Source organism: Spinacia oleracea, chromosome 2 (assembly GCF_020520425.1).
Source record: "Spinacia oleracea cultivar Varoflay chromosome 2, BTI_SOV_V1, whole genome shotgun sequence".
NCBI lineage: Eukaryota > Viridiplantae > Streptophyta > Magnoliopsida > Caryophyllales > Amaranthaceae > Spinacia > Spinacia oleracea.
Genome location: NC_079488.1, coordinates 59,444,573 through 59,516,661, shown reverse-complemented (window position 1 = coordinate 59,516,661; position 72,089 = coordinate 59,444,573). Strand labels below are relative to the sequence as shown.

Below are 72,089 nucleotides of genomic sequence, written 5' to 3'. Positions count from 1 at the left end.
AAATCTTAAGTGTTGTTGCTTGTTGATTCAGTTAAGGTACTTTGTTACCAGTTGTTATCCTTTGAGAGTGGATCCCTGAGAATTGTGGTCTCTGTTATTTCGAAGCATTACTGATTAACACATCACATTAGTTGATTAACTTTCTTCACAATCGTGGAAAGGACCGTCTGTCTTTGTTTTAATCATATACTACGTATATGAATCTCGTAGAAGTGATGCTTATATAGTTTCACGAATTTATGTCATTTTTCTCCGCTCATTTTGATATAGTTCTTGCTTGACTATTTGTTTATTACATCCTTCTGAGTTTTTGAGGTAGTGCTCTCTCGGCTTTTCCTTTCTGTGCATAGCGTCATTCTTTTTCTAGGGTCTCGTTTCTTTTTTGGTTCCTCAAATGGTGAAAGGATTCCGGAATCTGTTTTCTTAGCACATTTGATATTTTGGCTTGTGCCGTTGTGGAAAATGAATGAAGTCAGGCTTCCGATCCTGATAGCTATTGTAGTTGTGTTCTTGAGTTATCAAAGAGTCTTCTTTCTAAATATTGTGTAATATGTTGTACAAATATTTTTCTGACTTGTGAGAGGCTTAGTGATGAGACTTGAGTTTCTAATAATTTGTGCAAGCTAAAATTTAAGTCTTCGCCATGGTTTTGCCTTGACATCCAAGAAATGGCTGCTAGGCTATTTCTATAGGAAATCATGTAAATGAAGTAAAGAACAAAAGATAAAGGATAATCTGATGAGTAAATTTTACAATTGTGGTTTACACTTCAGGTGTTAATTTAATAATTTACTGTAATATGATTATTATGTCAATTAGATAGAAAGAATAAACGATCCGTAAGTTGCAACTGAGTGCATATCTATGCGCTAATGATTTCCTCACGCGTTAGAATCTTCTGCTTTAGGTACAAGTAGAGTACCCTGTGGTGCATGTGGAGCCATAACATGGCTTTTCAGTTATAAGTACAGACTTAAACATCTTGGTCTTTATTGATGTAATGAGATATTTTGGGTGTGTTTGGTTGTATTTTTAAAGAATGGGAAAAGGAACCCTTCCCTTATTTGTTGTGGGGGTGTTTGGTTTATTTTTTTCCCCCACTCTACCCATTTCTCCGAAATCGGATCAATCCACTATTCTGATTCCCTACCTCCCCAGTAGGATTCAAATCCCCATCCTCCTTTACTCCAATTCTGCAACCATCCATCCATTCTTCCACCAAGGCCACCATCATCACTGCAACGGCCTAGCCTCACTCCCACCTGAAACCACCTCATCAACCAACATTCCGCCCACCTTCTCGGTTCTCCCCTAACCCACCCATGTCCAAGCCCTAAATCCTCTTCCCCTGTTAATCTGCTATACAGTAACATAAGAACACAACTACACCGTTATCTCCTTCCTCTTCAGTCTTCACCTGTAAACCTCCATCGCCGCAACTAGAACATCTGCAAAATCAAGGCCCACAACTGTAAAGGGGAAAAAAGGGGTATTCCGTAAAGGTCACACTTGTTCAAAACTGGCCTCTGTATTTCACTAATGTCAGCTTAGACCTTGGGGCATTGATGTCCAGAATGTTAAGTTGGCGGTTCAATTTGGACCACTAGAGGTTGAGTTCGAGGCCTGGTGTACGATGAAACTGGTTCAACAAAAATAAAATAAAAAATTTGTTGGTTGTTGCAGCTACCAAAGAAGTTGATGGTATGTTGGCAGTTGCAATGTAGGTAATGATGGCTGGGGAAGGTAACTTGCTGACGACGGTGGAAGATGGCTACTATTTGGCGACAGCAGTAGGTAGGAGGGCAGCATAGTAGTGAAGATGGTCCTGAGGTGTGGTGGAAGTTGGAGAGAGGATGATTGAGGGGGGTTGCAAAGGTGGTACATTAGGAAATTGAAAATGGGTGATGGGAGGGTTTTGATTCTTTTCCTTTCTTTTCTCTTTGTTGATTCCATTCCCCACTTCAACTAGATGGCCACATAGTATTCGGTCATTGATCAGCATATCAGGATATCAGCCCATTCTTTAGTTGACTTGGACATCCTATTTATATTGTCATTTGATATTTATTACCTACTTATCATTATAGTTTTAAATATTTTAAAGACTCTGGTCATTTGTTGGGTTTTACTTTTGATGTTGATTTTAAAAGAGTGACTTATATTATAGATACCATATTTCTGCATGGATCCATTTAGAATATTCAACTAGTCGAAAGTGCATTAAACTGTAATATTCAACTGGCAACTTTTTTCTACAATATGCGAGTCTACAAAGGAGATTCAATCTATGGGCACTTAGTGTGATGGACCGGTGGTAGGTAAATTCATGTGTGTGGAGTTATTCCCTCATAATTTTGAAACTTGTTGACAATCATTCTGAGCTAGATTTGCCTTTTTGAGCTTGGAATATCTGCAAATAATTCAGCCAGACAAGTCTGGAATAAGTTATGCTGCAATAGTTTTATACTTCGTATATTACATCGGAGTGGCAGCCTTCTCTTGCGCGTTTTGATATCTCCACCTGCACTCTGATTATCTATGTGGTATTGTTAGAACATGTTTTTCTACTTTTTATTTGTATGACTTCTGCCACTAACTTCTCCAGTTTCGAAATTGCTTTGTCAATGAGCTTGCCAGAAGGCCCAGAACAGTGACCTTCCTAATACTGTCTACGAATGATTGATACTGGATTGTTTATGTTTATCTTCATCTTAAGTCATCACTGTCTGAAATTCTCTCTCCTCTTTTGAAGGATCTAAGCACCAATCTCACCAAGATTATCTGGAAAAAGCTGAAAAAGCTGACAAAGCGAGGAGCGCACGACTCTCTTCATCTTCATCTTCATCTAAATAGCACTCATCTTCCATTACACCTGATAAGAGATTCTCTTCGAAGGATAGCGTGCGAGCTATAGGCTTAGATGGATCGGTTGTTTACCGCATGAGTCAGTGTCTGTTTTTTTTTTTTTTTTAATAACTTGGTGCTGGATTGGATTCACAGGAACAGTGAATAGGAGAATACATTTTTTTCTTTCATCAAAAAAGAGAAAGCAAGAAACCAATCTAACTCAACTTTTTGTACTGCTCATAAACGCTTAATGATTATAAAGAAGTTTGAAGGACTCGACCATGAATTTTGTCATTTAAGGTTTACTTAATTGTTACGACTGTTGCAGAGATCCACTGAAGGTCAACCAGGAGGATGATAGTTTGATACGGAGTAATTCGGTTTGTGATCTGTTGATGAATCAGCATCGTCAATTGAAACTTGCCCAACGAACCGTTATATAATTGTCTAACTTACTGGTTAAAAGTTGCACTACTTCCAGTCCTTTGCACATCCTTACACTATATACCCATTTGCTTGTGATATGTGTGAATTCATCTGGCAAATAACCTAAATTTTAGACTTGATTTCAAATATGGAGTCTTTCAGATTTTATGTCTTCTCCATTTTGTGGAGCTTTGGCTCATCATAGCTTGCTGGTAGGATGTAGGTGCATCATTATCCAATATGAGAAGTTCTAAGTTTTCATTCAAGATGACTACAATCCATCTATTTAGTTGAACCTTAGTTCTTTGTGGCCTACGAGGGACATGAACATCCGTTTCAACTTGCACTATTAGTCACAAAGAAAAGAAAAAAAAAAGTTTTGCATTTAATAAAAAAAGAAAAATGAAAATCCCAAAAAAAAGTAGCATATTATGAAGTTTATATACTAACATCTTTGGTAGTTCCCTTTCCTACGTTGTATTTAGGATTCAAGCCCAACTTCTAGTTTTTTTTAATTTTTTATTATTATTATTATTATTATTATTATTATTATTTTTTTTTATTATTATTATTATTATTATTATTATTTTATTATTATTATTATTATTATTATTATTATTATTATTTTTTTTTTTTTTTATTATTATTATTATTATTATTATTATTATTATCAAATGCTAACAAAGTCAAACATTTTACAAATAATTAGTGGCCAACCGAGATACAATCTGGGTCCCCACTCCTCTGGCTATAGCAAAACCTATCCTGGTGAAAATATGAGCAGCAGCACGAGCCCCAATGTCCTGTGTACTAGAAAACTTCTGAATCCGCTTCAGCAACGCAACAACATCCTTATCCAGCTCCCCTAAAGAAGAGAAAGAGAACGGAAGAAAGCCATAACCAATGGCCCTGCAACGTGTTTCGTACTTGACCCGTTTCCGAATAGCAGCATCAGTCACAACCCGGCCCGAGGCAAAGCCAGACAACCCAGACTGTGTCAAAGGAGAAGATCCCGTCAAGTCAACACACACATCACAGCCCCGGTCCCAAGAGTAGAGCAACACGTCCGCTGGTCGGAGAGCTCCATCGTTCCCTCCAGATAGACCAATATCAACTTCTTTCCGCGCCGAGATCCCAGACCGATAACAAACATCAACAAGGGTATCCCGAACCACATTATGCCGATGTTTAATACCCACGATGCCAGCACATGATACAACATGATCACAATATAAGCATGTCGTAGAAGCTGTGTCTGCAAATCAAAAGACTGCAACCGAGAAGCAAGAAAAGCATAATGCCGAACATCACCCGCGGAATAAACACCAAGTCCGCCAAAAGAAAAAGGTAAGGTGGCAAGTCGCCACTGCCAATCGCCAAAGCCAGGCCCCGAAGCAGTAACAATACGCTCCAAAGAAGATCGAAGAGCCTCATCGAAAGTGCGCTGAGCAGCCTCAAAAATACCAGGAGGACAAGTACGCAAAGCATAGTAGAGTTTAGAAACTCCGGTACATGCCCTAAGTAACAACAACTCACACTGAGGATAACCTTATCCATAAGCCCAATGGTCTTGATTACCCTCTGCATCACAAGCTCACCACTAAAAACTGTATTGGAACTAGCGGCACCACCAAGCAACTTAACACCATGCAAAGGACGAGCAATATCAGAGGGAAAGACTCCCACAAGCCTGCTACGAGGGTCCTCTATAGGCCAGAAAACCTCGGTCTTCTCCACATTAAGATGTAACCCGAGACAAGGCCCGTCCTCCATAATCAACTGCAGAACCTTCCCCACCACCAATGTATCACCAATAATAGTGCCGTCATCCAATACCATGCCTGAAGACATACATCAAACGCGTCCCTGATTTTACAAACCAGGGGTTGTAAAACCAAAGCAAAGAGCAGAGGACCAAGGGGATCACCCTGCTGCACACCCTGAGACGACCATAACGTATGCTCCCCATAATACAATATGGCTGGAGTAGAGTAGCAGAATTCAACCCATCGCGAAATTCCCGGACAACGAAGACGAACTTCACGCAACATGGCCGCTCGATCAACTAAATTGAAGGCATTTTGAAAATCCACCAACAACATTGAAAGACCCACATCAGAACCCCGATCCTCATTCAACCTGTTCACAGCATGAAGAATTGCCTCACCACCCGCAGATACCCCGACACCAAATTGAAGACCATCAAAATAACTTCCCAAAGACGGACCAAACATAACAGCACCAACCTTCGAAACCAGACGTCGCCAAACAGTACCAACTGCAATAGGAGAATACCACCATCGGGCTTGACAAGAGGGGTGAGGGGAGCACTAGCAACATACTCACCGAAACCCATAGGGCATTTCCCAGCTAAAAAGAGATTAACCACCCCAGAAATGGAGTCAACTAACTCATCAGAAACAACCACATCAGCCCCACTCAAGCAATCCATAAGGTACTGAGCTCGTAAACCGTCCCTCCCACAAGATGTGCCACGTGGAAAACTCCTATTCCGGTCCAAAACAACAGCAGAAGTAGCCATGAGATGGTGGTCATCAACATGAATATCATGCAAGGACGGAGCTGGAAACGAAGGGTGTTTCGACTGCAAATCCGCAAGAGTGGCCTCATTATAAGGCGCAACGCTAGAAGAAGAAAGAACACGGACTGCAGCAGTGTCATGGCCATCACCAATCTTCCTATGACACTGCTTGATATTACGCTCTGCTAAATCAAGACCCTCATCAGCATCCATCAAAGTAGGGGATCCAGCTGCCAAATCTTCCCGCAAAAGAAGCATATCACCACCCGGCTCACACCAAGTACGAATAGTATTAACAATGCTCTCCTCCTGCCGTTGCCGCCTTACGGCAGATGTGCACTCACGATTACTTCTCGGACTAAAGGTCTTAAGGATACATAGAGGCAACACGAGAAGTTTAACCCAATAAGAGACGTCATCAGGCCTGCAAATAACTCTATCAAGCGCGCCTCTCAAAACCCGGGAAAAACCCAAACGACATTTAGGATGGATGGATTTCACTGTGCAAAGCCGTTTAGAAAACAATCTGTCACGAAAAGTGACGGTAAAACCACAATCCTGTTCTTGCACCGCAGTATCCATGCGAACATCAGAAGCAAGTGACGGTTTAGAAAAACCGTAGAGCACAAACCGAATAACACCATCCTCAACAACAGGTGGGGCCACAAAATCAGAACCATGACGACATTTGGCACGAAGAGCATGTGTCTTGAAACAATCCCCACAAAACCAAATATCCATACGGCGGAAGGTCAACTCTTCCTTAGAAAAAATTGCCAAGTCAGTGGTTAGAGAGTGTCGTGTGACCGCTTGAGCATCACCCTTACAATGACGATCACGAAGATGAGTGATCAAAGAGCTCTTAGTAAGCCCATTTCCACCGCCATCTTGACACCCACTAAGACCCACAAATGGACAATGAAAACGCACCACACCAGTAGACATCATAAAAAGCTAGCCAACACAACAACACCAAATAAAATCCAATCACAGCCCACAACAACTCTCAATCACATCAACACCAAAAAAAACAAAAGCCACTAACAAAGAACACTGAGATTTCCACAAAGAACAAAAACCACTAACAAACCAGCGTACTTGGTGCTTGATATTTCCACGGTTATGGCGTGGTGATGGCTGGAGACAATACACACCAAACACAACACTTCAACAATGCAATACCGACGAACCAACAATGCAATACCGCGCAGCTACGAACGAGCCAACACTAAACAACAATTGATACACCGACAAACAACAAACAATGCTGAAACTACCACTGCTGCAACTCCGACGAACCACTGCAGACCCACCGACAAAATTCCGACGAACCACTGCAGAACCACCGCGACCGACGAACAACTTCAAACACCAGGACCAACGAACTGAAACTAAAATGTCGCCAGTGATAAACTGACACTGCCGAACCTTCCAAACCCGCTTAATTCATTCTCGCACAGTCGTTCAATGCCACCTGAACCTTAAATTAAACTCGTCTGAAAACTTAACCAAGATTGCCGTGAAAAATAAACCAATATTGCCGTCAAAATTCGCACAAGAAGCCACCAAGAAATGCAAAGAAAACCGCCTGAAACACTCTACAAAACGTCGCTCCTTATCCTCCCCTTCGCCGGACCCTTCGTCGTAGCCTCCGCCGGAATACGGCGAGCCCTAATCTGAACTTGCCCTAATCGCCATACTCGATCGCCCTAATCTGAACGTGTTTTGTATTATTATTATTATTATTATTATTATTATTATTATTATTATTATTATTATTATTATTATTATTATTATTATTATTATTATTATTATTATTATTATTATTATTATTATTATTATTATTATTATTATTATTATTATTATTATTATTATTATTATTATTATTATTATTATTATTATTATTATTATTATTATTATTATTATTAATTGTATTCTAGTTATTTAATATTGATCTAACTTTGTTGTTGTGTCATTGTATGTAATTTTGTTTCTTTCCTCTCTCTGTTTTGTGCGTGATTTTTTGTTGTTGCAGGTAATTAGTGATTTTCGCTGATAGAATTTGTTATTATTATTATTATTAATTTATTTTTGAAAAGTAAGTGTAAGCTTTTCATTAGCAAAAAGGTTAAACCAATTTACAACCTAGGATAAGCTCTCCAGTCATGGTCAACAGCTAAACTACAATAGCCAAAACCAAACATAAAAAAAACATGACAGCAGTCATGTACTAACACACATAGCTATACAATCATTTTTTCTTGCCACCAACTCTGCACACTGCTACTTATCTTGGGAATCCCCAAGTGCTGCATGTTAGGTTATGATACATATAATTGAATATAAATCATGCGGAAAAACCATAAATGCCAGGATTCCAAACTAATTGCCACATAACAATTAGCATAATTAGGATGCATACTCTTTGTAGCGTGCCCTCCCTTGCTGCGCCCGAACCGAACAAGAACAAGTCTTTAGGAATCCAAGTGTCGTCCCTCCGTAGAAAGTCCACAGCACGTCCGGATCCGCCTTAAGATTCACTAACTAGAATCTCCCTTAAGGTACTATTATTTTCGGCAATATGGGCAAAGCATATGACTGAATTTTTGCTCAAAATTCTCACCTTTTAGAATACTTAAAAACTCGTTATAAAATATGAGCATTAGTCATATATTTATAGGCTATGGAAAAAGTAATCGAATCCTACTAGGATACGAATTAATTAAGTAGAATCTTATTAGAACTCTTATTAATTAATTTATCCATTAGGATTAGGAATTTAATCATGAAACAAATCCTATACGTTTTAGGTTTCGTACGGAAACACAAACACTACACGAGCATGACCCACAAGCGTGTAGGCCATGAACTCTACTTTTATTTCTAGTCATGACTAAAATAATTATTTAAACTATAGTTAATGGGTTTTAAACTATTTAATGCTTTGGTTTTTGGGCCTTAATGGTTCCAGATTGTTGATTGACCATTAAATATTTATTATGTTTTGAAAGTTAGTTATTTCCGCTGCGTGATTCTGGTAAATAGCCTTAGCCGTTATCACGGTGGCGGTAATATATTGGTAATTCTTTTATATTAGTCGAAAAAAGGGAATTATAAATATAAGGAATTATCAGGGTGTTACAATATTAACTGTTATGCTTGAACGTTGCCCAAAATATCAACCATGTAAGATAAACTATCTAAGTGTTAGAATCGCCTTATGATTCATCATTAGGTAAGGACTAAGAGTTGTAGTCCAACTCGTGTTCCTAAAGGATAGAAAACGTGAGTAAGATTCGGTAAAAAACCGATAAGACTGGAAAATGAAGTAAAACACCAGCGCTGGAAAATTCCAGCGCCGGCAACATGAGCGTCATTTTATCCCAGCGCACAAACCATAGCGCTGCTTTATTCCAGCGCTGCAGTTTTCTCCTTACACAATCACGCAAAAGATAGAATTGATCCAGATGTCACCAAAACAAATCTAGCGCACAAAATGCAAGCGCTAGAAATAACCAGCGCGCCTGATCCAAGCGCTGGAATTTTCTAGCGCTCGACAGATCTCAGTTGGGAAATTCCCATTTCGAAATTTATCTTATTCTGGCCTATTTTACTATAAATAGGGCCTCTGAAAACCGGAAAATAACACACAATTCAAACCCTAAACCCTTAAGCTTGAGTATTGACCGAAGCTTTTCTCTGTCCCGTATTCGTGCGTCTGCCGTTTTAACACACTGTTAAGTAGACCCTGCCCGCACGATATCCTGCTCACTTAATACTGTCGAAGTGCTGCTGAAACCTAAACACAGTCCTTAAGCCTAAAATACTCAAAACTCTGGAAGAATCCCGTCCCATAGTCAGTCAGTCATCGGAAAGTTCTAAAACCAAATGGAAAGCTAGAAAAGTCAAGTGGTAGGTGTTCCTGAGAACCGCAATAAAGCCTACGCTTTGCTGTAATGTGAATCTATATTTTTATTGCTTTCCCCACCATATAAATCTGCTAACTTTAATCTGTTATATTGCCCACGCTTAAATCAGATAACTCTTGGACAAATCGGTATTGTTAAGCTCCTTTAATCAACCTAAATTAGCGTTTTGACATCTGTTTAGTAATATATGTGCATTACAATCAATCAAGAGTAGTAATGTAGCATAACACATGTCCCATCATCGTCACAATTGAACTAGTAAGGACCGCGCTGCGTGGGTTAATACTGGGCACTCCCCGTATTAGTAAACGTCCCCAGAATTCTCAATCTCTGCTCCGCTGGATGTACGTTGAGGGATCTCCACACCAGGGATCACAAGGGAATCTATGGCCGTTGTGAATCACATATGTTTGCATGCATATCACGACAACCAAATTTTGTTAGTTTTCTTAAACTAAATGGCGACTCCTAAAGACTAGTAAAAAGAGGCTAACGCCCACAGTTAGTCCCTGATTACTTAATATGCTTGCCACATCCAGAGGGTAAAAGTCTTGCGGGCCGTACACTCTTCCTAAGGGGCGCCCTGTCATGTTTTTTGACCCCCCTCACAGGTACCTCCTCTGTGGGCACCCCATTTTCATGTGCAGTAGCAATAGCTGGTGATGGGTTACTACTGGTATTCACCCTTCTCACAGGTTGCTCCACTTCCACCTCTCCTTCTTGTTCCCCTTGTGGATTCTCACCAGTCTTTCCAGTGGCCTACTGGCTCAAGGAGACCTCTTCCAAATGTTTCATCACATTCGCTACTGAGTCCTTGAGCATCTCCCTATGCTTAGGTACTTCTTTTTTAAAGAAAAGTTTGCGCATGACCCAGGCCCCCCCCTTCCTCCTCGTCTCCTTTATTGACTTTCCAAGGTGATGTCCTAAGTTTGTAACTAAACAATCCTTTTGGGTTTGTTGTGGACATTGCAATCTCACAGTCCTTGTCTCCATGGCCAAGCTTCCCACAAAAATGACAGAATAAAGTCAACTTCTCATACTTCACCCCCAAAGTTAACCGAATTCTCTCCTCTCACTTTTAAGCTAACCTCCTTCTTCAAGGGATTACAGAGGTCAATCAAAGTGCGGACTCTAAGAGATTTGTTAACCCAATTATGTCCAACCTGTCTACTGCAATAAAAGAGCCCACTTTATCCCCAATCTTTCGTGCATTCGCTTCGTTGTTTCACCCTACAAGAGGAAGGTCATAAACCCTAATCCAGAACGACACCTTAAATAAGGGAATTTTCGACGGCTTGCAGTCACCATCGATATCGCTGAGGGCGAAGGCATGTATATCAACATGCCACGGTTGGGACTCCATAATACGCTCCTTGTCCCTCTAATGATGGAATTGGAAGAAAAATATGTTTTTTGTTCAATGCAATTTGCCTCCATTCCACGTTTCGAATTCCATACACGCTTTAGTGCGTTAGCGTTTACATGGCGGTATGTCCACTGCCTTCCAACCACCCCTACGACAACCTTCATATCCTCCTCCTCTTCCCCCTCTATTACCCATTCCACTTCCGAATCTTTATCTTCCTCATCTGAGTCGTGTTTGTGATTGACGAATTCACCACAATATTCTCCATGTCAGGTCGAAATTCCAGAAAAGCTCGAAGAAATTGAGCCCCACAGCCTTCGAGATCGAAGGAAGAAACTAGCAGGTTGCTAGAGACGCCCTCCCAAGAGAAAAACTCTAGAGGGAAAAAAGCCACTCCTAAGATGGATAGAACTTAGAAGTGATGGGTATTGTTATTGTTATGATGACGATTATTATTATTATTGTTATTGTTTTTATTATTATTGTTATTGTTATGAGATGATTATTATTATTATTGTTATTATTATTATTATAGTAATGGAGGGGTGAAAGTTAAAAGGGTAAACCCATATTTTCATACCCTACATGCGGGCATTTTAAGAAAACGCGTGCGTCGAGTAATGATATATATACCTCTCCCAAACTTATCTTAATTTATTATAGCCTAATTGAATTCCAACATTCAAGTACAACTTTCGTATAGTCAACGATATCCAACGAGGTTTGAATCAGATGATTTCAACTCAATAACTGTTATTGATGAATAAATCACAAGAGATAATCGTAAATAAATGGACTTTCAATATGTACCTTTTTTTTTTTTTTTTTTGATGGAACAATATGTACCTTTAAGCTCAAATTATATTCATTTAACTTCAATTTTTATTTTTATTTCCGCCTAATTTTTATATTTTGTCTTACTAATTTAATTACTAAAATGACACGTGATTTGCTCTATGATTACATTTCCGTTTGAATCCGTTCCAAATCACGTGTTGTTTTTTCGAGTCGCTTCCACTTACCATTAGCACAGGCGCACTGTAAGCAGCAGCCATGGATGAAGCAGTTCAAGCCGAAGAATACTTTGATGTTCTTACCAAAACTGGCCAGAAAACCGGCATTCGCAAAACCAGGTCTCCATTAATTATTTGTTGCCTGTAATTCGTATTCTAATAATTAACTCAATGTTTAATTTATACATATGAAAAACCTGATCTTTCGTTCACTTTTCTCAATTTCAATTTAGATTTGATCGACACCCGATTAATTTTTCATATTTGATTCCCACCCACCTAATTTTTCTCAACTTTAATTCTGACCCACTTAATTACTTCGGATGATTTATCGTTACATTTTTAATTTTATTTTATGTCAGTGCTGAATTGTGTACGATCATTTTTATGTTGTTCTGTTTAATTTGATTAGTTTTTGTTGTTGTTGTTGTTGTTGTTGTTGTTGTTGTAAATGATCGGTTATGAGGAGTGGATTATTTTTTTTAGAAAAAAACAAATTATTCCGACAAAATTTCTTCAGAATTTTGTTTCATGAAAATTGTATAATAACACAAACCAATACAATGTGAAAAAGTAAATTTTAGCGTAACTTGGTTAAATTTGTTTGTCATACTCATAACTAATCAATGGGATTCTACACGAAGCATAGAATGCCTTTTGAAGGTTTTGAGGTGATGCATCTGGCATTACCTTAAACAACCATAGTAGTTTTCTTTAGAATCGAAAATTACCCACCCAACAAAACTTTAGTGGGTTTCAAAAGTCTGGGACTCTATTTTATTTGGTTGCCACATGAATGTGCAATATTTGTAATGTTCGTTGCAATCTTTGTAATGTTCGTTGCTTCTAAAGCTTTTGTAATATTATGGGATGGCTTGGTGTTAAGAGATTTGAAAACGGTTAACCCTTTTTACTAAGAATGTTCTTATATGTTGGTGGATATTACCCCGGTGATTAATTTCTAAGAACTTGTGTAGAGGGCATGTTCATAGAGATGGGGATTACCATCGTGCTGTTCACGTGTGGATTTATTCTGAAAGCACAAACGAGCTTCTGCTTCAGAAACGTGCTGAATTCAAAGATTCCTGGCCAGGCCAGTGGGATATCTCCAGTGCAGGTCATATATCTGCTGGTGACTCTTCCCTCATAACAGCAAGGTAAATTGTGTCAATTTGTTAAATGTTGATCAGTCCTGTACTTCGTTACAATTCTAAGATTCAAAGTATTGGTCATGTCATGTGCTTTCTTATATTTGGGTTTTCACTGTCCATTTAAGTAAGCCATTGTATTTTATTTCATTTTCATGTTGTGATGGATAATTTGGTTGTTGTCGTATTGCAAGTGTCCTGTATTTTACATTCACTCTAAATTCTTGCAGAAGGGAACTTCAGGAAGAGCTAGGTGTCAATCTTCCAGAGGATGCATTTGAACTGTTGTTTGTTTTTCTTCAAGAGTGGTATGTACTTGATGTTGCTTCTATTCATCTTGATTGTGGTTGCTTTTGTGACTACGCTATTATTTACATATACATAGAAAGAAGTTGTGTATAAGATCATTCATGCGGTAAGTTGGTATGCCTTTAATTGTGTATGCCGATTGTTCTCCAAATATGCGACATGATTAATGAAGTTTAGAATGAATGAATTCCTTCGTCTTGCATGCATCAGGTACTTTTATTGTGTACCCACCCTTGCCTAAGTTACTCTTTTATGTTGATTAGTGACCATTTTACGTAAACATGGATGTGTCCATGTTAGAGTTACCTTTTAATGTATTTAGGTGACTCTTATGCTCGAAGCATTAAAAAACATTTATAACAAAGAGGATACCTTTTTCAAAGTTGGGCTTGCAGCCTGATAAGAATTTTCATAAAATCAATCAATGCGGTACATCAATCTTGTTAGAGAGAGAGAGAGAGAGAGAGAGAGAGGCTTTCACAATGTCTCTATAAAATGCAGCTTTTGATATGATTGAAGATTCTAACCAAATTGTTAGCCTCTGTTTTCTGAACTTTTTATTTTTTGAACTTATTTTATTTATTGGAACTTATTTAAACTTATTGCATCTGTAAAAAGTTTTCAATCAAGGATGGACTGAGATTTTTAGTGTCGTAAAATACCATCCAGTTTTACATCTTTCTGAGTAATTCGGTTAATCTGTTGTAATGTTAGGGACTGAAATACTATATTTTGCTTTAGTTTGGTTAGATTTTTATTTCCCTAGCTGGTGTCTTTATGTTCGGGTTTTATTGTAATTCCTTTCTTGATGTAATGCCATCTACCTCTTCAGTTTTAACAGAAGAGAAGAGCCGGACAATTGGATCCTACAAATGATGTGTTGATTTGCCTAATTTTTCATGTCATTCTGCTTTCTGAACAAACCAACTTTGTTTTTTGATGCAGCGTCACTAATGATGGAAAATTTATCAATAATGAATTTAATGACGTGTATTTGGTGACCACCATAGCACCTATTCCTCTAGAGGCATTTTCACTTCAGGTAAAAGTGGTAAAAGTTACATTTACCATTCATAATATTTCACTCAGCTTAAATTGTTGAGCAATATTAAATTTGACCTCTGTTTTTCATAAAGTAGGAATTTATTAATACCAAAAGGCGTTTAGGAACAGACTAAAACAAACTACAAGCCAAAAGCCAGCAGGCTAGGCAAACAATCTGACTTCTTTTGTTTAAGTTTCAAATATACCACTCCCTCCTTCTTGAATTGACCCTTTCAAATATCACAGAATTAATTCCAGGATGGGCTGGTGTTTAGTCGGACTATATATTACTATATATCATGCTTTTACATTGACTCACTACTCACTAGAGTCAGCTTGGCAATTAATCATACAAATTCGATAAAGTAACTAAATAACTAATTGAGAAAAATGTTTAACTAACGTAAAATGCTAACTAAAAGTTCAAAAATTATAACTTATGGCAAAAACTGCTTGCTTTTTTTTTTTTTTTGTTAGTTACCTAATTTGTTTTCTTAATGTTGTGATTTAATACGATAAAAGAATAATGTTGCAACAATAACATAATTACAATATAATTATAATAAACTTATCTCAATATCGTGATGAACGAGGTGAACGATTTAGAACGATTGTCGTGCCATGGCCGAACCACTGCTCTAAAAGACAATTCCGCACTACCTTAGTGCAGTAGAACGTTTGTGATTGTTCTCAAGGGCTAACACGACATCAAGACTCGTGTGCACTCACAAGACTCAATTGGAGATCAGAATATTTCCCCAAAACGAAAGAGATTTTAGAGAGAGGAGATGAACGCTTTTGTGTGTTTTTGAGATACTCTGTTGTCGCCTTGTCGGTTAACACGACATCACGACTTGTGTGCACTCACAAGACTCGATTGGAGATCAGAATATTTGCCCAAAAACAGAAGAGATTTTAGAGAGAGAAGATGAACGTTTTTGTGTGTTTTTGAGATACTATGTAACTGATCAAGTCTTGATTATATATTTATGTAACCAAGAAGATGGGAAATTCAATAGTAAAAAAGGTGGTTATATAGAGGTTATAAGGAGATAATGAAGGAGAAATTAACTCCCAACGGTTACGGAATAAATGGTGTAACAACCATAAGCTTCCTAATAACAATGATTGAACAAAATAAATAGGTAGGCCCACGACCCACCCACACATGACCCAAGGCCCAAGTTTGACCAAGTCAACGTGCGTGTGCGAGTGTGTCCACCAAGACCTCTTTTCCACCTTCTCAAACAGGTAGTATTAGAGCATCCACATTCATTAACCTCCTATTAATTTCTCTCCCCTCACCTAATTGGTCCACATCACTTTCCACTAACTTTATCACATAACCTTCCCATTTCACAATTTCATACCTACATTCATTAACCTCCCCATTTACCTTCTCTCTCGTACTTTTCCATACCCCACCACCTTTTCTCCCTCCTCTCCATACTCCACCAATATTAATAAAAATTATTTGATTCATCACATTAATTTTAGATAATATTAATTAAATCAAAGTTTGGTAATTATAATTAAATAATTACCTTTTAATTAATTAATCGGATTAATTGTAGTACGTTAAAAAAGCGTTATTTTTAATTACACTAGTTTAATCGTTAATTGTTATTTACACTAATTTACTCGATTAATGTTATTAATCGCGCTGACATTGATGACAATTTTTATTACAACAAATAAATACTTAATAAAACAACATAAATTCACTAACGAAACATAGATGAATTAGACATGAAACCATACAATTTATCTTTTTTAAAAGATTGCAATAATTTAGATGATCAGTTGTCATCGGTAGACGGGCCACAATGTTGCCAAATATGTTGAGCCTGGTTTTTTTGTAAGGCGTTGTGAACATTTCTATCCCATGCGTCAGTTTTCCTTTGCATATATTAGTTCAGTCCAATACCATTTAATCAACCAAGTTGCACAGAATAGTTTTTACGAGTTGATCTGAAAATCGCTGTCCTGTTTTCTTGCTCAAATTCCGACATGTCATGATAATTTTGGTATGTATCTCGCTCATCCTCAACAATCATATTATGAAGAATTATACAAGCCAACATTATCTCCCACAACAAGTGTTCGTCCCATACAAGAGCTGGTTTTTGTATTATTGCGAAACGGGATTGAAGAATGCCAAAGGCACGCTCCACATCTTTTCGGACCGATTCTTGGCGCTGACAACTCATCCACGGGATTCATTGGCAGTCGAATAGTTGGGATGAACACTGGCCACTTAGGGTATATCCCATCAGTTAGATAGTACCCTTTGGTATATATGTTCCCATTGACTGTAATGTTCACTTCAGGAGTTTTACCTTGATATAATTCATCCAACACTGGAGATCGTTGCAACACGTTGAATTGCAAGTTCCACGTGTTCCGAAAAATGCGTGCCATATCCACAAGTCACCAGGGGCAACTGCTTCTAAGACAACCGTTGCAGATTTACTCCTTCCCTGATATAATCCTTTCCAAGCACGCGGACAGTTTTTCCATTGCCAATGCATGCAATCTATACTGCCTATCATGCCTGGAAGCCCCGTCTTTCCCAATCATGTAGGAGGCGCTGCAAATCTGTAACAGTAGGCCTCCTCAAGTACTCTTCTGTGAACGCTTGTTGAACCCCTTTTAACGAAGTGAGCAAGACTTTCTCTTGCAGTTGACTGAGCTATTTTGATGTACTCATCAACTGAATCAGCTGCAGTTCCGTAGGCTAGCATCCTCAACGCTGCCGTACATTTCTGGATAGGAGTGGCTCCTAGTTTCCCAGTAGTGTCGCGACGTTGCTGGAAGTATTTGTGTTGTTTTGCAGTAACTGCTCTACAACTCGAAGGAATAGAGGCTTACTCATACAAAATCTACGCCAAAACACAGATTCTGTGTATAACGGATGATCAACAAAGTAAGTGTTCATTAACCTTGTGTTTGCAGCTTCACGATCTCTACAATGTGCCTAATCTTCTTGTTAGATCTTCTTCTATAGCTGGATTCTTCGGCAACTAGGCAACAATCAATTTAGCAGCTTGCTCGATTATGTAATCTTCTTCTTTATCTAGACACTCGTTCACAGCGGTGATGTTGTTGACATAGTCATCAAAGAAATCATCACTTGAGCTAGAAGAATTTTCATTTGGGTTCATGTTTGTGAGAAATTTGAAGAGGGGAAAGCTCTAATGTGTGTTGGAAGAAGGTTGTTGTGAAAAAACAAATGCAATGTAACTCTTCTTTTATAGACCTATACGGATAAGATTGCAATCTATGTCTACGGATAAGATAGCATTCCACATCTTTGCGAATAAGATTGCGATCTTTGTCTACGGATAAGATTGCATTCCATATATCTGCGTATAAGATTGCGATCTTTGTCTACGGATAAGATAGCATTCCATATCTCTGCGGATAAGATTACAATCTATATCTGATGATAAAATTATCAACTTTATTTTTCAAGATAAGTTAGTAATCTATCCATGAGAATCCAATCAATAATTAGGATAACAATGTAATCTATAACGTCAGTGGATAAGATATCAATATTAACTTATTAGTAAGAAAAACAATTACATTTAGCCCTGAAATACAAATAAATTAATCATAAAATACTACAACATAAAGCATTAAAACACATTTACGTTTATCATAAAACATGAGCTATCCTTCCTAAAAACAAATGAGATACTTCATAAACTCTTTCTTCAGCTTTACAAGATACCCTTCCTCAAATGGTTCAAGATACGATTTTGTCATCAACAATTGAAACATCTTAAACCTCAATTGAGTTTCATCTCGCTGTTTTTGGTACTCGAGCATATCAGACATTCCTTTCCTGATTAGACCTCGCTCATTTGACATCCCGCTTAAGTGTTATTGAATTCATCCAAGCTCGTTGCAACACCTTTCAATTTATTTTGGGCTTTCACTTTCTTCACACCGTCGGGACGCTTTGACATCCCGGCTTCATCGCTTGATCTCTTAATTCTCCCTTCACTCACAATGGTTGAATCTCTACCAGACATCCATCTTAGAAGGTGTTACATTCCTAGCCAACAATGGTGAAATATGAAAGGTTGACCATCTTCCCTTTTTTGTCTGTAAAGTTCATGTGCTTTAGCCTCTAGGTCATTGATGACCTCACCACTAGCTTGCATACGCTCAGCTAAACCAAGTTGTGCAACCCACGAAGTAACAACTTCGTTGATTTGACCCCAACGCCTTTTAAGAGCTTTGATGGTTCTTTTGTGCAAGACATCCGGTTTTTTTGCTACTGCTACGTCGTAGGAGTCTTTGATTTCATCCATAACGCTCCATTTTTCCGATTTGTTCCTTGCTCCAGATCACCGGAACATTTAAGGTAAGCGGACACCAAGTGTTTATCTTCTTCTGCACACCACCTTTCCCTCGTGTGCTTCCCTTTCTTACTTCAGTGTCTAGAACTTTATCTTCATCTTCATCATCACCGAGTGATTGCATTGGATGTTGGTTTTCAAACGGCATTTTGGTGCTACTCCCGTCACCCCCCGGAGTTGTTGGATATGGATCTACTTGTGGAGATGTTGTGCGCAGTGTGCCGGGTGAGGAATGTTGATACATAGCAAGGAATTGAGGATTGTTTAGCATGTTTGGATCAAAAGTAATATTTGAATTTTGTTGAGAATTTGGATTTGGTTGGTAATTTGGATTTTGCTGGTAATTTGGATTTGGTTGGTAATTTGGATTTGGTTGGTTTGGATTTTGTTGGTAATTTGAGTTTCTTTGATATCTATTTTCATAATTAGGATGATTGGGATCCATAATTATAAAGATGAAAAATTATAAGGATGATGAGAAATTATGGATTTTTTTCGGTGTGTGTTGAAAATATATCAAGATTGGTCTCTATTTATAGAGGATAAAAAAAATATGACTGTTGGTATTTATTTTTTTAATACATTGTATTTTTTAAGTTACCGTTTAAGTAGTAAATAGTAATATTACCGTTGGAAATATTGAAATGTTGCTGCTATTTGAAGGGGAAGGCAATCCAACGGTAATATTTATTTATTTTATTTTTTAATTGAAGTTGGGATGTTTGAAGGGGAAGAAACACACGTGGGGTATCACTTTGGACCACTTTTGAGACCACTTTTATATGGGAAGCATCTCCTATTAACAACCTCCCTTTTTTTGTGGTATTTATTAGAAACATTCAACAATGGTGGGAAGCTTCCCATTTCCATTTTTTCTTAAATGGGAAGGGTAATTTCCCACCAATGTGGATGCTCTTACTAACCCTCACTATATAAAGTGAGGAAATGCTTGGGATTCTTTTCATGTGAGATAAAAAGACTACTCTCTTTTTTCACTTTCATTTGTGGGCTTCTTGAACATATAAAACTTCCAACAATCCCCCACAGGTTCGAATATGTGAAAAGAAAGAAAGAAATTGTTTTTGGGAAAAACAAACAATTGAATAAGTGTCAATGTCTTGCGACTTGAATTAACACTTAGTGACATTTAGGCTAGGATCTCTTTCTTACCAAGTGGCTTTCGTCTTGAACTTAATAGGAGGTTGGACACCCACCACTCAAAGCACACAATTGAACATGTATAATTAGACCTGTCAAACGGGTCGGTCGGGTCGGGTTGTAAAAAATTATTTTCGGGTTCGGGTTGAATCGGGTCGGTCATTTTCGGGTTCGGGTTTACAAATGCTTGTTCAAGACCCAGAACTTTCGGGTTCGGGTCGACCCAACGGGTTGAGAGATTTTAAAACGCGCATTATATTTTCATTAATTTAGGTGATAAATATACAAAGTATTAGCAGAAATTAACAAATTTTCCTACACAAGTTTATATTTAGTCAAATTCAACTATAAAATGACGTATAAGTATAAATAAAATCATATTACACACAACAATAGTAAAAACAACGTGCTTATTATGCTTAAATTTTCTCATAATCTCATTTTTTTAGTATAAATACAATGATTTTCAATCGGTCGGGTCCAAAACGGGTTCGGTCGGGTTTTGACCCATTACTTTTCGGGTTGCTCGGGTTCGGATAAAATCGGGTTACGGGTCACAAAATCTTGTTCAGGACCCAGTATTTTCGGGTCGGGTTCGGGTCGGTTTTCGGGTCGGGTAGATTTTTGACAGGTCTATGTATAATGTTCTGAATCTCCGCCAATAAAAGTGACGCATTATACGGCCATACGTCCGAATCTTGGATGCTCATAGGTGCTCTGGAGAATATCCCATATCACAATTCTCATAGGAAGCGGCCACACTTCCACACCTAAGTAGGTGAATCCAATAAAATGTGAGCTACATCACACCACCAAAAATATGGATATGAGTTCAGTAAGAGCCGTATGCTTATCCTCTTTCCAATTGTGGCAACCACATAACAAACATCTAGGCATGGACAAAAAATAATTTTTGTGCACCCGAATTATTACATAATGTTCCCCTTTGAACTCTGAGAGTAGGAGTTCGTTACTTTACAATTCATCCAATGGGCCTCAATCCCATCATTTCCGATGTTTTCAAAGCTAGTTTTAAAATAGGCCTTTCGTTAATGGATCCGCATTATTCAATTTAGACTTTACACAGTCTAAAGATATCACTCCAATAGACGACATATCTTTGACGACCTTATGCCTCAAACGAATATATGTGTCTTTCTTCCCATTGTAGGCAAGGTTGTTTGCAAGAACAATTGCAACTGAAGGAGCTGGCTTCCCTCACAGTGGAATATCTGCAAGCATATTCCTTAATCATTTGACTCAGAAACTGCCAATTCAATAACAATAAATTTATATTCTATATTAGCCAAGAAGTACGAGATTGCTTGCAAGATTTACAAGATATAGCTCCACCCACCCTAGGGTGAAGACATAGCTGCTAGTGGAGTGAACTTCATAATTATTAGATACCCAATGGGCATCACAAAATATCCCTCCAACACTCCTGGAAATTTGGAGTAGTGCAGAGTCCAATCCATGGTACCCTTAAGATACCTAAGCAATCGCCTCATAACACCCCAATGTGCATTGCTTGGGTTATGAGTGTACCTGCTCAACCTACTCAAATAATAAGTAATGTCAATCCTGTTGCAGTTCATAGGAAATATAACACTACCAACAATATTAGCATATTGAGATTGACAAACTAGATCACCCTTGTTTATCTTTAAGTGGATGTTTGTATCAAAAGGAGTCCTAACTTGATTGACATGAAATAAGTCAAGCGTTTAAAGAAGATGTTCAACATGGACTTTTACTCCACGTCATCACATCTACCTCATCCACGTCTTTCATTTAAAAGTTAAAATTAGAAAATTTTGTCTCATTTACTCGATCCAAGTTAGTAACTAAAATACCATATCATCCACATAAAGATAAACAATCACACAACCAAGATAATCATGCTTAGACTAAACACAAGAGTCACCTCCATCGACATGAAACCCATTACCAATCATAGTCTGTCAAACCTGTCATGCTGTTGTTTAAAATCTTGCTTAAGTCTATATAATGACTTAACCAATTAACAAACCTTGGTCTCTTGAAATATAAGATTGGATACTACTAACTCAACTTCATAGTGCATAATGCAACATACTTCTGCTTTGTATTTTCTCAGAACATTACACTACCACATAGTGAAAATTAAAGTCACTAGTGGTTTATAATTGTACCAACAAACGTTGTTTACTGCAAAACAACATAAAGTCAAGATTAAATTATCACCATATTAGACTTACAAGCACATTAGCATATTATTTTGAGAGTACTTTCTCAAAAGCTATCAACAATAGTATGTTAGAACCACAATAAGTCTATACTAAGCATTTGACGATTACCAAACATTTATCTACATAATGTGAGAATAAGATTACCACCAAGTATCATATTAATTAATCTCATCAACGTCGTACCTCATCTTGGCTCAAGAAATTAAAAACCTTAGTCTCACCAAAAGTATTAAAACGTATGTGAACCCACAACATATGATTACCACAAGGCATATTAGCACACTCAAAGCTAATCATGTTAAACTGCAAAACCCAAGAAAAGGTGTAGTATTAAGAAACTTCTCATACCACTATGCACTTAGTTGCCTGCAACGACTCTTTAGTAGTTTCACAGACATGTACTCACTAAATCACGTCATAACTAACTTAATTATTAGCTAGTCTCAAACACTAGCTCAACCCCACATTGCACAATAATTTATCGAAATTTTATGCATAAAAAGGGACACAATGAACTAAACATATTTGTAAAACAATAATTTAACAAATATATAATAAAGTGAAAACAAACATTCCTACTGCCGTGCATGATGGATATATTGCCATCACTGCACATGTTCGCCAAGTGGTATAGGAGCAACCCTCATTAGTATTGCTAGTATTGTAGAAAAGTAGTCGTGTCAACTATGAGTCTAACGAACCTGCACAATCTTGCTAGCCACAAGTGCATCATTCAAAAAATCATCATCCACAAAATTTGAATGTTAAACAAAAATAATAGCACAGTAAGGTCAACCGTTGAAGACAATTAGAAGATACTTATCCACATACCCACTAATCCAATATTGCACTTTGACTGCCATACATAAAATCAAATATATGAAAATCAAGTTTCCTGTTGCATACTTAATATTGGAAGGTAATCCCTTGATTGAATAACATGACCAATCAGTCATACAAACGTATAGGCGTAATTCTAGCCTACAATTAAGCAATGTTGCTACACAATAGCTAACAGAGTATGTAATGTATAATTACAATTTATTGCTAAATATCAGTTTGACTTTCTAATACATCCTATCACTTAATAAAGTTGTGAACCAATTATCTCAAAAAATTAATTCATAAACTATCACAAATAACCAAAAGATCAAACGCACCAAAACTAATATCTATACTTGTTAGGCGATAATCAAATAAGCAATCATCTCCAAATTAATACTTATGCAATTTAAAAAGACATATTTAACATATGACTTATGACCAACATAGAAAATTAATTTCCATTCGACCAATTCTTGTTTCATCCGAGGACACAAAAAAACCTCAAGTTCACAAACTGAATAGTCCTCATTCAACTAAAATCAAATAATACGTCCACATCTCTCAAAACAAATTGTATAACAACATATTCAGAATCACAGTAATAAAGTTCCTTCATGCTTGCTTACGAGTTACGAACACTAAACAGATCCAAAGCTAAACAAGTCATTAATGGTAGATAAACTAACGGGAAACCTATTGATGTTTCACAATAATCCGACAATAAATGTCGTAAGATTGATATAAACTCAAATTAAGAAAACTTCCCTTTTCAATAACATGATTTCTGGCCCGATTATCTTGCCTACAAGCAACCTCGGTTGTTTTAACTCCAGCGTGAGAATCACGTTCCCCGAGGATAAAGGGCACTACTTGGACAGTTGGACTGCTCCACTCTCTGTCATCGTCCAATCTTCATTAACGCCGTCGTCAACCATCAAATCATCACTGTCTGATTCGCCGGAACCTTCTCCGTCAACTGAAATCGAAACATCATCTTCATACGGCGGCGATTGGAACTCTATTGGATTCACCGCCATTAATCCGGATGAAGAGGTTATGATCCTGGACCGTTGACATGATTTTGATGTTGGTAATGCCTTGCACGATGCCCAACTTGCTCCTCGACAAATTGGCCACCGCAAGCTTAATGTGAGCAGGTGACCATTGAAATCCTTATATCTCGATTCTCAAAACCAACATCAACAAAACAATCCTCAGCCATTTGATAAAAAATGACGATTAATATTATTTTCATTGTAAAGCAATATTGATCGGGAGAATTGAATATTGAGACAATTTTACAATATTTTGGGAGGGGCGAAGAGAATTCTTCGAAAATATAACTCCATATAAAATACAATTCAACAAATCCGATTATGCGCACATCCAATTCAAGAAATAAAAAGGTTTACAACATCATTCAAATTGCTCGTAACATTAATAACTTGTCTTTCAGATTGTTGCGATTTAATACGATAAAAGAATAATGTTGCAACAATAACATAATTAGAATATAATTATAATAAACTTATCTCAATATCGTGACGAACGAGGTGAACGATTTAGAACGATTGTCGTGCCATGGCCGAACCACTACTCTAAAAGAAAATTTCGCACTACCCCGGTGCAGTAGAACGTTTGCGGTTGTCCTCCAGGGTTAACACGACATCAAGACTTGTGTGCATTCACAAGACTCGATTGGAAATTAGAATATTTGCCCAAAAATTGAAGAGATTTTAGATAGAGGAGATGAACGCTTTTGTGTGTTTTTGAGATATTATGTTGTCCTCCAGGGTTAACACGACATCAAGACTTGTGTGCGCTCACAAGACTTGATTCGAGATCAGAATATTTGCCCGAAAACGGAAGAGATTTTAGAAAGAGGAGATGAACGTTTTTGTGTGTTTTTGAGATACTATGTAACTGACCAAGTCTTGATTATATATTTATATAATCAAGAAGATGGGAAATTCAATAGTCAAAAGGAGGTTATAAGGAGGTTATAAGGAGATAATAAAGGAGAAATTAGCTCCCAACGGTTACGGAATAAATGGTGTAACAACCATAAGATTCCTAATAACAATGATTGGACAAAACAAATAGGTAGGCCCACGACCGGCCCACACATGACCCAAGGCCCAAGTTTGACCAGGTCAACGTGCGTGTGTGAGTGTGTCCACCAAGACCTCTTTTCCACCTTCTCAAACAAGTAGTATTACTAACCCCCACTATATAAAGTAAGGAAATGCTTGGGATTCTTTTCATGTGGGATAAAAGGACTACTATCTTTTTTCACTTTCATTTGTGGGCTTCTTGAACATATAGAACTTCCAACACTTAATATGTTATTAGTTATGTTATTTAAATTCTTAGTTAGTCTCTTTAGTAACTACCATTTTTTCTTTATTAGTTAAGATATTTATATTACTAGTAACCATTTGTGCTTACGCCATGGTGATATAACCTGGTAAGACCATCTTGTAGTAGTTTTTGTATTTGCATATAAACAATAATCGAGAAAGACAAATTCTGACAGATTAGAAAAAGAAAAGAAAAAAGTTTTCACCAATGTATACTTCGTATTATCCTGGTTACTCAAAATAATATGTATTCTTCTAAAACAATAATACCTCGCACGAGTACAATCTAGTATTTCTTAATAAGTTATACCACTTCACAACTTTTAGCAAATATTACATGAAAGCACTGTTTCCAACTGATGCATACTGTTCATAAGGATCCTACTGCTAGGTCTGTTTAATTTCCTATTAGCTACGTGTTGCTTTATAACAGAATGAACTGATGTTGTGTTTGTAGGAATCAGAAGTCTCAGCTGTTAAGTATATTTCTTGTGAGGAATACAAAAGTTTGCTGCAGAAGGAAGATCCTGACTATGTCCCTTATGATGTAAACGGGCAATATGGTGAACTTTTGAACTTAATTGCACAAAGGTATTTACCATCTTTCCACTTAAGCTGCAATTGCCTATCTCTCTCTACAAATCAAAGTGTGAATGATTTATCTCACGTTTTGATTATTCCTCATTGAGTTTGCTTTATATTACTAGTACTGGCAATTGCTATATTATGAGATGTGGTGTTGTGATCTTTTTTCACGCTTCACCACCATTTACTTTTCTTTTGTTCTCTAGATGCCCCTCATCACTGCCAAAAAGTTCGATTTGGTTGTTTGTCTATTATTTCAAGCTTTAAGATCAGATATCATTCCACAGTCTAGCTCACTTGATGTATGGGGCTTCACTTAAAGAGTCGAACACTATCTTGTCTTTTTGCTCCTTACTTCAGAGGTTTCAGAAAGGAACAGTAAAGGAAATTAACGACAACTATGCTTGGGTTCGACTAACTTTTTTTCTTTTTTTTTCTTTCTGTACATGTAATTTCCTTATTCTTGCTATACCTATGTATAGTTCCATGATTCCACTGTATTATGAACATGTTAATAGTATATTCTTGCTGATGTGATTGTAATTTAACTTTTATCTGACACTGAAGGTACAAAGAGAACGTTGAGGAACGAAGTTTATCTCTTCAAAGGCAACTCAATCGCTATGCACCTATTCCCCTTACTGCAGAGGTAGGTCTTACTATCTAGCTTGTTGATATATCTGCTATTGAGTAAGAGACTTTACTTTAAATGGAAATAAAAACGTGAAGTCACTGTCTTGTAAAATGTGACAAAAGAATGGATTCCAATCAAAACTCCAAAATTTCAAGATAGTCCTGTGAATAATATAAAATTTAAGGGGAGGCCATTAAGTAAGTGTAATTGTGTATGTCAGCCGAAAACAGGGTAGTTTTTTGTCTTGGTAATTGATGTTAAAGAACATCTCCTTAGTAGGTAACGGCCTTGCTATTTCTATTTTAGAACCTGATTCTCCACGACATGGAGTGATTCAGATCTGCTATGATCTTTAAATAATGAATTGAACGCGTTCTCTTTCTACACAAGCTTTCAGAAGTTCATTTTCAGTAGCCATGTTCTGTTTTTCCCCTTTGGTGAAATATAAGGTGTGAATCAGGGCTATTGAGTTTTGCGATAAATCTTGAGAAGCAGAGTAGCGTTTGTGTGATCTTCTATTATGGCTTCTATTATGTTTTTTGTTTTTGGAATAACCTTGGATGGGGAACATCATTTTTCCATGACTCTTGTCAATTGCCTTATGTTTGTAAATGAATCTATCTGTACTGTGCTGCAAAATGGTAGTTTTGGTTCTTCGAATTTCCATTTTTGGAATAGTCCCCTATATTGAGTTTTGGAAGAGTTTGAACACATGTTTTGTTTCCTCGAGTCAACTTCCTTAAAAAGTCTTCCCAACCCACAACCTTTTCTCATAACCATTTGTGTTTGATAAACTAAGATCTAAAGTCAAGGCAAGACATGGCTTTGTGTGAGCAGTTGCATTGGAGAAATTAATATTTCTAACAATAAGGTGACGGTTCAGAAACTCATTGAGTCACTGTTTCTGAATTTTTTTTCCAAACTCTTGCCATAGGTATATTGTTTTTGCATTGTATGTAGCTGTTGTTATACCAGATTTGTAGTACAGATTTCCACTGGATCAACTTTTTTGGCTAATATATGAAAGTTTGGGTAACACCCTCAAAATGGTCGTTTTATTTGAGAAAAACAACCACTTAAACCTTTAAATATTGCTTTACACACATTCCCTCTCAAAATGGATGCGAAACAAAGATATAAGAGTACCTAATACTCATTTTAAGTTATTTGTATGGTCTAAGTTTAGTGTTAACTATTACAACCAAACTATAGGTAAAACCTAGAGTGTTAAACTTAAGTGTTTGTTGGTTACGTGAATTTATTCTATCTTGCTTCCTTACTTGGACCGATTCCCTTACCAACTTGCAAAGTACGTAAGAAAGGAGAATGAGACAAACTCCTAGAAACGAGAAAGCTGAGTAATTTGACTCCATGCCGTAAAATAAATAGTTTTATAGTTTGAAGACTTTAAGCTCGTACAAAAATCTAAGTACATAAGAACCAAATTAGTTAAATCCATAATTTAGTCACCACACAACATATATATTAATTTTATTCAAGACATGGAAAAAGAACGCTAGTAATGCGGGACTAATCTCAAATTAAGCACCTACAAATTAGGGTCACACGCCACATTAAACCGACGGCCAATTGTCAAGATTACAAATGTCCCTAGTGTGCATTCTACTCAAGATTAGGTGGAAGACTTTGAAAGATATTTTATAGAAACAAAAACGGAACCTATTAAAAGCCTATTGAATAGCTACATGTGTGCTCAATAGAATACCATATAGTAGGGCAACCTATTATTAGCACTTCTGGGTTTCAATTCACTTTTAAATTATTTTTCTTTACATTATTTGTAGTTTTATGAAGTCCAAACACATAGTAAAATATTTTAAAAATGACTTAAATAATTGTAAGACACAAAGCATCATAATTTTCTCTCCAAATCGTTCACAAATAACTTTGTAAACATACTTCTAATCCAAATAATCGCAATTGTGTTATTGGATAATTGTGATTATTTGGATTGGAAGTACGTTTACTAAGTTATTCATGAACGACTTTGTGTCCTACAGTTATTTAAATCCTTCTGTAAACTATTTTACTATCTTTGTAGACTTGATAAAACTTATTAATAACGTAAAACTAACTTTTATTTGAATTGAAATTGTACCTGAAAGGGTAATGAAAAGGTTGCCCTACTATATGTTCTATTGAATACACATGTGGGAATTCTACTAGGTAACTTATTAATTTTTGTCAACTCTCTTTCATTGTCCTAATCTTGAAGTTATTAGTGAGGGTTATACAGATTAGGGACATTAAGTAATCAAAATTACTTTGCCATTCTTTTAGGTTTAAACACGATCTTATTTGTAGGCGTTTACTTTGGGATTAGTCCTGGCCAACTACGTTCTCTTTGCCTCACTTAAATCAAAATAACATATATATTGCGTGTTGACTAATTTATGGAACCAATTAATTTGGTACTTATGCACTTAGTTTTCTTGTATTAGTTTAAAGTTATCTAAAACATTTTAAAAAATTAAACTACTTATTTTACAGGATGGAGTCGGATTACTCCAATTTTCTGATTTTTGGAAGTTTGTTTCTCTTTCTTTTTCCTTATGTATTTTGCAGGTGGTAATGAGAATTGGCGGGTTGTTTTTTTCAAACAAAATGAGGATTTTATTATCTTCTAAGGTCTAAATTTTGGGTGTTACAATTTCATTGATGACTGATGAGGATTAAATCCTACTTAATTGGAATATGTATAGGTTCTGCAAGTGGCCACCCGCATACAGTATGTCCTAGTACTTAAATTGTTGTCCATACAGATTATTGATATGGGTATAGCCATTGTAACTTGGATTTGTTAGACAACCGAACTTCCCAAATGATTAGAGTGTACCCAGCCATCGGTCATGGCTTGATCAGAAGGAAGAGAGCATTAAAAGTAATAAATAAATATGAGAGATAAGAAGTAGGGAAGAGAGAGAAGCATGAGATGGTCATGCCCATGACCAAACCTAATTTTTGGCATAGAATGTAGGAAGGACAAGTGGAAATATAATTGTTTATTTTTTATTTCTTTATTTTGGTGGGTAGGGTAAAAGTAGAAAAGAGAAAAAGTTGACTAAACTTATTTGGTCATCCATTGGGGATTAGTGGTCATGTATGGGCATGGGAGTTGGTCATGAGTAAAATGTAGGAGAGAGAAAATTTAATTTATTTGATGACCATTTCTTTTTGGTCATCCACTGGCTTTACTCTTAAAGTCGGAATATAAGTTGATTCTATTTCTAAAAGTATACTAGGCGAGAAAGAAAAAATGACAGAACAAAGGGAAGCTAAGTCAAGAAAGGCATCCAGGTTCATTGCAGTAACATTCTATGTAATTGAGATTGACACATGTGAGTTTTTTATGATAGCAGATTGAATATTTTGACATACTTTATATGAAGTGTCTTTTTCAGATTTTATGAACCACTAAAGAATTTAGTTTTTCGAAACCCTATAGTTAAGGGTCAGTATACGAGAAATCATCCATAAATGAAATGATCGAATTCTCGGACTCCAAAAAATGCTATGGGGTGCTCGGAAATGGTCGACATGTTCAAAACTTCAAACTAAATCAATCTTAAATGTTTATGGTAGGTTAGTTGAGTTTTAATCCATTAGGAGTTACTCGCTCCGTCCCATGTAATTGAAACACTTTTGTTGGCACAAGTTTTGTTGACTTTATTTATTGTTGGTAGTGGAGTATTTTTTTTTCTTATTGTAGTTAGTGGGATGAACTACTTCTTTCCTTCAAATTATATGCATGAAAAAAGATAAGTTTGTTACATATTGTAGCACAAATCCGCCTCCGAATGATTTTACTTGTAACCCTCTTACTCTTTTAACTTCTTTTTTCTCTTGCACAACTTGAGAGAATTTCTATGTAATTTATTTTATTTTATTTTATTTATTTTTAAAATTTTTATCTTGCAGTGTCTTACTTTGAGATAAAATGCTGAGGCCTGAGGCAGAATAACTTTTTGATTTTTTTTGTTGCTATGCAGCTTGGCGGGATTAGTGACGTTGATAAAGAAGCTCTTAAGTTTGTTCTTAAAGCTGCGATGATAATGGATGATATATTTCACCAGCAGGTTTGATCTATTAAACATAAAAATATACGAGCTGCATAGACAATCTTGCTTTTGGAAAATTCTTTTTGCTACAGTGTTACCTTTAATATGTTTCCTGATGACCTCTAAAGGAGAAATACCTCTAATCTACTAGTCTTCATTTGTTCGGAAGTGGCTGTGAATTCTTTTTCATATGGAATCAGTGACATACTTTTCCAATAAAAAGTTGTGCTTCAACAGTAAGAGAAGTATGAAGTTTTGTGGTTATATTAATCTTGGTTTTTACTTCAACAGTAAGAAAAAGGGTGTTGGGGGGAATTGATGATTTGTCATTGCTTGTCTTGTGTTCATTAATTGGTATACCGAAAGGCAGGGATGAGTAACATTATACATATTGGGGATATTTATTCCTTACATGTGTGAAATAGACAGTGACATGTCATCGACTAGATTATGTTGTCGCATTTTTTTTTGAGGGGAAGATTAGATTGTTGTAAGATTTGTTTAAGTTGAGGTAATTTTGTGATTCATGCAATACCATAGCATTACCTCAGGAAGATTTTAAAAACCAAAACTATGGGAAAAGGTTTTCCTGGAGCTGTGTATGTTGCTAAATTAAGATGAAATTACTCTTGGAAGGGCTTATTTCATGGATTATTATCATATGCACTTCAAGTTGAAAGTTAACTTAGAGTAAGTGGTGGTTTTGGTGATAACGATTCTTTTTCTGCCGTCAAATTCCTTTCTTTTTAAGTGGCAAACTAATGTCCTGTCTTCAAATTCCCTTTTTTCTAAGAGGATAAATTATGTCAATTAACATTCCCTGTACACTTCCATTTTGACTGATTTTCCTAGACACTAATAATGTACTAGAGAACCATCAGATAGCGCAACCCTAAATGGACAAAGACATGCTACCCCAAACAAACGTATTGATGAAGCATAAGAACAGTGAATTGGACGTGCTGGTTATTTGGATTATCTAATTCTTGTAGCCATCCACTTAGAGAAAATGAATATGAGTAAGCAGTAGTTTAACTTGAATCTGTTAAATGGGACTTCTTGGATGTCATCAAAGCTCAATTCAAATTTGTTGAAGTATCTATTTTATTCCTTGAAGGGAGTTGGGGTTAAGAGCTCTAAGATCAAAAGAGACTGTCTCTGAAAATTCTATGGACCAATGGCTCTGAGCTACCTTTTAACTCTGACAATGATTTGTAGATGCTCTAAATGTGTTAGGCTTCTCTTTAATTTTTGAAAGATTATCAATGCAGTGCTTCTAAAAGGTTTGATCTGGAATAACAAACTATCACTCCATTTGTTGTAGGCTATCTGTTACATAAATATATTGTTAATAGTGATATCCCTGAGTACTTTCTTGATGGTATTTGCTTTGTTTCAATATATTCTTCTGGCTTGTGATTTATCTTTTGTTGAGTCTCAAAGGAAAAGAAATTAAATACTAATTGCTCATGTTTAAGATGATCTTATGCTTACATGCCCAAACCATCTTAAACGATTTCCCATCATCTTAAACTCAATCGTGCAACCCCTACTTTATTCCTAATAATCTCATTCCTCAAACGGCCCTTTCTTGTATGCCCACACATCCAACGTAACATGCGCATCTCCGACACATTCATCATATGCATGTGACAATGTTTCACGGAATGCTGGAAGTGAAACTTTGCCACGTGCATAAGATGAATGTGGTGGAGATGCGCATGTTACGTTGGATGTGTGGGCATACAAGAAAGGACCGTTTGAAGAATGAGATTATTAGGAAGAAAATAGGGGTTGCACTGATTGAGTCTATGATGATGGAAAATCGTTTAAGATGGTTTAGGCATGTAAGCAGAAGATTAAGTGATGCTCCGATTAGGAGGCCGGAAGGGTGGCAAAGTGATAGAATTGCAAGGGGTAGGGGAAGACCTAAGAAAACTTGGAGGAAGGTGATTGAGCACGATATGAGCCTTCTTAGGATTGAGGAAAATATGCCGATGGATAAGGACAGAGTGGAGGGAGATAATATACGTTGATGACTTCATTTGACTTATACAACTTCCTTTTTTTTACATGCTATTTTTGGAATGTACTTATTTTACTTATTTATGTATTTTAATCTTCACTTACAGGTTTGTCTTAGCAATCCAGCTTTGAGAGATTGGTTGAAGGAGCATGCTGATACTTCCCCCTTGAATAAGTTGAAATGGAAATATTTCTCTATTAACAAAAGTCCATGGTAAGTACCAGCATTTTGAAAATCGTTCCGGAAGAACCTAACTTCAAATGATGTCCTCAAATAGTGTTAAAATAAATAAAGTTCCAAGTAAGGTATTTGTACAAACCTGAGACACGGGTGTCGGTGTCGTGTCTGACAAGTCGTCGGGTATCCAAATATTGCAGACACTCCGACACGGTCAAATGAGTGTCTTGACTTGTTGTTTATACACGATTCTCATACAAAGTGTCGGATCTATAAAAATACAAATATAGTTATTAAATTAAAAAAACGTGTCGGAAAAAGTATTTGTATAGGGAGAAGGTAAACAGAAAAAGGAAAGGGGGAAGGTGAATGGTGGGCCTGGTGGCTGACAGCCTGACAGTTGTAAAAGTAAACAAGACATACTCATTTATATAATATATATATATATAAAAAAGGTAAAAATTTAAAAATGGAATGTTAAAATTAATGGACCACTATTCTACGTGGTACATGAAACAAGCTGATACAATTTGGCCCAATCCAAAATTTGTCTATTTCAACTCATTAATACATCCCTAGCGCTAAACATAAGAAGGAAGAGAGAGAAAGGGAGAGGAGAAAGAACACAATGCTGGCCGGATCTGTTCGCACGGCCTGTTTTCATCCCCGACAGAAGCAACCTCCCTATCTCCTCCTCCCACTCCCTACCACTATGTATATCTTCATCTTGAATTGCAAATTTTGAACTTTTTTCTCCTCCCGTTTCCGACACTGCATTTCGAACCCTTTTTCGACACCAGTGTCGACACCTTCCGGACACGTGGCGTGTCTCAGGTCGGGGTGTTGCCCTGACGAAGTGTCAGAGTAACATAGGTACATACATATTTCTGAAAGAAGAAGAGAGAGATGATGGATTGCAAATCTACTTACCACAAAAAGAGGCTAAGAAAGGGAAACGACCTGCACATCTGTCTTACCATTATAACGAATGGAAGGGGGAGATGGAGGATACATAGTTTAGAGATTAAAATCAGACTCTCTAGTGAGGTTTAGACCGCTTATTGCGAGGAAGATCTCGCGGCGGTGGTGGTCGGCGTGGATGATGTAAGTTGAAGTGATATGGGTTGAGATAGTAGATGACGGGTGATGATGTAACATGGCTGTTGGTTGTGGTTTTCAGGCGGACAATGTTGTCTTTTTAACCTCCTCTAACCTTTTCTTGGTTTTGTTCCATTCATCTTGGTTGCAACTTTAAAAAAACGAACAAAGGAAATATTTCCTACCTCCGTATTAGTTAGCACTTCCTCCTATTTTACAAAGTTCTATTTGGTTACCTTTGTTGGTTTATGAACAAACTAATACAAGATTGCATGCATGAATTTAATCAACCAATTAGTTAGTAATGAATACATACGATCTATGACATGTGCCTTTGCCTAGCTGCTCCTAAACCGAGCTAGAACCGAGTTTATAGGACCGCAAGTGTTGTCCTCTTAGGAAAGTCCACAAGTCCATTGTATGTTCGGATTCTCCTTGAATATATATTAGCTTAGAATGTGATCAAAAGGTAGGTGAATGGTGTATAGTTCGGGATCTCACAATTTGAGTAAGCAGAAAATATGAGCCCCAAAGGTTACATTGATAGAGCTGCATCCGAGAAATACGACTCCAACTAGGTTTAGGATTTCCGGTGGCATTAGAATTCCGGTATAATTAGGATTCCAACATGAATTATAATTCCTATCATATACGAACATCTACGCACTAGGACACGCATGCAAGGCCAGGCACGGATCTTGCTTGTCGCCCAAGAAAGCACACAGCTACAAGGCCCACGCGCGTATGCACATACGCACCAAGCCCAGAACATGCACGCGGGCTTGTCCAACTTCTGCATTGATGTGTTGTGCGCCCCAACAGTGTGCTGCACTTCTCGCGTCTTGGCTCACGGCTAGCCTTGCGCTCATAGCTTAGGCTATGCGATGGCATCGCCAACACATCCATGCGTAGATGCATGCGGTTGGGTCGACCCAACTACCCTTGGCCTTGGCGCTTGTGTTGCGATACGATTGGCTCTGCAATGGGCAAGATTGCTTCTGGCTTATGGGTCGGGCCTCGCTTTGACGATTCATATATCAATTCCAATTTATTTTTCAGTGCGACTATCTGGTCTACTAAATTAATTTCGTTCTTGCCTTTAAACGTTTGTCCGCTTCCACTGAGCCCAACATTCGTCATTTCCGAACTTTAACGTTTCTTAGTATATCTACCGAATGATGTAAGCTGTGATTAATTCCAGTAATCAGAAGCAGCCTTCAACTAGGCATTCTGATACTATAATTAACTCCATAATTAATATGAACCACATTTATTAGACTCTCTATAAATACATAAGATGCGTATTTGGAGAAAGGACATAAACCCTTCAACCTTAACCAAGGAGAATAGGAAAAAGTGGCCAAATATTTTGTTTGGCCAAATCTTTATTTAGTACATGGTAAGTACCATGTGCCTTTTGGCTTCTTTTGGGGAGGAAAAGTAATCCATTTGTCCCATGTTGTTGACTATTGGAGGGTAAAAAGGGAAAAAGTAAGGTCCAAATAAGTAAGAAACAAAAGTGAGTTAACTTGAAAAAATGGATGTAAAATGAAAGTGAGTAATACTTGGGAAAATAGAGGAAGAGATAACCACATTTGAATGAAATAAATGTTTAAACCGTAATAAACCCTGTTAAACATTTATGAACTTTTAGATAAATAATTTTATTGGCTGTGGACTTAATAGTCACAAGGGGAAGAGAACATTTAGATTATCAAACTCCATGGATTTTTGGAATTTTCTTCTGAAGCATGTGCTAATTGAAAGGAAATTTGTTTCTTTGCAGTGGTTATGATCATTATGTTACTAACCCTAGTCTGCATTTTTCTCTATACTATCCACTTACGCGAGAGATAGTTTCTCATTATTGATTGCTTACAGGTCTTGCCTAGATGAAAACCTTGCATTTTTAAGTACGGCTGATTCTGCAATTAAATTGCATTTGCATGCCACAAAACCAGTATCTGGCTGGAAGGGCCTTGAGTATAAAGCTGCGTTTCCTCTATCGAAACAACCTGGTGCAAATTTCTATCCTTCAGATATGGACAAACTGGTACATGATCATTTATTTTTTGAACAACTTTTCTTAATGCATACATATGATGTGATGGTCTTTTTCTTGTTTTTGGCCTTGCATGTAGGAAGTCTCCCTTAATTGATTTATCAATAGAAGTAGGTACAAATAAAAAAGGCAAACCACATTAGCTCTTTTTTTTTCCTTTTTTTTTTTTGTTTTGTTTTGGTAGGTCAAGACTATTTTTTCGTTATTTGGTGCTCGGAAATCCGAGCTGTCTTTTTCTTCCGATGTAGACACGTCAAACAGCTTGGTAGGGTCGTGTTGGGTCAAATTTCTTTAGGTTTCAGGTCGGTTCAGCTTGGTTTCGGGTTGGTAAATGAATATTCGTTACCTGGTCTGTCTGGGTATTGTTGTAATTATGTGGCTAGTGAAGTGTGGAGCCCAAGGCCCCAAGCATCATAGATCAACATGATATTTGAGCAACGTGACTCCTAATGACCGTCCGTTCCTTATTACTCCTGGAGTTAACATAATCACTTGCAACAAAAAGACATAAGGTGAGTAAAACTATAAACACCGATCTTCACAAACAACATACTTAATACCTCTCCGTACTACCATGGGAAACATTAAGCTTGATACAATCAACAAAATGTACTTTTTGGTCATCAAATTTTATGTTATCATCGGTGTTGAATCCATTTAAACATTCTATCCTTGCAAAATCCTTGACGTTCTATTTTACCTTCTACCACAAAATAAAGGTGCCCAAAGCCCCAAGAAGAGGATGTGTTCTTGGTGCTTTATGTACATGGTTGAGAAAGAGTTACCAGTAAAAGAGGCAGCAGTCATCATTATCATTCATTATCATTACCCCATTGCCTCAAAGAGGCTCCCGCAAGAAGCGGGGTAAGGGGGGTCGAGTGTACGCAACCTTACCCCTGCAATTGCAGAGAGGTTGTTTCCAATTGATCCAAAAGCACTAACGGGACGACAACGGGAAGACCATCTTCTACTTCATGGAAAGGAAGCGAAGAGGTTTTAAGAGCCATTTTGATTTAGTCCATTACATCCCACGAGCAAAAGAACAAATGAATCTTTGGCTCCATCGGAAATGGACATTAAAAGAGGCAGCAGTCTTAAAGTTTTTTTTGTGTACCAGAGGCTCTTTGTTTCTGTTATGAGTTTGATTATTATTGTTTGTTTACCGTAAGAATTGGTTAAGTTTATTTTTTTGACTTCGGTGCAAAAGGGTTTATGTTAACACTTAAAACACTTTTTCCACAGGAATTTGAATTGTGGAAAAATAGTCTGTCTGAGGATGAAAGACAAGAAGCGATGGGCTTTTTTAATGTCATAAAAAGATTCAACGGAGTCAATTTAGATACTCAAACTGATGAGGGCGTCGCTGACCTGTCTATCCGTGATCTCTATTGTGTCCCATTCTCTCAAGAGTATAGTTCTTACCTCACAAAAGCTTCAGAGTTGCTGTATAAAGCAGGGGAACTGACTAGCTTTCCCAGGTAAAGTCTTGTCCATATATGGGTCTGTTAAAATATTTTTTAAAATAAATTGATGAAGTCATTTAATGTGTTATTTATGAATCCTTTTATTTGTGTTTCTTGATTGTAGTTTGAAGAAGCTGCTGCACACTAAGGCCAATGCATTCCTCTCCAATGATTATTATGACTCTGACATAGCCTGGATGGAATTGGTCTGTGATCTTTTATCCTTGAATGTCAAATTTGTTGTTCAGAAGAACTTCAGAAGTTAGGATCAAACTGGTTTTAACTTGGATTTCCTTGGAAAATATAGTGACAGTATGATAAAAGAAGTTAAATTTATTTATTTTGAAATGCTAAAATTTTGTTCCTCGTTATGATATAGGTCAATGAAAAGTGAAAACTATATGTATGATGTATTGTCGTTCCTCCTTTAGTTTGGGAGCCAAATTTGTGTCTGTTGCTTTGTGGCGTCATCTCGGTTGCTTTACAGATCTGTCTGATTGTGTGAGTGATTTTTACATTATAATATGTTATCCATTCAGACATTACACATTGATAATGATAAATGTTAAAAATAAAAAGTCAGAACCTACTAAAGAAATCGCCTCCTATAAGTACGTATGACAAAGTTCTTTCTATTTCTAATGCGAAATTTTGATCAAACTTTTCACAGCATGTCCATATCTGGACCTTTCATTGCAGTTTGTTATATGAATTATGAACTGTGCATTTCCGACTTATGTTATTAATTTATTTTCCCCAATTTTGTAGGATTCAAAACTAGATATCACCATTGGCCCTTATGAAACCTATGAAGATTCGCTTTTCGGATACAAGGTATGCTGCACTACATGGTAGTGTGTTTCATCGAAATCATTACTGACAAATACATAGCTAGCTTACCTTAAAATAGACTGATAGTTGGACTCTAGTAGAGAAAATTTCATTTGTAAAAGCTTTTTGTCATGCCAGTTTCTCTAAAGGAAGTGATTGATAAGGTGACACGCCGCTTCTTACTCAAGAAGGCTCAAGAGCTTTATAAGATATGTATGTACTTATATGCTGCTTAAAATCATGCATGTGCACAGAAACACGACTCTGGCCTTTGCTTTGTATTGATGAAAACTTGACTTGGCAGAATGTCTGTTATTCAGTTAATCAGTTCACATTCAGAGATGTTGATGCATCATGATTATTTTTTACTCATGCGTTACCCCTGAATTCTTAAACCCACAATTGTTATATCAATATGTTGTTACCTTCTTCGTTGCCTTCTCTCCGTGGTGTGCATATCAATTGCACGAAAAAATGCACCAGTTGGAGAAATTTTCAGGTATAGGGTTCAAATGGTGAACTCTAGAGTCTAGATCTGCGAATTGAAGGTGTAATTTAGTAAATGAAGATGTTATCTATTGGCCTTTTATTCAGGACGGTAAGGTAAGTCAGTGCATAGTATAATCAATGAGTGTTGTCACGTGGTACTTTAGAAGTTATAACTTAGAAGTACCATTCTATTAATTTTCTCTTTCTATCTCTTTTGACTCCATTTTGGCCCTAGTTTTCTGGAAACTTTTCCCTATACCTTTTATCAAAGAAGTGAAAAAACACAAATGAGAGGTTGTTTGATTTCATTTATTTTAAAAATGAAGCTACTTTATAGCCACAATTTGATATTTTGCGTATGACTTTTTTCTTGTGTGTACAATAAATGAAAATTTCATAAACATATGGGGTAACCTAGCTTGTGAAAGTCAGACAAACACATCTTCAAGCATATCAGATTGTACATTCAGGCACTGGTTTAAATTAATTTTTGAAAGAAACTGGTTTAGCTTATTATTAAAGTTCTTTATGGAGGTTTTTGGGTTTTTGTTCCAGAGGTATGATGTGTGAATGGCTGTCTGTTTTTCCTTTTTCTGATTGGTGTTTTAGAGGACTCCTGTATTTTGTTGGCGTCTTTGATTGTTATCGTACAATTTTTCCTTTTCCGAGATGATTCTTTAGTTACAAATTGATGAAGCTTATGATACTGATTCACTGAATCTACATTTTAGTTCTCCATGTTGCTTGACCCTACAAATGGGTATGGACTTTGCAATTGACCAAAATGGAGAAAATTAGTACTTCCCTTTTTACATATCATATAATAATAAGGAAATTATTAAAGAAAAGTGCTGGTGTCGTTGAACCCCATACTGTGACTATTGACACCAGTAACCTTGTTCCCCCATATCTTCAAGTGAAGAACTGTTTGTGTCAAATTCTTGGATCCATACCCAAGACTGACACTCATACTGCAATTATTATACGTTGGTTGAACTAACTGCTTGTAGCCTATTCCCCTTTACAATTTATTTTATAATTTACCTCTCCTACCATTTGTTCTAAGGTTAACCAGTTACGTGCTCTCTTGTTTTTCTTGGGATAAATTTCATTCGCTTCAAGTGGTATGTATCCAAGCAGGTCATGGAGTAGAAATGGGTAAACTATAGCTAGTTGATATCTCTTGTCGATATTGCAGGCTACTTTTGAGGCATTTATTGGAATTCGAGACGATGATGCTACAGCCAAACTTAAACTATTTGGCGATAATTTATTGGTAATCTGTTGATTATTTTTGTTTATGAAAATATTTAAAGCCTCTTACTTCCCCGGTTTATTTTCATTAAGGACATTGGCCACTTTACGCATACAAAAAAATTAGTCAAGTTTTGTTAAAAATGTTTTGAAAACCTAAATTGGTTTTTATTCATGTATACTCCTTACTTTAAAGTGGTAAAAAGTATGTGATATTGCATTGGTATTACATAACGATTTATTTGTTAGATGCAAATTTTTGGCTAAAATACCTTATAAAGGAAACGGAGGGAGTAACATTGTTTAGAAATTTGCTTCATTTCTGTTACTTATTTTTGTAATTTCCTACCTTCATGCTGAAAAAGACTCTCATAGCCTCAAGTGTTGTTTGATTGACATGAAAAATCATGGGAAGTATGACTTCCTAGGAAGTGGAAGATTGTGGTATTGTTTGTTTGACAAAAACAATGGGAAGTCACACTAACTTCCACTTCCCACAAAATAGAGGAAATGTTCCCTAGGTCCCCCTAGGTCAGTGGAACTTCCCATGGGAACCTACTTCCCTTGTTCAACCAAACAACATTCTCTACTTCCTCGGAAATGCTTATCTGTAGTATTACTTATTAAAAAAAAGAAGGTTCTACTTCCTACGTTCAACCAAATGACCCCTCAGATTAAATATTCTGGTCTCAATTGAGTGATTGGCCATCGGATAGTAACCATCACCATTACTTCTTTCATTGATAAAATGGTGATCCATTTGATGATAAAAAGTATGAGTAGTTTTGGTTTTTTTAGAGATAAAAGAAGTGATTAGCCGGAAGGTGTTATCAACGTTGTTTTTTTTAAATAAAATCAAATATCAATTATTACTTATTAGTAACTTCTAAAATTGTTTATAACTTGTAGAGGTCAATGATTTTTCTGTAATTAATAATGGTACTACCAATTTCTTCATTTTTTTAGCCCTACTCACACTCATTGAGAGAAACAAATTAAAATCAGCTGATTGTTTTTAGTTTCTTTTCTGCTTGCTTTGGTAAGGTTTTGGAGCAAAACCTTCCAATGGATGACACATTCAAGTCTAAAGATGTCACAGCTGCTCCAATTCGTGTCATCCAACTTCTTTACAATGCTGGGGTATGTCCTTCATCCTTGAAAACATTTATCAGTATTAGCTGCCTTTGTGATTTGTGTATACCAATTTATTTAGCTGAATGAGCCCCTATCTTTTAATTTGCTATGTCGTTACAAGTGATTGTATACTCTCCAGATTGCTATGAAAATATTCCAAATTTTTTACATAATCTTGCATGTAGTCTGTCTCTTTTATTTTTGGTATAGTTTTAACATATGCTCCAAATTAATGAATAAATTACTCTTTTGAAAATGAATTGGGATTTTTTTTCTTAAAACAAGGCTTCAGATAAAGTAATGCAAGAGAAGATTTATTTAAAGAAAAAGACAATTTGTTAGTTTGGGCTGGTAATTTATCTCTCATCAATACCAATTATTTTAAATTTGTTTAGTTTTGAAGGCAATACCATTATATTGATGCTCTGTACTAAAGATCACTTTTTTTTGAGGAGACTAAAGATCACTTATTTAATCTAATATATATAGACTGGAATCTTAGTCTTGGCATGCTTTATATTTGTCATTGTTTCTATTGTTTTAAGTCAGAAGATAAGGGGAGTACAATTTGCATGTCAACAACCAAACGAAGGTGCTATGTGGTGAGGTTTGGTATATCGCAATTCCTTGAATATAATGTTATTATCCTAATTCCTAAGTCTCCATTCCCGTGACAGATACTTAGGCCCTGTTTGGCAATTAGAGTTTAGAGTTTAGCAGTTAGTTGGATACTTTTTTGTTTTAACGCAGATTTGACTAGCTGTTTGTATAAATGTGTTTGATAATACATAGAGGTTTGCTAAAAGTTGTTAACTACTACTCCCTCCGTCCCTTAATACTCGCACCGCTTTCCTTTTCGGGTCGTCCCTTAATACTTGCACCGCTTCTATAAATGGAAATCTTTACCAATATTATATTATTTCTCACACTTACCTACTACCCCACCTACACCCCTACTCCCTACAAAAAATCATTTAAAAATCCACACCCCACACTCACCACTCTCCACCCCTTCACATTTCCCACTAACTATATTAAAAAAATACCCCACTATCAACTAACACCCATTAAATTAATAAGTCAATTTAAATGTCTTAAACTCCGCACCGGTCAAACCGGTGCGAGTATTAAGGGACGGAGGGAGTATATTGTATAAAATGACATTTATGGACATTTGTCTTTTATAGCATTTATTTAATATTGTTAGGTAAGAATAGTAATTACGAACGAAAATGTCTGTTACTGTTTTACATTATCAATCCTCTAAGCAAAATGTTGGTGGGAGGAGCTTTTTCAAAATGAGAGGTTCGAGCTCAATCCTCTTTTCAATACTCTTTTTTACCAAACACCCCATTTAGAAGTTTTGACTAGTCAAACCTCTAGAATTGGTCCAAACCTCCAAAGCCCCCCAAACCTCTCTTTACCAAACATGACCTTAGTGTAGGATATATCCATATCTCTGCAATGTCAACTATCATACTTCAGTCAGTGCTACTTGAACCCCAACTGTGAATGGAGACATGCTTAGTGTTGGATATGTCCAAAGTCCGAACCGCTGCAGTTTTAACTATTTTACCCCTTTTAGTTTTACTTTAACCCTACTGTAAATCTTCTTGTTGGGATTCTCTCCTCTCGTACTACTAAGCATCCGGGTCATCCACCTCAACATAAGCCTTAAGCGTCTCGGACTCTTCCTTAACATGAACATTCTTGAAAGCCTAGCATTCTGACAAATACAGCAAAGTGGCTGAATAACACTCTTATAAAGCCTTCCTTCACGTTTTTAGGGGCACGTTCTGATCATATTATTATTTCAAATGATCTCAATTTGAGTTGGCCAGACTTGATTCCATGCCGAACATCTTCTTGGTCAATATCTCCATTCTTTTGGATGATAGATGCCCAAAAATTTTAACACTCACTATTAGGTGACTGGCCTGACTACCCTCAGACCAGCTTCAGATTACGTGATGAAATCGTTCTCAATACCAAATAAGACATTACTGGACATGTTGCCTTTCTTGCTTTCTACACTTATCGACAAAAACAGCAACGAAAATCAGACTTTTATAGTGCCTCAAGATGATTGGGTCTTTTCTTTGTATATAAAAGACTGGTTGCAGATTCTTTTTGTGGGGCTCAGAAGGGCGAAGGAGATGCGGCGAAATGCCATGATGGCAATCCTGTTGACCTCTGGAGTTGTTGTTTCCCGTGATTTAATTACTCTTGTAACATATACCGTTAGAAGTCTTTACCTGACTACCTTGTCATCTAATCACTTAAGATGTAGAACTTCAAGTTTAGTTTTATAAGTCTTAAAAAACTTACTTTGGTAGGACTATATTTCTATCAATTTATAAATACGATGATAAAATAGTACCGGTTAATGCGAAGGACCACAAATGTGTAATTGAACCCTTAAGTGGGAATAGGGGAATTTTTTTTTTTTTTTTCTTCTGATTCTGCATGCTAGTTAAGAAATATGTTTTTTCTTCTGTAAAAGTTGATAATATTGATGGATAAAACTGCTTAAAGACGTTAGTGTTATTTCAGGATGTGAAGGGACCTCAAACTGTTGCATTTAATTTACCAAACGATGAACGCATTGTGAGAGATCGTGGTACTTCAATGGTAATGCTGAAAAATGTCTCTGAGGCGAAGTAAGTCTTCAAATATCAAAGTTTTCTTCTGCAGTTTATTCGTATGATTGTTATCACTGTTGGCTGCTATCACTTTTTTTCCTTTTTTCCATATTAAGTATTTAGTATTACATGACTGGACCAGGTTCAAACATATTCTTCTTCCTATAGCCGAGGCATGCATATCAAAAGAACAACAGGAGCTTGTTGACTTTGATTCCTTCTTCACTCATACAATTTGTCATGAATGCTGCCATGGTATTGGTCCTCATAGCATAGTGCTTCCAGATGGTCGGAAGTCAACAGTAAGATTGGTAAGTCTATGCAGATCATCCATTTTCATTAACTATTATATTTTTGAATGAACATGATGTATTTACATGAATCAAACAATAAGAAGTTCTTAGAAGACTCGAAATGATTGAAGGGCTTTCGCTAAATAATCACATTTACTACACCTGCTTTCAAAAGTGAGACTAATACTCTGAGAAAGCACTATTTGTTTGGTGACAAATTAGAACTTCTTGAGCTGAAAAACAAGATGCTAAGTGATTAGGGAACCAAACATAATAACCATATTCGATACATCAGCATCGCAACTTTCAGTATTGGCTTTCAACATGAAATGGATAATTTTAGTTCTCATCTTTGGAATATGGACTTGAAAACTTTTATTGTGACACCTTTGTGGACAAATGCCTTTATGCTAGTTGCTTCACTATGTGGTGGTCGTGGTGGTGGCCGGGGGGGGGGGGGGGGGGGGTGTATGGGAGAAACCCCTACCCTTGGATTTTTTTTTTAGAAAATTTGTTTTACACTGACAAAGTGTATACAAAGAGGCTTCTGCCTAAAATGAGAATAAAAAAAACCTTTGTTTTTCTATGTGTATCATCAGCCAGTGTTGTTTTAGTTGCTCACTTTATAAGACAATGCAATAGAATGCTCGTTAGGGTTGTCTCAATTATAATAAGCTTCATTTTAGTTGGTATGTTGTTGATATCACATGAAAACAATTTCATGTAATATCTACACGATTCAAGAGGGCTGATAAATCTAAAATAGTCTAAACTAAGCCTAGTATTTATGGGTGCACAACATGGTGTAAAAACTCGGACGAGTTAACTCGGTTTTGGAGGCCGGCGATACAATATATCCCGGTTTATAACGGTGTTTTGAAAAACTGTCGAGATCTCTGCTGGTTCACCGAACTGATTTTGTCCGCATTAAATGTTATTACCCTCGCATCTACTCAATTTTCAGTCGGATTTTCCCACGTTTTCGACAAAATGAAAGGGAAAAAGAAAGAAATGGAGAAACTCCATTGAAATCGAGTGGGGAACTCCATTTTCAAATGTGAAACAAGAGAGGAGAGAGAAGGTGGACAAATGAAATCATTTAATGATATCACGTGTAGGGTTTACTGGTTTAGGGAAGGAGGACTATGCTAGGTGGTGAGTGGGGTTGACTTTGGGGATTCTTTTTTTAATTACATACTCAAGTGTAGGGCTTATGGGAGGGCCTGTTGTCACTTGTCATTGGGCCTTTATATAAGTGATTGTTCTCAATGAACCCATAACTTAGGGACAACCTTGATATTTTTGTATGAAATACTTCCCGCGTTCTTATTTACATGACACAATTGGATTTTTGACACTATTCACACAAGCTTCTTTTACTTCTTTTTGTGATTTATACTTAAGAAAAAACATAGTTGTGTGGGGTCTTATTAGATTCGTCTCAATAATTATTTTTTTAATATCAACTTTTTATAATTTTTTCTTATCCATAATTGATTATATTAATGTTTGAAATCGTGCATCGGCAAACAGTGCCTAAATAATTGTGTCATTTAAAAAAGAATAGAGAAAGTAGTTTATAAGATTCTTCAAATAAATTCCCAACTAATTCAATTTTAAAATTTAAATAAATTTCAACTTCCTACCACGACACAGTCCGCGACTAACGAATCATTTCCGTTACCAAGACACCTCAACCGCGATCGATAGCGCGTTTTCGATCTGTTGTGCACACTTGTGCCGTCAATCGTCATGATCATATTCGACAGCTTAGAGAAGCTCCTTGCAGTTCTGCTACACTAAAATCATCACCAATTATATTAGGAAAATACAACCACCAATTATATTAGGAAAATTTGCCGAATACAACCCTATAAACTTATCTCTTTACGGGTTACAACCTCAAACTTTCAATTTTGTTAATTACAACACAAAACTTTATCCCACATTCTAACTTACAACCTCGGGTCAAATTCCGTCTAATTTAATCAAAAAGTAATGTCATAATTATAATTTTCTTTCAATTATTAAATGACTTTGGAAAAAAATTAACCAAAAAAAACAACAAATTACTCCCTGCCCAAGCTTTGACAAAAACCCATTAACCCGACATCAGTTTTCCACAATTTCCATTTCACAGATACACAAGAATACCCAATTCTTCCATAGTCTTCCTTCCTTCACTTCCATTGCATCAAGTTTCTACAATCAGAAATTCAAACACCAACCATTATCAAATCAGAAAGAAAACTATGACAGTAGAGGAGCTTGAGAAATCAATGGCGACGACAGAGAATGAAGGGAAGAGAGAGGTAACGATGATTTGGAGGAAGGCGAGATTATCAGCGAAAGAGGAGAAGGGCCGTTACAAAACCCAACATCCATTACTCACCCCCTTGAGAACTCTTGGACTCTCTGGTTTGATGGTTTGATAATTCTTCTGCTAAGTAGAAGGCAGCCGCTTGGGGTAGCTCTATTCGTCCCATTTACACCTTCTCCACTGTCGAAAAGTTCTCTTGGATTTTTTGAATTTGATTTCGTTTTGGATTGTTGGGATTTTGCGGATTTGGGTTTGCTGAATCTTGTTTTGTGATGTGGGCAATTGAGCTAGGTTTTAAATTTAATTTTCCTGTGCGTATTTGAGCATTTGATACGGCCATATCATATGGGTGATTGAGATGTTCTCGTTATTTTTGGTTTTATTTATGTAGATTTCAGTTTTAAGGTTTTCTTTGGGTTCTTAATTAGATTATTTTGTAGGGATAGGCAGTTCATTTCATTTTCTTGGGGAATTCGAGGGAGTTGAGAAGATGGGGTAATTTGAGGGGTTATTTTTTTTTTTTTGAAAAGTTTTTGGTTAAAAGTTTTTTTCAAAATGATTTAATTGGGAAAAATTTATAATTATGACATCACTTTCGGAATAAGTTAGTCGGAATTTGACACGGGGTTGTAATTTGAAGTGTGGGATAAAGTTATTTGGTTGTAATTAACAAAATTGAAAGTTTGAGGTTGTAACTTGTAAAGAGAGAAGTTTATAGGGTTGTATTTGACAAATTTTCCATTATATTATAACAATATCTTCTGAGTAAACAAATGCCGTTTTCGTGGATTTAGGGATTCTGTTTTAACTTTTAAGGGATTGCAACTATAGCATTTTTTTTCTTAACCCCAAAGGAAAATTGCAATAATGGTACAAGAATACAAGAATATATGCCAAAGGTAGTTGGATTCTCTAGGAAAAGGAATATAATTGATAAGGAGACCAGGATAAAAATGTGTCCTAACAAACCAGCCTGCATATCCTTGACATTTTGGCAACATGAGACTACGCCAGTTTCTAACATGCTTCTTATTGAAATAATTAACATCTTTAAGCTTTAGCAGCTTTGTGTGGTGGCCCATGTTGCACTTGCACCCGCTAATAGCCAGTCTGAAGCTCGACACAGGGTGTAGACTGTAGAGGAGTGTCGACTGAGGAACGATAGATTAAAAAAATTCTGCGCACTGCCACAACCCACGTTTATTGTGTAATGGCCTATTAATTTATGAAATGCTTTACGTAAAGGGAGTTGAATTTTTTTCATATAATGGCTGTTATGTAACATATTGGTCTTTATTGGATTCAATGTTTGAAGCTTTTTTATGTAAATCCATTATATTATCTTTGGACAAACCAAACACAACTAAATAACACTTTGAGTAACATAGTTGGTTATTTAGTATGGTGGTAGTGATTGAAAGTATTGACAAAATGTCCTTAACTTGGTTTTCTCTTAGCAAGGTTGTCCTTCACACTGTTTTGTCGACGCATGTGGTAGAGGCTATTAAATACTCTCCAATGAAAAAAAGTGTCATTGTTTCCCTTCCCTGTTTAGAGACTTGGTGCTATAATTTAGACCTTATGGAGATTGTTAATTATTGCTTGCTTGTGAGCGCTTGATAGAAGTTAACAATTTACTTGTCAAGCAGGAGCTACAAGAACTACACTCTGCTTTGGAAGAAGCAAAAGCTGATATAGTTGGTCTTTGGGCTCTCAAATTTTTCATTAATCAGGTCAGTGATCATAAATTTCACATTGCCATCTTTGAAGCTTGTAAGGCTTTCTGGTGATACTTTAAACTTTTTTACCAACTGTTAATTTCATGGAAATTTTTCTCACCCCTGCCCCTCCTTTTTAGTGATAAACATCTTCTGGACATTATTTGGTAGTTATGTTTTGAAATGCTAAGACTCCTTCCGGTCCAAAATAAATTGACTCTTTACCATACGAATACAACATAATTGTCATTTCTTAATATCAATAAAACATCGTAGGTAATTTTACAAATATCAACAAAAAATAAATGCTGCCTTACCAGTGCAACAACTATAAAATTTATCAAACTTCTTAATTTCATTGAAAATTCTTGAATTGATTATATACTGGAAACAAAAGAGTACTTTTTTATTTTTTTTGACAAAGAGACAAAAGAGTACTTTATTACAGGCTACATGAACAAAACAAATCCTTTTATACAAACGAACTTCAAAGGACTCTCATAAGTCATAACTGAATTTGTCACGTATGAAGTTCATATCTTTTATGAATCAAAAAAAGTGTATTTGTTAGCTGCTATATCTAGTGGTGTTTTCACCATACAACCGGTTGTACCTTGCGAGGTACAAGCGTACAACCAAGGGTGTATTTTTTGTTTCGCCATACTTGTTTTCTTACTAAGATATCATCTTTTTCTGATCTCTATTCTGAAAAGAAGGAAGTCATGTAAGATTAATGTTAAACCTTAGATTAAGATGTTAAATATTTTTCTTTGTTTAGGATTGTGGATGAATATCAAAGATATATGTTGAAATTTTGTGGTTAATATATAAAAAAATATGTTATAAGAAATTCCGTGTGTTCACCAATACGTTTTTGAATAACTACAAAAAAATTCTTCCATTTATCTAAAATATATGTCTCTTCGTATCAGATGCAACCACTCCATGGACTGAATTTATGCAAAGTTCTCATATTTTTTCAGTTTCTATTTATTTTTTATCATCCTCATTTAATTCTTCTACCTTGCTGACCCAGAATTTACTTCCGTCAAGTTTGTGCAAATCTATGTATGTTTCCTTTCTTGCGGGATGTTTTCGCTCCGTACGTTTTGGGCTAGATGAAGCTCATGGGTAAGCAAGTTACTGCTAATTTTTTAAAATCCCTATTATTTCATATTCTTGATTTATGTTTGCTTGTTTTTCAGAAAGGGACAAGCGTTGCAGTTTAATTGGTTATTTGAGAAAGAAGCATTTATTATGCATCCTGATGGGAGATTTAGCGTTAATTTTGACAAGGTTGGCATTCATATCTAATGTCTTCAGTTTTCAAGGTTACTTTGTTGAGGTAATCTGATACATATTTTTGTTTTGTTTTGTTTTTTTTCCTTTATCTTATTATTATAAGGTTGAAGATGCTGTTGAAAGCTTGAGTAGAAAAATATTAACCATACAAGCTACTGGTGACAAAAATAAAGCCAGTTCTCTTCTTGAGGAGTACTGCAAAATGACCAATCCATTGCGACTTGCATTAGACAAGTTAGAAAGTGCTGAGGTATGGCTTTTCAGAATTTATTCTAAGGGGTTTGTTACTGTTATTGTTTCTAAACTGGAAACTCATATCCTATTAATTGGTAAATGGATAGGCTGATTCTTTAGAAACTGACAGGCTAAAGTCGCATCACCTAATCAAAGATAAACCTAAGTCCACTAACAAGATAGTAAGGGAAGTAGGGATCGTATCCACAGGGAAACAGGCGTTCTTTCTATTACTAAAACTAAGGTTTAGACTATTGGGAAACAAGAAAATGGTTTAAGTTGAATATTAAACTCCGACAATAATTAAACAAGTAAGAATTCAGATATTAAAAGGTCTAGGGCATAGGTTCACCAATGAACAACAGTCCAGGATGATAAACAATATTAATAATCAATAAAACATTTAATTAGACTAGCATGCTCTCTCGAGTCAATACTAATCATAGACTTAGAATTAACGGGGTTTCGCTACGTATTAATCCCAATTCTACCTATCGACACAAGCATGAACATCAAATTGCATCTCTCGAATCTTAACTTGATATTGCTAGACTAATACAATTAGACCTGCGCAAATCCAATCGCATAGTAAATGAAAACAATCAATAAGAATTAACAACTAATACCAACAATCAACAATATTCAATCATCCCTTCATATTAGTCTATGGATTCCCAAAACCCTAGAAAATAAACTACTCACACATAGTTAGATTAAACCAAACAAGCATATTAAATGAAAGCATAATTGAAATTGAATAATAAAATAAGAAACAGACCAATACCGAATTGAAGAATGAATGATGAAATTTAAAGCTTGAAACTTGAATTGAATAATAAAAGTAATAACCAGTTTAGAGAGAAAATAAAACTAAGTAATAAACTAAGAGTCTAAAAAATAACATGCTGAAAATAAGATGTCCAACTAAATAATAAGGGCTTGGTATTTATAATTTGCCCAAAAAAACAAGAGAAAACCGGAAATAAACTATAATCCGCGCTCCAGGGGTTGTCGTCGCCCGATCGGGCAAAGGGCCACCCGATCGGTCGATCTGCTCGTCAAACTGCACAATCCCGTATCTTAAAAACATCATATCTCCTTCGTTATAAGTCGGAATTAGGCGAGTGACCACTCGTTGGAAAGCTCTTGAAGTCTAGAATCCAACCCAATTTGAATCGCTGCATTTGGAGTTGTATAACTTGAGTTATGATCAAAAGAGTAGACGAGTGTCGGTTTTATACTTCTTTCACTATTGGCTTTCTCAATATTCGTGCTCTCTAAAGTACATAATCTCTTGTAGTGATTCAAATGAGTAGGAAATTCACACAAATATGATAATTCCTACAATGATGAACCTGAAACTACAAACACACTACAAGGAGCACATTAGTACTAAAAATCGCTCCGAAGAGCTCATTTCAGATCAAAAAGTACTAAGGGATGGGGGTAAAAACTCTATATAAAACGCATATATCAGAAACCATCTCTCTTTTAGTTTTAGTTGATATCTTTCATTTTGTCTTCTTCGGATGTTACCTATTTCTAAGTTGGATGTGGTGATCCAATCAGTCATACCATCAATGAACAACAAAAAAGTTCATTCAAATGTTTCATTTTCATTAGTACCTATACGTCACGTGCTATGTCAGTTGCAATAGTGCCCATGCTATGTCTCGTTTTTGTTAGTAGCCATATGTTTCGTTAAAAGTTAAGTCAGGCTTCGTCCATGCTAGGTTTTAATTTAAGAGTGCAAACTTTGTTCCTTGAAATATGAATTGCAATAGTGTGGTGTTAGGTGGAAATGAACTCCATTACCTCCCCTATTTATAGGCTACTTAACTACAGTAGTAATTGTATAAGCGAACCAGCTCTAAAGCTTCTACTTTTACCTCCCTCCATAGAACCTTTTACTTAAATCTTTTGGATAGCTTGCTTAAGAAGCTTTCCATGCCTCTATGATGCTAAGTTCATACTACCTCCGTTTTGTAATGTTCTACTCGCTTGCTGTAGACTCTCTAGGAAAGTTTGAGAAAAGTGAGTGGGTGTTGGTAAGAGAGAGAGCGTAAAGAGGTAGGTGGGTGTAAGGAAAAGGGTTAATAAAGTAAGAGATAATGAGTGAAAAAGTGTAAATATTGTGAGAAAATGGGGTAAGATGGTAAAAAAGTATTTGCCAAAAACAGAAAAAAGTGTTAGAAATGAGTAGAACTTTATGAAACTCTCCAAAACGGAAAGTGACTAAAAGCATTAGAAAGAAAGGGAGGGAGTATAAGGTTTGAACGAATAGTTGAGTAGGCAAAAAGCTTTTAAAGGAACATCAATAAGTGATTTAGGCCTTTAGGCCAATTTTGGCTTTGTAAAGGAACATCAATGAGTGTATAATCTCCATATGATTGGATATCATATACTTGTGGACAAAATCTTTTAACCGTTTAACCCATATAAAGTTGGGTTTGAATTTCTTCTTTTACCCTTCCTTTTAGACCACTCTCACCGGTGAGCAAAAAATATCTCACCCTATCTCTACCACTTTCTTACTCCTGCACATAACTTTCCTCACGAACAAATTTTTCTACAAAAATTTATCCCACCAATGAACTAAAAAAAACTCCTCACCACTCTTACTTTTACTATTCACTAAACCCCACCACACTTTCTATCTCCCACATACTCCATCCATTTTATATTTTATTCAATTATATTAATAACTTAAATGAATTAACAATTAATTAAGATAAATTATTTATTTATGTTAAAACTTTTTATTTACGTTATTTTTATATATATTTCGATATTTATATATTTTTAATACTCTAAATTTAATTGAAAATTTATGTTACTGAAAATTTTCAATAATTTTTCGTTAATATCAAAAACTATAGTAATACTTAATATGAAAAATGATTTTGGTGAGTTTAGAGAGATAGAAAAAATGATTTTTGAAAGTGTCAAAATATAGCAAAATTGGTATAGCAAAATTGATCTTGAAATTTTATGACTGTTGGTATAATTTTTTTTGTTTTTATTAATTATTTTCGGCTAAAATTAGCCGTTAAACAAAAGAGCCGTTACAATTTGCACCGAATTTTGGGATTGGTTGATGAATCTTACTGGGACACGTGGCCAGCGCCCATTGGGCCTCAAGCTACGCCCAGTTAGATTTGTTGAGACTTTGAGAATATATATATATTGGAATGTTGTGGTTCAACGGTAACATTTGGGGGAATACCTGTCATTTTCAACTGAAATATGGCAGTTGGTGGGGCCAAATTTCTGGCAAGCAACTTCATGAAATGGAATTACGTGCGCGCATTTCCCCATTTGCTCGTGAGCAATTCCTCGACTCATTGTTTTGTTTCGCGATCTTTTTTTTTTTCTTCACTGATTTTTCTTCGTGAGCTAATTTTTTCACCACTGCTCGGAGTTGCTCTTAGGCTGTTACTTTACCCTTGTTATATAAAGTTGATTTTTGATGTCTTTACAGGTACCAGTTGACATAACTCCAGCATTTCCTGTCGCTGACCAAATATTGCATGGAAGACCCTGAAACTTGCTGAGACTTTGAAGATGCAGTCGTGCTTTACAATTAAAGGAAATGCTAGGTTTTTTCATTTTGATACCTGATTTATCACTTTACTTAACTAAGATCAACAGGAATGGAAAATGACTGATTGGATATTGCTTCACTTGTTCTGCTGCATATTGTCCTAGTACATTCTTATAACTTATCCCAATATAACAATAATAATTGCTTTCTACCTTATTTATGTATCAAATAAGATGTACCTGGTCATTTGAATCTCATCTTAACTTCAATTCTTTTTTGATAACCTTGTTAAGGAAGCTGATTTCCGCAATAGTTTCCCTTGCCTTTCACTTGTATCGAATGTCACTCTACTTTTCTAATTATTATTTTGGACCGAATTCCAAATAAAATGCTTGAAGATGTTAAAATTCCCTAAATACGCATCTTTTTCATAAAATTTTCAATCTACTGCCCACCCTTGTGTAAAGTTTGGAAAAAAGTAATGTTTTTGAATCGCCAACTAAATTGGAGATTTACTGTTAAATTATCCAAGAGGAGAAAAGACGTATCAGGACAATCAAAATATGGTAAAGTCCCTTCTCATACTCCGTAGTAGTATAACAAATTAGTGGAGCTTTATTTTACGCTACACAATTGACCTGTATTTTGAAATTCATGAGATTGCATTACTTGCATAACAAAAATGTGGTGAGTGATATTGCAAATGATGAGCACCAAAAACTTGCATTTGTCCTACCATAAAACCCAACTCAATCCAGACATCAGCACATTAGTTGGATTCTGCAAGTGGAAACTCCTCAGGGATACAAATCAAGTTATCCTACAAAGGCCACCATACAAAATACAGACATCTTATCAAAGGCATTTGAGTCTTGCAAATGTCAAATAACCAGTGTGCCCTCTTGTCTCACTGCATGGTTTTGCCATGACTGTTGTAGCCCCAGAAGCCTCTACTGCACTGCCTTTTTCAGTTGAATGTTGTCTTTTCTTGCGAGGTGGTGATCTCAATGAGAAACCATCATCTCCTTCGCCAACTTCAGCTCTTACTTCTTTAATTTCATATGTTCGTAGGAGTATCTCAAATGTCCTTATATCTAACAACAACAAACTGTATTTCATTAAAGGGAGGGTAAAGATTATAACATTTACTGAAAACTATTACCAAACACTAAACCTACCAGTAAACTTCAACTCGAGAGTTTCACATGATCGTTGTACTTGCTCGATGCAAGGCGAGAATGAACACAAAATACCATCTGCTTTCAACATCTTTCCGGCTGACGGGATCGCAAGCCATGGTTGTGGCAAGTCTAAGAAAACAGCATCAGCCTGTCCTATTAGTTCGTCAGGAAATCCCTCACCCTGAATATCTCGAACTCCCACCGTAACTAACTTGTTCACCCCCGTCTTCTCAAAGTCCTCCCTATCACATGAAATCAACAATGTGAGAAGAGATTTCAAGGATAGCATTGCTAAAAGTACCAAATATCCAACTAAAAATATACCTCAGCACCTTAAATAGCTTAATTGAGTACTAAAACAGCTGTGACATCCTACTTGCAGATTTTTTCTTTGTTCGTACTCACATTTATATTAACATCAAAAAAGCTCCTATTTGCAGCAAACATTATCTAATTTACAAGCTCCAATGCAGATCCCCCCCCCCCCCCCCTCCCGCTATTTACAGGCACAGGGCTTAAGCATATGTAGAGAACATCATAAAAGTCACCTTCCATCTAAAAGCAAGAGTCAAAAGTATGTCCACGTCGAAATACCTTGGCAATAATTACTGATGCCAACAACCATCAGCCAATCATTCTCCAAGATGTTAACATCCATATACTAAATGCTAAAGACAAGCTATCAAACCTCAGGCTCAGCCACAGAGTAAATGTTCAAGTACGAAAGCTTAACTATGGTCCACAATTTTTGTTCACCATACCATTTAAGACAACTACAACTCATTAAGGGCATATTTGGTTGGACCCAAAGGATGGGATACCGAGACAGGTGCTTGGTTGAGCTATCATGGTGCAATGCATCTACCTACCAAGCCCGTACTGCAGATGTACGCAAGGAGAAAGAGGAGACAACAGTTGCCACAAGACAACAGGAAGACAGCAGCAGCCACCACACACCAGATGAAGGAGCCACTACTCTTAGTGAGTGCAACCCTTAATGAGTTTTGTCCTTTATGCAGTACTACTGTGGCAGTATCTTTTGTGTTAATTGATTTTGTCTTATGTTAGTGATTTGTAATTGAAAAGGGAAGGGAGGAGAAAGAGAGAATCATCTCGAATGTATTGGGTAAAGTTGGGAGAGTTAGAGACCTCTCGAAAGTCTCTGGGTTACTTGTGTTGTCAAACTTAAACTCCATTCTCAATATATACATCAATCAACCTTTCCTCAATTTCCTGTATCCAGTTGTGTTCAGCCAGGGAATTAGTTGATTCCTTGCACATGGGTATGGAACCTCATACCCTCTGGTTTCTTATCCTCCCCTCCACCCCCTGAATCTCATACTCTACCTTTCCCCTAAAGTGGAACCATAAAATGGACATTGAATCCATACCTTGGATCATAAAAGTCACTGCCAAACTGATGAAATCAAGTAACAGAGTTTCAATCAGTACCTAAGGGGTTCTCATTCTCATAACATTCCGTTCTAATTTTGTGAACCAAACACCCCTTAGTCACACACAAAACTCAAATGGAACTGGTCCTTTGAATAATCCATAACCATAAGAAAAATCTAAACTACTATGCATAAAGATGACAGAGTATCAGCACAAAAGAAAAACAATCAACAAATAAATAAAACTTCCCTAGCTTTGTACAACAGAAAAAGAGGGTAGTATCTAGAAAAACATCTTATATGAAAGCAAGCTTACCTAGCTGAAGCAGCCCTTTGCTCATGGAAATCAAATGTATGGACATGACCCATCGGCGCCACGGCCCTAGCAAGTGAAGTCGTGAGAGAGCCACTACCTGTACCAGACTCCAGCACCACACAGCCCGGAACTATCTCCAAGTACATAACTAAAAAGCTTATATCAGCTATGTACAAAATCTGGGTCCTGTGGCTTAGAACCAATGTCCACAACTCTGGAGTTGGTGCCAGCAAGTAAACGAAACCCTTTTTGTGGCTGAAGACTTTGGACCCAAATTTCTTACCAATCCAATCAGAATGTTTAAACACTCCAAACCGATTTTGCAGGACTGAGCCATTAATTACCTTGACAGCTTTCATGTGGTCATGACGTTCATAGACAATAACTAGGTCTCCCTCTTGGATTCGGCGTAGGAGAGAGAGTCTTCCGGAAGGATCTGCTGGTATCATGCTGCTGCTGCCGTTTCCTTACTGTAAGCAGGGCTGTTAATTAAGAAGTGCCAAAAACATAATTATCTATTTTGCCATAATATCTAACACTAGTTACTACAGCTAAAGCAGAAAACCAGTAACCATTGTACATTGCTTCATACAAACTCCAAATTCTGTAAATAACTTGCATTGGAAGCAAAGCTTAATCAAAACAACTCGCAATCACCAAAGGTACGATTCTTTACGTTTTGCATCATGCACACGATTCGTACACCTCCGTACATTAATGTTGATAAAGATTCCTCTTTTTTTTAGTTAAACAATGCAAATTACGTTTATTGTTTTATCCAAAATATTACACTGGGAAAGTGTGAGAGATAATGTCTCCATGGGAGAGTGTGAAAGGTTTGGTGTCCCAATGATTTTAATTAATTAAAACAATCACTTGCACGATTTTAGACAGAATATTTAGGACGTTTATGATAAAATATAAAAGAAAGATTCTAAATGTAAAGTTTAAAATGGGACACTAGAAATGGAAAGTAAAGAATAAATAGAGACGGAGGGAGTACACAATTAAATGACTTCTTTTACAGAAATAATTCAAATCCACATGATTATAGAATAAAGAACGATTTCCCAAAACAATAGCATGAAAGGAAGTAAAATTTAGCACCTATCCATATGCCACAATTCTTAGCATGAAAATAGCTTACTACGCTCAGAAGGGAAAACATAGCGCCAAAAAAAAAAATCAAACTAATATTCGAACCAACAAGATTAACGGCTAAAGGAAGCTCAACAAAAAAATAAACTACATAGGCTGTATAAAGGACTTTGTTAAACAATCCTATACACAAACACAAAGTAAACCAACGCCACAAATCGAAACTAAATGGAAAAATTCAGTAGTCTTAATAAAAACCGAATACAAAACCAGTGGCAGATCTACAACAGACTCGTCCCTGAGCCAGAGTAGGAGGGGCTCCATTTTCGTAGTCTTCCATCCTAAATAAAAGGGTTATAAACAAAAGCCTGTGAAATTAAGCTGAATGGTTGAAGTGGTTCAATGGTATAGGGGTCTTGTCAATCACCAAATATGTACGAATCTAACCTAATGCACTATCTTATTTCCTCAAGCTCCAAAATTCAAGTTAAACAAAAACAAATGCCGAAATTCTTATTCAATCAAACTTCATTACGCCTGTAAGTATTTCTCTCTTCTTTTCTACTTTCCTTGAGAAAATCAAATTAACCCCAAAACAAATTGTAGAAAAAGGATAATATGATTCATCAATTACAATGCTGAACTGGTATAGACTAATTAGACATAAAGCAACACCAAAACAAAGCCAACGCAAATCCAACAGGGTACATTTTACAACAAGATTTCATCAATTGAAGCATTTCATCAGGTATAATTCATCATTCCCACATTAGACTAAACATTTACTGGAACGATAAAAATACAAATAATATCAACAGAAATTTCAAAAAAAACCGATAAAAAATAGATGAGTGGAGTATATAGAAGAGGAAAAGAGGTCATACACTGTCGTGAACACCAACAATAGCAGCGGCAGAGAAGGAGAAGTGGTTAGCAAAGGCGCCGCCGGCCAGAGGTGGTGATACAACTACAAGACGGTGGTTTTGTTGGAGGGGAGCAGTTAGGGTTTTAAGAGCAGGAGGAAGAGGCAATCAGAACTCCTTCGTCGACCAAGTTTGGAGAATATAAAAGTGGAGGGAGGAGGGAGGAGGGAGGAGGAAGAACGAGATCAAGAGTGAGATGAGTATGACTGTATGAGGAGAACCAAAATTCATTTGAAGTTTTAAAAACAAAATGGGGACCTTGCTAAGTGCCTAAGTGTGGTCTATTTGTTTTAAGTTATTTGGTTATATTTGTATTTTCTTTAAAAAAAAAAAATACAAACTTTTGTACAAGGCGGTCTTTCCTGTGAGACCACCTTATACTGGGTTCTGTTCGCGGGTCAAATACAGCCCAAATTCTCGCGGGTCGAAAATATTCGGATCCTATAAAAACATTGGTTTCCTGATCTATTTCCTCATTTTCATTTTCGTTTCATTTTCAAATCACACTGTTCTCATTTAAGAGAGAGAAAGTGACGGTTCTTCTTCATCTTTTCGCGCCGATCGTTTTTCTTCCAAATCACGCTTCACTTCTGGTCGTTTTTGGTTCAATTCTGCTATTTATTCTTCCGAAATTGGCTCAAGCTCCGTTATTGTTCTTTGTCTCTTCGATTTTGTAAGTGTTTCCTTTAATTTAACTTTCAATTTTTGTTGTTTTTGGATTTTCTTCTCTTTTTCTAGTTTAATTTAGTCTGTATACTCGTTTTATTTTGCTTTTAATCTACATTTTGGTATGCATGTATATTGTTAGGGTTTGTGTTCATTTTAGGGTTTTACTGTGATTTTTAGGTTTTACTTTAATGTCGTTGCGTTTTTGTGCATTTTTTGTTCTTCATTTTTCTATTTTCATCGATTATATGATTCTTCTTGATTTTCCGTTTATGTTAGGGTTTTCGTCGATTTTTTAAGATTTTCATGTATTTGTTGTGATTTTCTGAGATTTGTGCTTACGTTTTGCGATTCTTCTTCTACAACTGCGCGATTGTTCTCTTTTTTGTGCTATTATTGTTAGAACTTCATTTTTCGTACTTTTTATTTGAAATTCAGGTTGTCAGATTCATTATTTTTATGTGTTTTTCTTTTGGAACTGCTTGAAAATGCTTTTTCCCATTTATTTTTTGCTATGCTTTTGAATTTTTGTTGTTTTAGTTTAGAATTTTGGTTGTTTAGTTAAGATATCAGTAGTTTTAGTTTTTTTTTTATTAATAATCACAATTAAGAATATCTTAACAACATGTATGTTTCAGTTATGTATTTTAACATGTTAGTTACATATTTTAACCTATTAGTTAACTATTCAACTCAAATAGTTATGTGTTTTCATAAATTAGTTATAACCAATTAGTTATCTATACAGACGAATTAGTTTCATATTTTACCATATTAGTTACACATTTACATACATTAGTTATCTATACACACTAAATAGTTACAAACTTTCTAGTTTTTCAGTGATTTGTTTTTTGAATTTTGATTTGTTGACTTACGTTGTGTATTTTTTTCAGGTATCAAAATGGCTAGAACAAAAAATGCAGCGAAGACATCTGAGGATGATCCTCATATTAAGAATGCAGATCCTGATTTAGTGAAACAGACACAAGAAGTTGCTGCTGATGTAGGGTATGAGGCTGTTCCGTCCAGAAAAGGGACAAAGAAAACACAAAAAGTGAAGTTGGAGTATGTAGAGCCTGATGGTAAAACAATTGAGTTGGATAGGTATAAATTTTATCCTCTTTTTATTCATTCACTGAGACCTATTAGTTATACATTTAGTTTAATTAGTCATTGATTGAAACCTATTAGTTCAACAGTAAATTCAACTAGCTAAACTTTCATTTGAATTTTTTAAGTTGTGAAACCAATTAGTTAAGATTTGACATCAATTAGTGTCATTGTACAAGTAATTAGTTAAACATCCAATGTATTTAGTTATGGACTGAAACTAATAGTGTAGTTTTCCTATTAATTTAGTCATATCTCTTATGTTCCAATTATTACATTATTGGTTCTTTGTTTTAAGTTCTTTTGTTCTTTTCTAGGGATTTTACACCCATCTGTAGACCAGAAGCTCTCATTAATATGCTATCTATCATCAAGGAGAAAGACAAACAAGTCAAGGCCATAACTGAAATTGGATTTGGTGGCCTGCTGTCTATTCGTCTTCCTGATATTAACAAGAAGCTTAGTTGCTGGATTCTTGAGAAATTTAACAGTGTTGGTCATATGCTGCAGTTTGGGGAAGGCCGGAAATATGGTGTGCAGCTATATGATTATGATGTGTATGACGTGTTTAGGCTGCCCTTGGTGAAAGGTGTTGATGTTGAAGAAACACCCAGGAAGAGGGTTGAGGGAGATGGAACGTTTGAAATGATCCAGAGGTGGTTTAGAAAATATAACAAAAAAGACAATGTGCAATCTGCTGCTTTGTCTGAGGTGGAGATTTATCTTGCAAATACTAACGAGTACGGAAATGAATTCAAGCGTGCGTTTGTGATTTACGCTTTAGGTAATCCATTTTTGTAATTAATTATTTATTCTACCTTAACTAATTGGTTAAAATGCTTCACTAATTCCTTCTATTCTTTAACTAGTTTCTTTTAATACTTAACTACTTATATTCTCAGTGATTTATTGTTTCGAAAAATTTTCAGTATTTTTATTTCACATCTTAACTAATTGTAATGAAAATTTAACTAATTATTTGATTTTTTTAACTAAATGCTTGAAATGCTTCACTAATTCTTGTTTTTAATTAAGTGAACTGATTGTTCAACTACTTACTGTCTCAGTGTGACTAATTGAACTGCATGCTTAACTAATTTATTCAATTGCTTCACTGATTTGTTTTTGTGATGAACTGATTGGTTTGACAGGTGTTTTCTTGGCTCCCACGTCTAACCGTTTGGTAGACATTAAGCTTCTTAAGGCAGTAGAGGATGTTTCAAAAATTGCGAAACAAAATTGGTGCAAGTACGTGCTTGACCATTTGGGGTTGGCTGTATGTAGGTGGAACGAAAAAATTACTAATACTAGAGTTGGCGGTTGTTTACAATTTTTGGAGATTATATATCTTCAAAGAGCTTTATTCCGTGGTGTAAGTCCGCCCAAGGAGATTCCGCTTGTGCAACATTGGTCTCCTGATGAAGTATCTGAACGTGTAGCTGCTGAGGTGAAAATGGGTTTTGGGCTAGCTGCTGTTGATTTAACGAGCTATCCTTTGTCAAAGTCTCTTGGTGATTTGTCGGGGATACCTCATTCTGCATCGGGAAGTAAGATGATTGAGTTTGCTATTCCTGAAGGTTTTCAGACAAATGATGATATTGAAAAGAGCTGCGATGATGTAAGTCAGTTTATTTTTTTCAATTTTATTTTTATTTGGTTTAGTTAAGGAATCCTACTTATTAGTGATGAACTGATACCAATTAGTTAATCTACTAAGGCAATTAGTTAACAATTTTATTATTTTTTAGTCACACATATTAGTTAAGTAATTCAAGAAATTAGTTACATGGTGTCTTGTATTAGTTAAGTTATTAAATTAAATAGTTATACATTGTTTGATACTATTATTAGTTTTAGCTAATTTTTTTCATTTTTTGTGAAGGAGTTGGAAGTAGCATTGAAAAAGTATTGCCGGGATTTATACATTGTTTCCAATTTTCATCAGCAGCATATCAGTACGTTAAAGAAGGGAAGACAACAATTGTCAGATAGTCCTGGTTATGGAGATCCGGTATTTTTGGAGATTATAGACTCCATTGTTGCATATGCTGAAGATCTGAAGAAAAATAACAGTTGTGCTGCCGGTGCTGGTAATGATGCATCTGAAAAGAATGGTGTTGCTTCTGGTCTTGCCGGTGCTGGTAATGATGCAGGTGAAAAGAATGGTGTTGGTGTTGCTTCTGGTTCTGTCGGTGCTGGTAATGATGAGGCTGAAAAGAATGGTGCTGCTTCTGGTGCTGCCGGTGTTGGTAGTGGTGCAGGTGAAAAGAACGCTCCTGCTTTTGGTTCTGTTGGTGATGGTAGCGGTGCAGATAAAAAGAATGATGCTGCTTCTGGTTCTGTTCCTTCAACGAGTGATACATCTGGTGGTCGTCAACCAGAAAATGATAATCTTTGTTGCAACATAGCACTTGGTTCACCTGATGAAGAAGTTTTCTGTGTATCTGCATTCATGCTTAGGTACCCTAAGACTCTCTCCCAAGAGGCAAAGCTTGAAAAAGAGGTTCTGGACTTCTGTTTTCTTGAAGATGAGTGTGTTGATCCAAAGTAAGTTGTGTTTCTGTATTTACTTATTCATTTCATAGTTTTAGTTAAGAATTTGTATCAATTAGTAATTAGTTTTTAGTAAATAGTTAAAATAAATTAGTTATGAATTTTTTAGTAATTAATTAGGATTTTATAGTCATTAGTTTAGAATTTTCACAAAATAGTTAGACAATATCATATACTAGTTAACAAATCATATCATTTAGTTAAGCCTTAAAAATGGACTTCTGTTTTCATGAAGATGATTTTATTGATCAAAAGTAAGTTGTGTTTCTGAATTAGTTATTCATTTTATAGTTTTAGTTAAGAATGTGTATCAATTAGTAATGAGTTTTTAGTAAATAGTTAACATAAATTAGTTATGAATTTTTAGTTATCAATTAGGATTTTATAGTCATTAGTTTAGAATTTTTACCAATTAGTTAGAGAATATCATGTATTAGTTAACTAATCATGTCATTTAGTTAAGCCTTAAAAAATATGCAACTTAACTAAATTGTGAAGCACAAGAACCTATTAGTTAAAAATTACATCAATTATTTAAACACTAACATAAATTAATGATTGTGTAACAGGGCTGAACTTTTTGTTTATGGTTTGGTTCATAAGATAACAAGAGAAGAGATGCAAAGTTTGCTCCCTGATAGGAAAATCTTATCCAATATTGTCGAGTCTTGGGCCATTCTATTAAATAGAAAGCAATTTGAGCTGAATTATCAAGGGTGTAACTTCTATTTCGGAATTGAGTATACGGTACGATTATTTCTTTGTTATTATTCATTACACCAAAATTTGTCACTATGTTTTTTCTCTATTTATTAAATAAATTTATTTTATTATTTTTTAGATCAAGCTAAAAGATCTTGTTTCGAATGAGAAGTCAATGGACTCTGAACAACAAATTTCTGAAGAGCTTTTAAGTAGTTGGAAACATTGGGTGGAGGACATCAATGACCACCGATGGGATCTTAAAACTGTTTCCATGGTAAGTTTGTATTCTTAATAGTTATGAATTTATAGGTTATAGTTAAGACATTGTATTAATTAGTTAAAATTTTATGTCTTTTAGTTATGATTTTTCTGATTATGTTTTTCTTCATTTTTTTGCAGTTTTACTTGCCTATTCATTATGGGGAGCACTTTTCTCTTCTAATTGTCAACTTCAACAGTAAAACTCTTGTATATGTTGACAACGTCATTTCTACGAAGAAGGTGTTGTCTATATACAGGACAATAATGTCCTTTATGATTGAAGCGTTCTACAATTACTTGATGGAAATTGTGAAGGAAATAATGCCTTTGGTCCAAGTATGCATTCTATGTTAAGTCTAATAAATGCGGTTCAGTATTAATTAACAAGTTAATAATTCAGTGAGATCAAGTGAGCTGAATGCCTAGCTAGAGGCCGCTTCAGTTCAAGTGGAATTAATGATATTAATCCACAGCTTACTCTTGACTGAACCCGTAGGATCACACAAATAGTACGTAAACGGATCAAGTATTTAATGGCATTAAATACTCCATCTATGAATATTCGGAATCGACGGATCTTGGTTTCAGTGGGAGCTGAGATCGTCACAGGCAAGAAATGAATACTCCGGAAACGATGATATTGCCGGAAACGGAAATATGGATCGTATCGGAAATATAAATATTATCCAAGTCGTAGATGTTGCCGGAAACGGAAACATGGTACGTATCGGAAAATATTATCGGAAATGGAAATATTGCCAGAATCGGAAATATTGCCGGAAACGGAAATATTGTCAGAATCGGAAATATTATCGGAATCGGAAAATAATTCCGGAAACGGAAATATTAAATATTTGTTCGAAACGGAAATTAATTCCGGAATCGGAAATGTTAAATATTGTTCGTATCGGAAATGAATTCCGGAATCGGAAATTTAATCGGAAGCGTATCGTACGAATAAGCATCGGACGAGGCCTGCCGGACGAGGGCCCAGCACGAAGCCAGGCCATCGCCCAGCAAGCCCAGCGCGCCACACGAACAGCCAAGGCCACGCCAGGCCCAGCGCAAGGCCAGGCCCAGCAGGCCGTGGCAGCGCGCACAGCGCGCGCAGCGCGCGCAGATGCTTGCGTGGGCTTGTAGCTCGCGTAGGCCTCGCTGCGTGGGCTGCTGCTCGCACGCACGCGCATGGGCGGCCCATCGTGGCTGCCGTGTGTGTGTGCGTAAGTGTTTGTGTTCATGCACGATTCCTAAAATGTGCAGAGTTCGGTTAATGATTAAATTCCTAATTCTATTTGATAAATTAATTAATTAGAGTTCTTGTAGGATTCTAGTTTTAATTAATTTGTATCTGAATAGGATTCCAATTCCCTTTCCATACCCCTATAAATATGTGGCTTGGGTTCACAATTTATAACGAGTTTCAAAGTATTCAAAGTGAGTTTTTGAGAGAAAAATTCAATCACACATCTTGCTCAAAAGTGCCGAAAATTCTAGTACCTTAAGGGCGATTCTAGTTGGTCAATCTTAAGGCGGATCCGGACGTGCTGTGGACTATCTACGGAGGGACGACACTTGGAGTCCTAAAGACTTGTTCTTGTTCGGTTCGGGCGCAGCTAGGGAAGGCACGCAACAAAGAGTATGCATCTAAATTATGCTATATGATTATGTGTAAATAATATGTATTCCTGGCTTAATGGTTTTTTCCGCATGATTTATGAATTCTCATATGTATCATAACCTAACAGTGGTATCACGAGCCCCTTATTATTTTCATAATCTAATTTGCATAAACATGGTTAAATATTACAAATTTGCAAGAATTAAAAGGGGTGATTAATTTTCGTAATTGTTAATTAATTGCAAATTGCGTTTATTTAATTATACGTACGCAGTTTTTCGGCAGTTTCTTCGTTACTCATCCAAATCGAGTGATTTTTGTGTCAATTCCGCATGTAAAAGGCATTCTAAAATTTTGACAAAAATAGTATTTTTCTGCCGAACCCAGAATTCTCAAATTCGAAGCCTAACTATGACTTTTCGAAGGTTTTAGTTTTTCGAATGCAAAATTTCGTAAATTTAAGATGTTAAATTAAATATTTGCGATTCTTGTTGATAAATCTTGAATTTTTGATTGACCTACTGTATATGTTTAACAAGTTTGAATGCCTAGCCTTGTTAATTATGCAATCTAATTTGTAATTATGATTAATTTGTTGAAAATTAGAATAATTTAGAATTAATTTGATTTCCATAATTAATTATAATTTAATTAGAAACCTATGATTAAAAACCACCATAAAAATTGTAAATTTATGATAAATTTTAAATTTTTATGACCTAGACTTGAATCCATAATAATCGGAAATCAATTGGATAATAAATTTTCGATTTTTCGCCCTAAAATTATGAAATTAATAATATTTATTAATTTGTCATTAATTTTAAATATAAATTTTAAATTTTTATGCGATTCGTTCATATAACTTGCACGCACAAAGCAATGGACGCTTCGTGTTACCCTTAAGGGGTGTTGTATAGTGCGGGCATGCGACGACGAGCAAGGGAGCTCGTCGCCCGTGCGGCACGAATGCAATGAGCAAGGGCGTGGTGCACGAGCACCAGGCAGCAGCCCTGCCTTGTGTCGTGGCACTACAACAGAAATTGCTTTTAATAGCGCTTAATAATGCTTTTAACAACGCTTATTGAAGCGCTGTTGATGGCTTCGCTATTAAAAGTAAAATGTACCTTTAATAGCGCTTTCGAAAAGCGCTGTCATATGTAATATCTAGGATAATTCAAATGTTTCTTTCATAGCACATTATAAGCGCTATTAAAGAAACGCTATAAAAGATTTGGCGCCATCTTTTAAATTATTTTCTAATAGCGGATGTTATGAAGCGCTATTATATGTTTTTTTTTAAATATAATATTTAAACCTGAAAAATATTTCATTTTTTTTGCCACAAATAACACCATATATTGAACAATAGTAAATAGTTGAAAATTAATTTCCATACCTCAATTAAAAGAATTTTTACAATGTTACCCTAATAAAACCAATTACATAGATCTAAACTAAAACTAAAAATTAAACTACGTAGAATACATTAATCAATACTTCAATAGAGTCTTATGTTTGTTGTTTCCTTCAACATAACCTAACGATTATACAATTGTTGAACAACATAGCGCACCCAACCGGTTCTTACTTCGTCAATCTGCTCTTTGTCATAACTTGGAAACTGACAATCTGAAAAGTAAGTACTGCGAAACAATGGTGTATAAGAATTCATACATGGACAGTCTCCACCTTGTTTCCAGATATACCACAAAATTAATAAATTAAAAAGAGTACAACCAACCAGAAATAATAATAATAATAATAATAATAATAATATAAAAATAAAAAAAATAAAAATTAATAATAATAACAATAATAATAATAATAATAATAATAATAATAATAATAATAATAATAATAATAATAAAATTACTCCGCATGTAGCTTCACAACTTGGTCGTGGATCATATATCTACAGTAATAAGATCATAAACAAGCTTATTAGTGCCCCTTTGAAAAAACCTAGCTAGCCAGTAAGCTTAAAACAGTATCACATAAAATCACTATCAGTTCACTTCTTTAATTACAAGGATGTGATATTCTTCTATAGAAGAACGAACTTTGAGATCCGCTTATATAATATATTTACTTGTATATACAAATAAAATAGAAGGGAAAAAAACCGAAAGAATTAGTATTACCATAAATATTAACATTAAGTGCAATACATGAAGAAAAAATTGAACTTCACATTTTGGAAGTTAGTATTTGTGTTCAGTAAATATATATGCCATCCTCTGATGGTCTTATATATATATATATATATATATATATTTACTGAACACAAATACTAACTTCCAAAATGTGAAGTTCATTTTGGAAGTTAGTATTTGTGTTCAGTAAATATATATGCCATCCTCAGTAAATATTTAGTAGGATGAAAGACCATTATATATACTGTTGTCTCACATTGTACTTAAGAAAAGAAAGAATGCAGGGGATTATGCCACAGGCTATATCACAATGTAACCCCTACACAGAATCAACATTACAGCAGCCTGCAACAACAATAAAACAGCAGGAGGCAAGCCCAATTAACCTTATTGCTTCATCATAGCAACAACAAGCCAACAACATAATTCAAGCTCATAGTAGCACCAGTCGAAGCTATCTGGTACGCTGAACAACGCATCAGGCATTTGCACAACATGGATGATAAGACTTTCAGTGGCAGGATAACGAACAACGCATTTCTTAGCAGGTTTGCTCTTCTAAATTACTCCCTAGTAAAAGGGAGATTGCACAAACAAACAATATAGCTAGTTTAATACGAATTGGTGCATGCCTTAGTAAGGCTAAGCTTAGGCCGAGTCCAACCAAACAAACTGTCATTCCAATTGTGCTCACGTAAAGCAAAGGCAGCTAGTGTAGCAATCACAAAGACTGACCAGAACAATCCATCTATTTGCCATAATGATTTATAGAAATGTCACAAAAAGATTATATGATTCAAGATGATCAAGTAGTCGCTTTCTGACAAGGGTTACCTGGCACAGTATCAAAGAATACTCGCTCAGATGAGGATGGAAGTCTTATCGTGAATGCTGCTTGGCCCATGTATACTAGCAGAAGGCAGGGGAATACAATAGAAGTAAATGCAATCTGCAAAGTCATTGTAATTTAAAAAATTAACTGGTTAATTGATAGAACATCGAAGTACTCTATGCTACTGAGAACTCAGATGGACCTACCTGAATGGATCGCACAGAGAATGGCCTAGATCAGCAAACATGGCTTCGGCTCCTGTAATCACATACCCTGCAAATTACATTTAGGTACAAGAACAACTTATCAATGAAAGTAAATCAGATTTCAGATTCCAGATTCCAGATTCCAGATTCCAGATTCCAGTTAAGAAACAGAATTTGGACTTTCAGCAACACATGCTTGCAAGAAATTCTCAATGAAATCAGGGACTAAATGCAGTAGTCCAAGCAAATGGAAATGTGTCGTAATAAACTATTAATTATATAGTAATGCTCAAAAGCAAGGAACTATATATTCTACAACGAACAACAACTGATTGCCTCAATTAGGGAAGTCAAGTAAGAATGAAGATTAATGCTAATTTAAGTTCTAACGGCCTGAAATTTTAGAACATAAAAGGATACAGTTCTTGGCGGCTGTGATGCACAAAACACAGCCGCCAAGAACTGGCCATGCTTGAACATTATTCTTCCTAAAGAAAAGGTAGATGTAAGCTGGATTAAGGGCTCTCAAAACTGTAATAGCATGTCTGATGAGGTTGTAGAATCCAATTGATGCCAAAGAAAAGAACCACAACGACAGGGGCAGGAGCAAATGAAAACTCAGCTTTGCTTGTTCCAAACCTTTGTGTTCTAAACAACCCAACTAGAATGACCATTGAAACAATGACTACAGCTTCTTCCAATTCATAAAAATTGTCAGTCCTTACTAAATGCAATCACATGTAAGTTAATAATTACGGCCACCCATTAAAAAGAACTAACAATATTCGCATTTTAACATTCTGTGTGATGGAAGAGCTAGTGTAGAGGCTTATAGACTTCTGTAATTGCACAATGCTGACTTGTAGAGTTACTATTTAATCATGAATTTAGTTCATGGTGCATAGAGAGAAGACATACCCATTTACTTTGTATCTACACAAAGGGTAGATATACTTACTAGTACTGAATCCCTTAATCTCACCCTGCAAACCACTCACATCTGACATAACTGCACAAGGTAAAAATCATTGAGAAATGTCAAGAAACAATTAATAGGAATCTAAAAAGAAAATTAGCTTAATCTATAACACTCAAATTCATGAAGTTGTATGCAGGTGCTTAAAGGAGCTAATGGTGAAAAGGCAAGCAAGTTTACTCGGACTCCTAGAACAGAGTCAAAACTCTAACATGACATACTCAACTTTGATGTTAATGTGTTTCCAAATATAGGCACACATACTCAACTATGATGTTAATGTGTTCGTTTTAAAAAAAGTAGCCTACCTGAAATAGCTGGAGTTAGAATACCATCCACTATAATCAAAGAAGTTCCTATAAGAACCAAAAATAGAAGAAGGGTTTTCATAGAGGATTTTCTTTCCAAAACCTCTTTAATGTTTAAAGCCCTTTCAAGTTCAGGAGTGGGTAGTTTAAGCCTATAGCTAGAAATCTTTTGGTCGGCTTGTTGTCGATTTGGAAGCATATTCACATTAGCATACCTACTTATAAGCGAATACAGTGCAAATGTCCCCCCTGCAGCCATAATTTGCCTATTATTTTCAGAGGCAAATAGCTAATGATAAAGCAGATAAAGCTAAAAGAAAGATGAGAAAACATGTACCTTCCCCATTATCATTAGCTTTAAGCACTACAAATACATATTTTGCTAAGGTACAAGAGCTATTATATATAGTACTACAGATAGTGCCCCTAGGATATCAACTTCCGATGTTATAGGCACCTTGATAAACACATCGGTGAAGACATATAAAGGTCTCGTGCCCAAGTCACCATACTCCACACCAAGAGTTTGGAATGCTAATGCAAGAGTATGCCATGTATATTGTTCTTGTACAATAACTGAATGTACTCAGTAATATAATCAATAGATTTGAGTAGCTAGGTTTCCTAAATCCACTAATGCCGAAACTTCATATATACTGTAGTATTTATTCCTAGTTTTGGATGAATCTGGCTATGTGATGATAATCCCAACACCAAACCTTAGAGAGCTACCTAAATCTGGATAATTATCGAATCCAATAATGAAATCATATAATACTGAGAACCTACATATACAATTCTAGGACCAAAACCCATAATTAAAACAATCGTAATTGAATTCAAACCCCCTTCCCCAAAACCAATTTAAGAAAATTAATTAACTATAATCGCACACTTAAAACGCAAAATTAAGAACAACCCTAGCATAAATCAGCCAAATTTATGGAGTATACCTTCAAATTCGAATATTCAATCTGGCCGTGAGAAGGGAAGCGCCGCCAGGTGAAGGAAAGCGCCGTCAGGTGAAGGAAAACGCTGTCGCGTGAAGGAAATCGCCACCGTGGGTTTTGCCGCTCCGGTTGTGATCGATTGAGATTTGAGAGTCGATCGTACAGTATAAGGGTTTTGAAGAGGAAGAAGCAGGGGAGGAAGACGGCGGTTGTTTTCAATTTTGAGAGTGTGTGTTCTTAGGTGTTTGTAGCATATTATTTGATAGCGTTGGTTGGTAAAACGCTATTATACATATGTAATATGACAGCGCACGCCGGATAAGCGCTGTAATATGAGCATTTTTGATAGCGTGTTTATTATAAGCGCTGTAATATGCTATATTTGATATCTTTAACAGCAGAAGTGCAAAAAGCGCTGTTAAATTAACGTTGTTAAATGGTATTTTTGTAGTAGTGTGGGCCACGAGCTATGAACAAATGGGCATGGGCGAAAGGCAAGCCAAGGCAGTCGCGTGTGGGCAGCAAGCGAGCTGCGCCACAACACGCACTGCCTCGCGCAAGAGCGCGCAGCCTCGCGCGCAGCGAGCGCAAGCTCGCGTGCCACGAGCGCTGCGCCCAGCGTTGCTCGCGCGCACAGCGAGCGATGTCGCGCGCCCAGCGAGCGATGTCGCGCGCCCAGCGAGCGATGGCTTGCGCGCACAGCGAGCAATGGCTCGCGCGCACAGCGAGCGCTGGCGAGCGCGCACTGCGAGCGATGGCTCGCGTGCGACGAGCGCTGGCGCGCGCGCAGCGAGCACCACGAGCGTGCGATGGCTTGCGATGGGAGATGCAGCAGCTATGCGACGAGCGCATGGGCTGTGCGCACATGGCCAGCAATGGCTGTGTGCGTGCGGCCCATGGGCGTGCAATGCGTAGGGTGTTTGCGTTACGATTAGATCGTTTTGAATGTTTAATTTGAAAATTTCAGTTCACGTAATTTTAATTAATTTTAAAATTAATAATTTAAATTATTTTCTAGGATTTTAATTTTGAATATTGTAATTATAATAAATTTTATTTATTCTAATTATTTTACTAAAATTAAAATCATGAATTAATTTAAATACGACTGAAATTAAATTAAACTTTTTGGATTCAATTATAAATTTATATGAGCTATAAATTTTAATTAAATTTGTATGTTTCCGGTTAGACCTGAAATACATTTTTATGTTTAAAATTAGTAAAGCATATGAATTTATTGGTTTAAGTGGGAGCCCTTTTAGTCATAAAACTCTTGATTAGGTCTACAAATCCTTAAGGTTAAAACAACTTGATTAGAATTAATAAGGACTGAATAATTGGTAGATTATTGGTGCCCTTGATTAATTGCTGCAAATG

The 72,089-nt window shown here is 36.1% G+C and overlaps 4 protein-coding genes and 1 pseudogene across 6 annotated transcripts in view; 3 read left to right on the top strand and 2 right to left on the bottom strand.

The window, feature by feature from the left end:
- LOC110789927 (uncharacterized) overlaps window positions 1-3,129 on the top strand; it is a 4,504-nt gene extending 1,375 nt beyond the window's left edge. Inside the window, exon 2 of the mRNA XM_021994648.2 lies at window positions 2,753-3,129. Coding sequence (XP_021850340.1) covers window positions 2,753-2,853 — 101 coding nt within the window. The 3' untranslated portion in view covers window positions 2,854-3,129. The remainder of the gene's footprint in view (window positions 1-2,752) is intronic.
- An 8,942-nt stretch (window positions 3,130-12,071) lies between these two features.
- LOC110789926 (nudix hydrolase 3) lies at window positions 12,072-53,710 on the top strand. Of its 2 annotated transcripts, none has more exons than XM_021994647.2 (21): window positions 12,072-12,243; window positions 13,101-13,280; window positions 13,502-13,579; window positions 14,526-14,622; window positions 26,026-26,159; window positions 26,721-26,802; window positions 30,798-30,884; window positions 32,999-33,105; window positions 36,049-36,220; window positions 37,472-37,707; window positions 37,817-37,898; window positions 38,461-38,526; window positions 40,211-40,288; window positions 41,311-41,406; window positions 43,954-44,060; window positions 44,185-44,353; window positions 48,305-48,388; window positions 49,410-49,504; window positions 49,579-49,669; window positions 49,779-49,925; window positions 53,391-53,710. In XM_021994647.2, exons 1-21 carry the CDS (start codon window positions 12,164-12,166, stop codon window positions 53,451-53,453), a joined length of 2,331 nt encoding a protein of 776 aa, XP_021850339.1. In that variant the 5' UTR covers window positions 12,072-12,163; the 3' UTR covers window positions 53,454-53,710. The 2 variants fall into 2 exon arrangements, with proteins under 2 accessions (XP_021850339.1, XP_056692821.1); XM_056836843.1 differs by having other exon boundaries at window positions 12,073-12,243; window positions 36,025-36,220.
- Window positions 53,711-54,094: 384 nt separating this feature from the next.
- Window positions 54,095-58,596, bottom strand: LOC110789924 (uncharacterized). Of its 2 annotated transcripts, none has more exons than XM_021994646.2 (4): window positions 58,327-58,596; window positions 56,345-56,814; window positions 54,632-54,876; window positions 54,095-54,547 (listed from the first exon to the last, which is right to left on the bottom strand). In XM_021994646.2, exons 2-4 carry the CDS (start codon window positions 56,791-56,793, stop codon window positions 54,309-54,311), a joined length of 933 nt encoding a protein of 310 aa, XP_021850338.1. In that variant the 5' UTR covers window positions 56,794-56,814; window positions 58,327-58,596; the 3' UTR covers window positions 54,095-54,308. The 2 variants fall into 2 exon arrangements, with proteins under 2 accessions (XP_021850338.1, XP_021850337.1); XM_021994645.2 differs by having other exon boundaries at window positions 56,345-56,826; window positions 58,327-58,595.
- Window positions 58,597-58,772: 176 nt separating this feature from the next.
- LOC110789932 (uncharacterized) lies at window positions 58,773-67,841 on the top strand. The gene is made up of 9 exons (XM_056835950.1): window positions 58,773-59,038; window positions 59,928-60,138; window positions 60,462-60,928; window positions 61,296-61,762; window positions 62,027-62,691; window positions 63,267-63,444; window positions 63,539-63,676; window positions 63,802-63,972; window positions 67,722-67,841. Exons 2-9 carry the CDS (start codon window positions 59,936-59,938, stop codon window positions 67,839-67,841), a joined length of 2,409 nt encoding a protein of 802 aa, XP_056691928.1. The 5' UTR covers window positions 58,773-59,038; window positions 59,928-59,935.
- LOC110788509 (putative potassium transporter 12) lies at window positions 67,640-70,575 on the bottom strand (annotated as a pseudogene).
- Between the last annotated feature and the right edge of the window lie 1,514 nt (window positions 70,576-72,089).

Bases quoted from the DNA above. Each gene is read 5' to 3' on its own strand.
- LOC110789926 (XM_056836843.1), top strand. From the start codon at position 12,164: ATGGATGAAGCAGTTCAAGCCGAAGAATACTTTGATGTTCTTACCAAA. The intron at 36,221-37,471 runs GTACATGATCAT...CTTTTTCCACAG, and splicing joins CTTCAGATATGGACAAACTG to GAATTTGAATTGTGGAAAAA. The intron at 49,670-49,778 runs GTTGGCATTCAT...TATTATTATAAG, and splicing joins TTAGCGTTAATTTTGACAAG to GTTGAAGATGCTGTTGAAAG.
- LOC110789924 (XM_021994646.2), bottom strand. From the start codon at position 56,793: ATGATACCAGCAGATCCTTCCGGAAGACTCTCTCTCCTACGCCGAATC. The intron at 54,877-56,344 runs GTAAGCTTGCTT...TTCATGTGATAG, and splicing joins CAAAGGGCTGCTTCAGCTAG to GGAGGACTTTGAGAAGACGG. The intron at 54,548-54,631 runs GTAGGTTTAGTG...TGTTGTTGTTAG, and splicing joins TCTCGAGTTGAAGTTTACTG to ATATAAGGACATTTGAGATA.
- LOC110789932 (XM_056835950.1), top strand. From the start codon at position 59,936: ATGGCTAGAACAAAAAATGCAGCGAAGACATCTGAGGATGATCCTCAT. The intron at 60,929-61,295 runs GTAATCCATTTT...TTGGTTTGACAG, and splicing joins GTTTGTGATTTACGCTTTAG to GTGTTTTCTTGGCTCCCACG. The intron at 63,677-63,801 runs GTAAGTTTGTAT...ATTTTTTTGCAG, and splicing joins ATCTTAAAACTGTTTCCATG to TTTTACTTGCCTATTCATTA.